This window comes from Callorhinus ursinus, unplaced genomic scaffold (genome assembly GCF_003265705.2).
Source record: "Callorhinus ursinus isolate GAN/ISIS: 27379988/994484 unplaced genomic scaffold, GSC_fseal_2.0 scaffold51, whole genome shotgun sequence".
Lineage (NCBI taxonomy): Eukaryota > Metazoa > Chordata > Mammalia > Carnivora > Otariidae > Callorhinus > Callorhinus ursinus.
The window spans coordinates 9,924,288-9,996,376 of NW_027397113.1; the positions used below are offsets into that span (position 1 = coordinate 9,924,288).

The 72,089-nt window shown below is 37.8% G+C and overlaps 2 protein-coding genes and 2 long non-coding RNA genes across 12 annotated transcripts in view; 3 read left to right on the forward strand and 1 right to left on the reverse strand.

The window, feature by feature from the left end:
• The first annotated feature begins 14,628 nt into the window (after positions 1-14,628).
• On the forward strand, positions 14,629-16,320 carry LOC141370932 (uncharacterized). Its single transcript, XR_012375430.1, has 3 exons — positions 14,629-14,708; positions 15,158-15,283; positions 16,225-16,320. It is a non-coding gene; the product is annotated as an uncharacterized lncRNA (long non-coding RNA).
• Positions 16,321-17,890: 1,570 nt separating this feature from the next.
• LOC141370931 (uncharacterized) lies at positions 17,891-22,467 on the forward strand. Of its 2 annotated transcripts, XR_012375429.1 has the most exons (4): positions 17,891-18,015; positions 20,617-20,824; positions 21,173-21,301; positions 21,872-22,467. It is a non-coding gene; the product is annotated as an uncharacterized lncRNA (long non-coding RNA). The 2 variants fall into 2 exon arrangements; XR_012375428.1 differs by having other exon boundaries at positions 20,617-21,301.
• Positions 22,468-27,228: 4,761 nt separating this feature from the next.
• Positions 27,229-49,690, forward strand: LOC112829418 (high affinity immunoglobulin epsilon receptor subunit beta-like). 8 transcript variants are annotated; one of them, XR_012375517.1, is made up of 9 exons: positions 27,229-27,323; positions 30,301-30,457; positions 30,954-31,085; positions 31,822-31,878; positions 32,499-32,642; positions 33,717-33,818; positions 39,570-39,657; positions 44,168-45,035; positions 45,728-47,499. XR_012375517.1 is itself a non-coding variant. In XM_025878986.2 (8 exons), exons 2-8 carry the CDS (start codon positions 30,302-30,304, stop codon positions 44,308-44,310), a joined length of 822 nt encoding a protein of 273 aa, XP_025734771.1. In that variant the 5' UTR covers positions 27,229-27,323; position 30,301; the 3' UTR covers positions 44,311-47,499. The 8 variants fall into 8 exon arrangements, 7 of the variants coding, with proteins under 7 accessions (XP_025734771.1, XP_073739793.1, XP_025734773.1 ...); XM_025878986.2 differs by having other exon boundaries at positions 44,168-47,499; XM_073883690.1 differs by having other exon boundaries at positions 27,235-27,323; positions 30,328-30,457; positions 44,168-47,499.
• A 12,828-nt stretch (positions 49,691-62,518) lies between these two features.
• The window catches only part of MS4A2 (membrane spanning 4-domains A2), a 10,343-nt gene continuing 772 nt past the window's right edge, over positions 62,519-72,089 (reverse strand). Inside the window, exons 2-7 of the mRNA XM_025879364.2 lie at positions 71,061-71,184; positions 70,398-70,532; positions 68,439-68,495; positions 67,742-67,897; positions 67,286-67,384; positions 62,519-66,404 (exon numbers count right to left, since the gene is read on the reverse strand). Coding sequence (XP_025735149.1) covers positions 66,306-66,404; positions 67,286-67,384; positions 67,742-67,897; positions 68,439-68,495; positions 70,398-70,532; positions 71,061-71,184 — 670 coding nt within the window. The 3' untranslated portion in view covers positions 62,519-66,305. The remainder of the gene's footprint in view (positions 66,405-67,285; positions 67,385-67,741; positions 67,898-68,438; positions 68,496-70,397; positions 70,533-71,060; positions 71,185-72,089) is intronic.

The window sequence follows — 72,089 nt, forward strand, 5'->3', positions numbered from 1 at the left end:
AGAGAAACAGCATGAGAGGGGAGAAAGTCAGAGGGAGAAGCAGGGTCCCCGCTGAGCCAGGAGCCTGATGTGGGACTCGATCCCAGGACCCCGGGATCTTGACCTGAGCTGAAGGCAGTCGCTTAACCAACTGAGCCACCCAGGCGCCCAGCATAGGTGCAAGTCTTAAAAAAAAAAAAAAAAAGTTCCTGCACTTGAGGTTTATTCATAATTTCTAGCTAAGTTTGATGTCTTTTTAACAAGAGGCAAAATATTTCCATTCCATATGAACATCGCCAGGGCAGAGAGCCCAATATTCCTTTATCCCAATTGGATTCCTTCATGAAAAATGGCAAACAAATGGACCAATGTTATTTATTTCTTCATCCAAGACTGTGGTGATTTCCATTATCTGCTTTATATTAATTCTTCCACAATTTTTCTACAATAAATATGCATTACTTATACAATTAAAAACCATCAATAATAATAAACATTGCCTTCAGGGTTTATATTTTATCTACATTACCAGTACCGGTAAGCAGACCTTCCACTATATGGCCATGTGGAAGAAAGGGAGATTGAATATCTAAGGCAGAAGAAGAAAAATATATATTATTTAATTATATAATGAAATAGATATTAAATTAATTACATATAAATTATATAATTTATAATATTCATTATATAATATGTAACTTATATAATTATATTAAATTATATATAAATTAAATATATAAAATTTCTCTTGGGGAAATTTCTTTTAACAAAAACAAGAAGATTGGAGGATTACTGCTTCTGGACAAGTTGGAGTAATGGGGATTGGGTTCTTCCTTCCACTTGAAATGCCACCACCACCAAAACTCAAGAAATATAAGAAACAATGATTTTCAAGACACTGGACAGTGACAGTAACAAAGAATTCGATCCCTGAAGATGATATACAAACGAAGCAAGCCTAATGACGGCTCCCCCATACTGACTTGCAAGCGTTTCCTGGCCACAGCACAGGGTTGGAGAATCCAGGTGGAACCAGGAAAACTCTCTGAGTTGAGGAGATGGGGGAAGCTGAGACTCAGGAGAAGCCAAGGCATCAAGGGAACTGGAGGGGGTTGTGCTGGGTGAAATAAGTCAATCAGAGAAAGACGTGTATCATATGACCTCACTGATATGAGGAATTCTTAATCTCAGGAAACAAACCGAGGTTTGCTGGAGTGGTGGGGGGTGGGAGGGATGGGGTGGCTGGGTGATAGACATTGGGGAGGGTGTGTGCTGTGGTGGGCGCTGTGAAGTGTGCAAGACTGTTGAATCACAGATCTGTACCTCTGAAACAAATAATGCAACATATGTAAGAAAAAAAAAAGAAGAAGATAGCGGGAGGGGAAGCATGAAGGGGGGGAAATCGGAAGGGGAGATGAACCATAAGAGACGATGGACTCTGAAAAACAAACTGAGGTTTCTAGAGGGGAGGAGGGTAGGGGGATGGGTTAGCCTGGTGATGGGTATTAAAGAGGGCACGCTCCGCGTGGAGCACTGGGTGTTATATGCAAACAATGAATCATGGAACCCTACATCAAAAACTAATGGTGTAATGTATGGTGATTAACATAACATAATAAAAAAAAAAAGAGTTCGCAGGACAGAGCACTTGAGAAGAGAGATCTGCAAACAGAGATAATTCCAGACATATACAATAGGTCCCCTTTGAATATTAATTATAGTACTTACCAGTGCATGAAAGAATACCTGAAGGCAGAGAAAGGATCACCCTGAACGATTAAAGGGAACAGTACCCAACATTCACATAAGGCCAGCACAGTGTCAGTTTCAACCTGCCAACCTGTAAAAATATCCTGTATCCAACATGATAAAAGTACAATGTCTCACATCTAATAAAAAATTTACCAGACATACAGAGAAACAAAATAATATGTTCCATAACAAGATAAATCAATTGAAAACAGACTCAGAAAAGACACAGGTGTTAGAATTAGCAGACAATGATGTTAAGAGTTACTTTACTCTGCATTCCATACTTCCAAAAGTTAGGTACAGACATGGAAAATATTTTTTTAAAAGTCCCACATCAAACTTCTAGAGAAGAAAACTGCCATGTTTGGGGAGCCTGGCTGTCACAGTTGGTTGAACATCTGACTCTTGATCTCAGCTCAGGCTGTGAGTTCAAGCCCCACACTGGGCCCTGCACTGGGCATGGAGCCTACTTAAAAAAAAAAAAAAAGTAAGAGAACTATTGGATGTCTGAGAAGAAAAACTGGCTGATAAGATTAATGACAGAATAAACATTCAAGAAAATAAATACTTATAATAAAATACTAATAATGACCTTGAAGAAATAATATTAAAAACTCTCCAAAGTGAAAAAGAGAGGTACAAAATAAATGTGAAAATATTAAAAGAGTATCAATGGCCAATGAAATAACTTCAAGTTATTGAGGAGATATGTAACTGGGGTCCCCACAGAAAGAGAATGTGGGACAGAAAAAAATATTTGAAGAAGCACTGGGTAAATTTTTCCAAAATTTCTTAAAACTTGTATAATCACAGAATCCAAGAAGCTGAATGAACTCTGAGCCTAAGAAAATAAACAAACCAACAATCTATATCAAGACACATCATAGTGAAATATCTCAAAACCAATGATTGAAAGAAAATCTGAAAAGCAGCCAGGGTGGGGGGAAAAACACATATCATACAGAGAATGACAACAGATTTCATATCAGAAACAACAGAAAGGAGAACAGAGTGAAACAAAATTTTAAAATACTAAGAGAAAAAAATTTGTCATCTTCGAATTCCATGTCCAATGAAAATATCTTTCAACATGAAGACCCAATAAACATGTTTTAAGACACGCAAAGGCTAAAATAATTTATCACCAGAGACTTACATTACAAAAAAGTGTTAAGTTCTTCAAGAAGAAGGAAAATGCATCCAATGATAGCAAGGTATTTGGGGCACTTAAAAATATGTATGAATCGTGTGTAAAGTAACAAAAGCATCCAGCCCAAGAGGGTAGAAATGAAAATATATGATTATAGGGTTCTTATATTACAGATAAAGTGTTATAATATCAATTGAATATAGGTTATGATTGTTTAAATATACATATAAGTCCTAAAGCAACCACTATAATAACACAACAAAGAATTATATCTAATAAGCAAAAATAGGAGATAACATGAGATCACAAAAATATGTAACTAATCCAAAAGAAGGCAGCAAGTGGAGAAAGGGGAAAAAATAGATAGGACAAATATAAAATATATAATAAAGTGAAAGACTTAAGGTTAACCATATAAGGGATCACAATAAATATAAATAGCCTAAATAAAAGCCAGGGATGGACAGATTGGATTAAAAAAAGAAGAAGAAAAAAAAAAAAAGACCAAACTCCGTGTTCCCTATAAGAAATACACTGTTGAATCACAGATCTGTACTTCTGAAACAAATAACGCAACATATTTTAAGAAAAAAGAAAAAGAAGAAGATTGCAGGAAAGGAAGAATGAAGGGGAGTAAGTCAGAGGGGGAGACGAACCAGGAGAGATGATGGACTCTGAAAAACAAACTGAGGTTTCTAGAGGGGAGGAGGGTAGGGGTATGGGTTAGCCTGGTGATGGGTATTAAAGAGGGCACATTCTGCATGGAGCACTGGGTGTTATGAACAAACAATGAATCATGGAACACTACACCAAAACAAATTATGTAATATATGGTGATTAACATAACAATAAAAAAATTAAAAAAAAAGAAATACACTGTAAATATAAAGAGATAGGTATGTTTGAAGTAAAGGAGGGAAGAAAAGACATATCATGAAAAGAAAGTTGGTCTGTGAATATCAGAGTAGATTTTAGAGCGAAGTATACAACTAGGGATAAAGGAGGTCATTTATAATGATAAAGATGATTTTGGGGAGAAAAATGAACAAAATAGGAATTGAATTCATAAAATAAGAATGAAAAGAGAAACGGACTGGGAGAAAATGTTTGCAAAACACATGTCTACCAAAGGACTGGCACCTGGAGTATATATCTGGAGTATATAAAGAATTCACAAGAGTAAAACACCAACAGTGCAATTAAAAAGTGGGCAAATGATACAAAGAGACACTTTGCTGAAGAAAATATGTGCATAGGTCAAATTGGCACAAGAAAAGACATTTAACATGACTATTATTTAGGTAAATGTACATTAAGACCATGACAGAGTATGACTACCTCCCCAACACAATATATAAAACTTAAAAAATAATGACAATACTGAATGGTGTGAAGGATGCAGAAAAACGGGATCTTTTAATGCATTGCCAGTGGAGAGATAAAATGGTACTCTGGAAAATATCCCTCAGGAAAGTAGTCTGTCAATTTTCTAAAAAAACTAAAGATACACTTAACATGCAACCCAGCAATGTCCCTCCTGGGCATGAATCTCAGAGAAATAAAAACTGCACAAAATCTGTACTTGGTTGTTCATAGAAGCTTCATATGCTCATAGCAGCTACATACAAAAACTGGTAACAACCAAGTGTTCTCTAGACACTTGGAGAGAAATGATTTAACTATGATACACCCATACAACAGAATACCACTCAGCAAATAGAAGGAAGGAACTACTCATTCATAAAAACAACTTCTCTAGATCTCAGGAGCAGGATGCTGAGTGAAAAGCCAATCTCAAAATACCACATATTGTATGCTTCCATTTGCATGACATTCTTGGAATTTCCTGGTTTTGATATTGCACCACAGACACATGGGATACAGTGATTGGGAGAGAGTGGGTAAGGGTAAATGGGACCACCTTGTGCTCTCTTAGCAACCGCCTGTAACTTCAATTATTTCTATATAAAAGTTGGAAAAAACAGGAAAAAGATTGAAAAGACACTTCGACAAAAAAGATAGATGGCAAATAAGTGCATGGAAAGATGCCCCTGGTCACTAAGAAAATGCAGATTAAGATCACAATTGCTTGCTACCACATATCTGCTAAAAAGGACCGGCATCATTTTTGAGAACCAGTGCTGTCTTGGCCCTGCAGACAATTTCACATCTTTCAGATGAATTATTATAAAAGAACCTTGGACTTCTAGGAGACTTCTGGTTTTAGTTAGGACACTAGATTCAGGAGGAGGATTTGGATCCCCTATCATTTCTCCTTGAATCCCCTATTCATTGAAAAGATTTACCCTTGTACACATTGCATCTTTTCTACTATCTGAGAATGGACAATATTAAAACATTAACAACTTATAAAATGATCATTGTGGACACAGGAAAGTCTATTTTTTTTTAAGTGCAGTCACTGTTGTGTTAAAATTCATAGGAACACTGGCTTTTTTTATTCTTCTGAAATTCAGTTCTTCTTCAAAAACACCACACTAGGGCGCCTGGGTGGCTCAGTTGGTTAAGCGACTGCCTTCAGCTCAGGTCATTATCCTGGAGTCCCGGGATCGAGTCCCGCATCGGGCTCCCTGCTCGGCGGGGAGTCTGCTTCTCCCTCTGACCTTCCCCCTTCTCATGTACTCTCTCTCTCTCATTCTCTCTCTCAAATAAATAAAATAAAATCTTAAAAAAAAAACACCACACTATATATATATATTTTAGCATTTTATTGTTATGTTAATCACCATACATTACATCATTAGTTTTTGATGTAGTGTTTCATGATTCATTATTTGCGTATAACACCCAGTGCTCCATGCAGTACGTGCCCTCTTTCATACCCATCACCAGGCTAACCCATCCCCCACCACCCTCCCCTCTAGAACCCTCAGTTTGTTTTTCAGAGTCCATCATCTCTCACGGTTCATCTCCCCTTCCGATTCCCCCCCTTCATTCTTCCCCTCCTGCTATCTTCTTTTTTTTTAATTTTTTTATTGTTACGTTAATCACCATACATTACATCATTAGTTTTTGATGTAGTGTTCCATGATTCATTGTTCGTGCATAACACCCAGTGCTCCACGCAGAATGTGCCCTCTTTAATACCCATCACCAGGCTAACCCATCCCCCCCCCCCCCTCCCCTCTAGAACCCTCAGTTTGTTTCTCAGAGTCCATCGTCTCTCATGGTTCATCTCCCCTTCCGATTTCCCCCCCTTCATGCTTCCCCTCCTGCTATCTTCTTCTTCTTCTTTTTTTTTTTTAACACATAATGTATTATTTGTTTCGGAGGTACACATCTGTGATTCAACAGTCTTACACAATTCACAGTGTTCACCATAGCACACACCCTCCCCAATGTCTATCACCCAGCCACCCCATCCCTCCCACCCCCCACCACATTATATTTTGAAATTTAGATTCAACCTGGTGTCACCATTTTATGTAATGCTAAGATGGTCCCCTCCAAAGGCCTGAGGTGGAGCTCTGGGAGCGAGGTTTTCATAGGGCAATGGGAGTAAAATCCAACCCAATGGAATTTTTATTCTCTTTAACAGGGTCTCGTGGTTATACTGATGACACTAAACTGTTTGCAGTTTTCAATTACGCTTTCCCTGTCCATACTCACCTATAATGCAGATGGCCAGAAAATTGATCAGGTAAGTAGCAGTTCTTGAGAGAATGAGGGTGCAATTGATTATTTAGTGATTTGCCCTGTGGTTATTTGCATAACTTTGGAGTGGAACAAAGATGAAACAGGTGGTGTAGAATTTCTGAGAACCACTCTCTATAGGCTGACCACACTTTCCAGCACACTGATGAATGCCTAGGATAATCAGAAACTTTCACCCATGTTGACACCAAGTAATTCTATTTTTGGTTAGTTATTGATTCATTGATTTGTGTATTTAACATGCGCAGAATCCCTACTTGTGTGATGCACTGTGTAACATGGCAAAGAGACAAAAATCAGTCCTTCCATTAAATAACTCAAAGCATGATTGGTCGTATCACCCCATGAAGAGATCGATGATACTATTGTGGTATTGTGCTGTAAACTCCAAAATGCCCTAAAGTTGTCATTTTATTTTCCTTTCCTATAACACCTCAGAAGTAGGCAGCCCACACCTAGAAATGTAACTTTAACCTCCTGCATTGTGTGGCTTTTTTTTCTGTGTAGAAGTTGCTGCTTTGGTTCTTTCTTTTATGTCTGCATCATATGCCCAGAACTTTGTCATATGACCACACACAATTGCAAGGGAAGTTGCATAATTTAGTTGTTATCTGGGCAGTTGTTTGTGTAAGTGAAACCTAGGAGTTTTGCTATTCAGGGATGCAGACAAGATTGAATATTGGTAGACAACCAGTATTTCCTGTCACATTGTGTTCTCTGGCCACCCAAACGTCATGTTCAACTTTCCTCCCCCAAACTGAATATACTTCCCCACTCATCAAGGTGGAAAGTCCTTGGAAAAACAAAAGTCTGATACATTTGTTACACTTGGCTCAAAGTCCAGGATTTTTGAGAGATTTGCCATTTCCCCCTACAATTCTGGAACTACTTACTTGTTATTTAAGAAGTTACTAAGTAGAAATCCTGTTATCTGCACTGGCTTCCACTCAAAGCCAAAAGGTAGGAGGGTTAGAAATAGTAACAATCATATGTAATCAGTTGCACCTCACAATCCCCCTGCAGCTCTTTCTGCTCGCGGGGCCTGTCCCTGTGCTAAAATAAAAGCACCTTTTTGCACTAAAAAAAAAAAATTAATAATAATAACAATCCCCACTTTGAAAAACAAATCATTGATAACCTTAATGTTACCCATCCATAGGAATCATCTGATTCTGAGAAGCCCAAACAACAGCATGGCTTTCTCCTCTGCTCATTTATTAAATAGCCCTTTATTTACTATCCTCCCGACATCGAGGAGTTTTCCCTCTTTGGGGGTTGCTTGATTTTTGTACCCCACTTTCTGATGGTGCAGGGGGGTCCAGGGATTGTTTCAGATGTCAAACAGTTCAGGTTTTTGCAGTGTTGGCCTCTGAGCTTATGAAAAGAAAATATCTTTAAAAAGTCAGGGATGCTGTATGGTGACTAACATAACATAATAAAATTAAATTAAAAAAAAAGAAAATATGATGTGTCTTAAAAAAAAATCAGGGTTGGTTTAACAGCCTTGTTCTCTTCAGTCTGTGAATTTCATGTCTGTATCTAGGCATGTTGTTTCAGTTCCAGCCCTTGTATGGGTATTCTAGCTGCAGGAAAAGAAAAAAGAAACACACACACATTTATTTTAAGAGTTATTCAGGCAGGAGTGGTTCACAGTAATTTCTCTTACAATTCACTTGGCAAGGTCTTAGAATCTGGCCACACAAAGATGAAAATAGCCTTGAAAAATAAAATCACAACAGGGGCGCCTGGGTGGCTCAGTCGTTAAGCGTCTGCCTTTAGCTCAGGTCATGATCCCAGGTCCTGGGATGGAGCCCCACACTGGGATCGAGCCCCACACTGGGATCGAGCCCCACACTGGGATCGAGCCCCACACCGGGCTTCAGCCCCACACCGGGCTTCAGCCCCATATCGGGCTCCCTGCTCTCAGGAAGCCTGCTTCTCCCTCTCTCACTCCCCCTGCTTGTGTTCCCCTCTCACTGTGTATCTCTCTGTCAAATAAATAAAATCTTTAAAAAAAAGAAAAAGTCACAACTATATGTTAATTAATTGCATTTAAATAAAATTAAATTTAAAAAACGAAAGAAAAATAAAGTCACGAATAGACAGCTGTTTGCTCAGATAAATACAGATGATTTTTTTCAAAGGAGTAAAAGAGAAAATGTAGCCTTAACCTCATAGAAGTGTCTTAAAAAAGTATGCTAAATACTATATTTTTGGAAAACACGATAATCCTTCATACATGTAGAAAATCTTACATATATTCTCTTGTGAAATCTTCTTTACACATTTAGGTATAGACAGACATAAAATCACACACACACAGGTATATATTAAACATCTAACAGGCATAGATTAAATTTCTAGGCCCTCATAAATAGCTTAAGGTTCCCAGAAATAGCCAGGCTGATTTTTCCATGTTCAGGACAGAAAAGGAAGGCCATGATCTCATATGTCTCCTTAGTTTATGTCATCCTGGATATCTTTTAATGGATAGACTTTCTTTGTCCTTGACCTTCTATAAATTCTGTGGACACCGGAAAATAAGCTGGAAATGTTCACACACATCCTGACACGTCTGGATCACTGGGTAATTTGTCAGTGTAGTGACTGACATTGACCTCTACCATCCGCTCAATAAGGTGGGATAGACTTTGGAGGCTAGGATATACCTTTAGGAATATGACGGGAATAAATCTCTGAGGATTTAGGTGAAATGACTCTAAATGATGTTTCGGCTTATTTACAGCTTTCTGCGTTATTTTTTCTGAAATAGGCTTCAGAAGGTCCTTATCAAGGCTTGCTGCCTCAGCTTTCATTCTACAAAAATCTTGAGAAGGACACAGTCTTCTACTATAACACCTGAGACAGAAGTACAGATGTGAGAATATGCTTCTGTAACCTGAAGTCATGGAGATGGAAACTGGAAAAATAAAACAATATAAGGTCAGGGGCGCCTGGGTGGCTCAGTTGGTTAAGCGACTGCCTTCGGCTCAGGTCATGATCCCAGGGTCCTGGGATCGAGCCCCGCATTGGGCTCCTTGCTTGGCAGGAAGCCTGCTTCTCCCTCTCCCACTCCCACTGCTGTGTTCCCTCTCTCGCTGTCTCTCTCTGTGTCAAATAAATAAACAAAATCTTTAAAAAAAAAAAGAAATGCAGATTCTTTAAAAAAAAAAAACAATATAAGGTCAAAAGCTTGTTTAGATCCTCTTTTGTGGACTTCTGTTATATCAGTAAGCATTGACGATGATGCCATAATAAGATCTAATCCCTGAAACACTTCTTGTGCTTATCATAATTTGATCAGATTAGTTGGATATTCCCTGTTGACCTAATAGGTCAACAGGTGCCTCTGCCAATTAAAATCATATTAAACCAAAACAGATCAAAGGATGTAGCTGCAATTCAGTAGAGGCTTGAGTACAAGTTTATACCACAGACCATCATTGCTGTCACATCTAACTGATCAATAAAGGATTTATCATTCTCTTTCCATGTAGATAAATCTGAATAAACATTACAGCCATTAAATATCATAGGCAGCTTCTCAAACGTAAAAGACTATTAACTTTTTATTTTGATCAAATGTTTATGATGATTATTTTTCTTGAGTTTCCTTGGGATAATGGGTAATAGGGATAAAGAGACCGGAGCATCAGTCATAAGCCTCCCTTGCAAAATCCTCCTCAATATAATTTTTAAAATTCCCTTTATTCTAATAGTCTTTCTCAGCCCCAGCTTTATTGAGGTGTAATTGGCATAATATTTTTAAAGTATACAATATGATGATTTGATATATGTATACATTATAAAATGACTTCTACAATCGAGTTAACACATCCATCACCTCACACAGGTGCTGTGTGTGTGTGTGAATGCTTAAGATCTACTCTTTTAGCAAATTTCAAATATACAATACAGTATTATTAACTAGAGTCACCATACTGTATATCAGACCCTCAGAGCCTTTTCATATTACAATTCTTTTCTTAAGTTTTTACTTAAATTCCAATTAGATTACATAGAGTGTAATATTAGTTCCAGGTGTTGAATTTAGTAATTCAACACTTCTGTACAACACATCTTGTATCTCTTTATTACAAGTCTTCACTGAACTCTTAACACCACAGTGAGGGTGGATTGCCTATGGTACGTTTGAAGAGAATGACCATATGACCCCTGTCCAATTATATATCCAAATTGGAGGGAACATCTAGCACCTTCCTTTCTGAGGTCATACACTTTTTACCTTTATAGAAATAAAAATAAGAGTTCAAATGTTTAACACCACTATACTAACGCATAACTGACCTGTAAAAAACCTGTACGTTTAAACTAGCAATCAATTACAAGAAGAAAACTGGGAAATTAAAAAAGATGAAATCAAACAACATGCTACTGAACAACCAGTGTGCCAAATCAAAAGAGAAATTTAAAAATAACTTGTGACAAATGAAAATGGAAAGAAAACACACCCAAACTCGGGATATAGCAAATGCAGTGCTACAGTGGAAATTCACAGGGATAAATATCTACATTAAAGAACAAAACCTCAAATAAACAACCTAACTTTACACCTGAAGGGCTAGAATAAGACTCCTTTTATGTATTTTTCTCGAGAATAAATTTCTAGAATAAATTGACAGTGAATTGTGGCAAAATCAAAATTATGAGAATAATCCTCAGTATTCTTCCCAACTAGAGGTCTTCTATGGAATAATTAAGCTTTCATATGCAAGTTAAGATATATCCCTAAACAGAAAGCACACAGTTCATTAGCAAGGTCTTTGGCAAGTGGTTGGTAACGAGGACCTCGGATTTGTACTCAGAATGGAAAGGGGTGTTCAAGGTTTTGTCACTCGAAACCACAACTATCCAAGTGTATCCAAACTGCAGAGATAGGAGCTGTGTCACTACCACGCAACTCACTCCATCACAGAAAACCATCTGCAAGAAACACATTGCAGAAAGATGCCTTTAAGGGTGGTGCATCCTTTTCTCCTCAAACAGCGGGGAGCTCTGTCTTGCTGAGTAAAACCCCAGTGCAGTGTACCCATTTCCCATGGTCTGACTTGCCCAGTAGGGATGCAGCTCATATGCTTGCTTGCTGTGTTCAGGGAACCTCCCAGGAAAGCTTCAGAAATAGACTCTCACAAAATGATATTCCCTGGTCTTGCACTAACATCTAGTAGAGATTGAATGATGTTTGGGGACAGAGGTATGTATTTCTCCTATTTTCTTACATATGTGGCTATTCCCTTAGATTCTTGGAGGGTTTGCTCAGTCTAGGCCAGTGCCTAAGGCTCATATAAATTTTCCTTGAGTTGTCCCGTGCAAAGAAAATATAGGAGAATATTAATCTTATAAAAGCTGTTTGTTATGGGACTAGTTATTGGAGAAGGCCATCAATGTCGGAGGACATTTCTTTTTCCATAAAAAAAATTACCTGACTCTCTGGTTGCAAATTTAATGTTGCAATTTTATAGACTCTTAGAACACTTGTAAGTTGCGCTTTGAAATGGTTGCAATCACGGAGTCATTTTCAAAGCTCAGGATAGAATTCTAAAACCCATATTCTATCCAGAATGTGCAACACAGAGCACTTTTTCAGTCATCTTGAGGGTTGGCTAACTTGTTCTCTTGGTGTTGCTTGATCCAATTTTATATAACAAATAATTATTTTGAAATTTTTAAATCAATGTAAGGACTGCGATCCATGAAGAAGGTGTACTTGATATGGAATTATATTCTCCATGTGCTTATTATTCTTGTTGAGAAGTAGGATATTGCAGGAAAACAGGATTTGCTCTCACTTCCAAAGAGTGTGTTTTGTCAACCAGAAGTCAATAAAAGAAAAACTGTAAAATATGCATTTTATCATCATGAAGAATGAGTCACAATTTTTCCAGAGAGACATGATATTTTTTGATTCAGATATGACTTGATGATGAGAAACTAGGGATTAAAGGATTTGAAAAACAGTAAATTCAGTAGCGAAGAAAGTTTTGAGCTAATTCTAGTGTTATAAAGATATAAGAAAAATATTTCCTAACAAAACACAGAATAAACACAAAATGCATTTTGAGTATGAGAATACAGAGTGCAGTATCTGTCACTGACAAGAGTTGGAATAAGCCGGGACAGCACGGGACAATCCTGTATAAAAGATTATTGGGGGGGGGGGTGCCTGGGTGACCCAGTCGGTTAAGCGTCCAACTTTTGGTGTCGGCTCAGGTCGTGATCTCATGGGTTGTGAGATCAGCTCTGCCTTGGCCTCTGCACTCAGCAGCGAATCTCCTTGAAGATTCTCTCCCTCTGCCCCTCCCCTACTCTTTCTCTCTCAAATAAATAAATAAGTCTTAAAAAAATTAAAGATTATTTGTCTGCATTAAACACAATGCTTCTATCCCGCTTGAGTCCTTATACAAATTCAGCACCTACATACAAGGTTCCACATGTTCATGCCTTGTTTTTCCTACTCATTTTTCTCATTGAAAATAACAATAGTGATTTTTTTTTCCCTTGGACCTTCTCCTGGGGCAGGGGGGATGTATTAATTTCTGTAAAAGGATGAACAGGTTTTACAGTATATAATCGAGTCAGAAAAAATATTTCTGGTTTCCTTTATTGTTTCTATATATTTTCTTCATGTAGCATACTTCTCAAAATTTTTATAGTGTACTCTAGAAGTTGAAGCTCCAATAAATATATCAAGTACCTTATAGGCTCATTTCTAAAAGGATACATATGTGAGACAGAATATCTATTGTTATCATGATGAAGATGTAAACATTATTCTCTCTTCTGTTTATACTCAGGAAGATCCATGTGTTCAAATAAAGGAAGATTTCTTGTCCATAAGAAGGAAAGGATTCCTAACATCTAAGTGTTTCATTTTTTTTAAATGACTTTATTTATCTACTTGAGAGAGAGAGAAAGAGGTGAGTTCTCACAAGTAGGGATGGGGGGCAGAGGGAGAGGGAGAAGCAGACGCCCCTCTGAGCAGGGAGCCCGATGTGGGGCTTGATCTCAGGACCCTGGGATCATGACCTGAGCTGAAGGCAGATGCTTAACAGGCTGAGCCACCCAGGAATCCCTATAAGTGTTTCACTTGACATTCCTATAAGCAGATGATGAGAGTGGAGCTGCCAGGGTTTGGGCTCAGGCAGGTGCAGTGCCAAGCCATCCACACAGTTATGCCAATCTGGGGACATATGGTCCCTTCAGGGTTGTGTAAATTGTAAATATTGTGCAGCCGGTTAGTCAGAGGTATGAAGAGGGGAAAAAAAAAAAACAACTCTGAGCATACATGTTACAATGTGGCTTATTGAAAAATGCTTTTTGGGGGCGCCTGGGTGGCTCAGATGGTTAAGCATCTGCCTTCGGCTCAGGTCATGATCCCAGAGTCCTGGGATCGAGTTCCGCATCGGGCTCCCTGCTCCTTGGGAGCCTGCTTCTCCCTCTGCCTCTCTCTCTCTCTCTCTCTCTCTCTCTCTCTCTCTGTCTTTCATGAATAAATAAATAAAATCTTAAAAAAAAAAAGAAAAATGCTTTTTGTTCTTAAACTTCAGTAGGAGCCTGAACCCAGGAACAAAACAAAAACAAACATGTTGGATATTTCTTAGGAATTTGTATATAAAAAACAGCTCTAATGTAGCCAAACTAACTAACTAAACTAAATACTATCTCTTCATGGGGAGGGAACACTAAAACTGAGGGTTCATGTTCATTCCAGCCTCATTGCTAGGATGTTCAACACTTTTTAAGACAGGGTATCCAAATGGTACAAGCATTCAGGCTAGAACTTTCTGTTTCCTATCAGAGTAACTTTACATTACTTACATAGCCTTTCTGGCACTCCTTAATAAGATGGAAGGTACAACATTCTTAGGTAGCCAAGATACAAGGTTAAATGCTTATTAATATCAATTTTTCCTGCCCAAGAGTTAAAACAATTACATTGTCTAACAGCTTTCATTTGGCACAGTGCCCACATTTTACTCTGAAACTTTATGGAAGGGAACTTTGTATGGAATCAGAGATTCATCCTTTCATCTGATCTTCCAGGCCAATATATCCTCTGTCAGCAAGAGAAGCACCAGGTTGTGAACACCAACAGCGTCAAGGGACACAACAATGGATCTTCAATAAAGAGGTCAGCCATCCACCAGGCCCACTCTGGGCCGACGCCTTTCCCTCAGGAGGCACAGAGCAACCTATAGAATTCGCTAAAGGGGGGGGCCAGTTATTCTTGGGGTAAGTGCATTGAAAGCCTCCTCAAGATTTTGCAGTGGTTCATATTCCCATAAATTTGCTTTAGGTCAGAGCTACAGGATTACCTAACAGAAGAGTCTGGAGTCACAGTAATCCCCATATCAAGAGGACAATGTGGGCTTTTAAATAAGAGACTACATATACCATTTAGCCAAATCTCCGAAATGTCCTGGATTTGAGAACCACGAATTTAAAATTTAGACATTTAGACAAGAATTTCTTCAAATTATAGGAGCCCTGAGTTGTTCGCATCCTCCAAACATGAGGCAATTAATTTGCAAATAGAAGAGCTTATTCCTCCTAACTCAGAGGCACTGTCTAATTTTCTAGGTGAGCCAAATCATGATTGGCTTGATGAATATTTGCATGTGGATTATGGCAAAGCCTTCCTTTCTGTGTTCTGCCTTTCTGCCTGCAATTGAAAATTCCTACATTTTCCTTGCGGAACCAGTCTTTGTAAGTAAATTGGAATCACTCTGATTTTTCTAGTAGTTAGAATATGTACATGTTCCTGATATTTGTTTCATACATTGTTTTTGAGCACAGAACTTGGGGAAGCATATTGAGAACCATTCAGTGCTAGTAGAAAAGACTCCAGATGGTATATTTGTAGATTAAATCATGTAACTCTATTCTTATATCTGGTTAATTCTATCTGGAACTCTGTCTATTGCATCTGGAGAGAAAATTACAGAAAAGATGGTCAGTTTCTCTATGCTTTGAGAAAATTAAGAGTCAGAATAGGCCAATCTGTGCTTCCAAAATGACCAAGTTGTTTCAACTTCTCAGGTGTCTCTTGAGTTTAGACTGAGTTGAGGTTCCAGAATGATTCTTTCCCCAGAATTCCCCAGAATTCTTTTCTGGCTTATATGGGAAAATTCCATAGTAGTGGATAGCAAATTCTTCCATAACTTTTCATGAATTTCAATTCATGATACTTACTTTTATTTTAAATGTAGTGTACACACATGTATAATCATTTGTCAGTTTAAAGAATGTGAAAAAAAGAACACACTCTCTGAATCTCTTGCAGATATGTGTCAGCCTAGGATGAATACTGTGACTGCCATATTAGCAGAAGTATGGCTAATGTTTGTTGTCAGTTTGGACAGATTCATTTATGACATGCAAAACATACTAGATGATTTGTTCATTGTTGTAAGGATTTCCAAATCTAGTGAAAAGATCTCCTGATATTTATCCACATATACAAAATGACTTCCAGAATTTATTCTCAATGCAGGTGGCAGAAATGCATAGATTACCACTGAAAGACCTCTTGAAGGAAGAAGGGCCTTGACCCTGATTGGATACATTTCTCTATGCTATAAGTTATTGGTCATGTGAAGACATGGTCTTAACATGGTCAGGTGAAGCTAACTAAAACCTTTATTTAGGTGAAAGAAGAATGGATGCCAATGAATTCATTCAGTGAATTCTATTCCTGTTTCCATAAGGTAAAAAATGAAGAGTCTAGATGTTTTGTTCCTTTCAGAGTGATGATAAAGTTCAAGATTCTCTCTATAGACATCACATGGCACCTATCCTGTACTGATACACTGAGGACATAGTCAAGATTGCTATGAAGTACAAAAAGGTTGTTACGATACTCCAAATCACATAAGCTTCAATAAAGCAATGTCTACTAATCAGCAGTTTTCATGTTTCAGTTTTGGTGTTAGGGATATCAGGAAAAACACAGATAATGGGAGCTCATGTCATTGTGTGAATACAACTGCAAATTTGAGCATCTATATAATATAGTGGTTAATTATGCTGCACATTGACTTACATTTGATCTGTAGTGGAAGCCAGGGTGGGATATTTCATCACCATTGAGAAATGTCAATCATTTGTGAAGGAGAGCAAGCAGGGTCAATGGCAGAAACTCACTTTGTTCAATCCTTCAATCTTTTCTTTATACATGATTTTATTTTATTTTTTAAGTTACTTAAGTTTTTTTAAAGTTGTATTTATTTAAGTAATCTCTACACCCATCATGGGGCTCAAACTCAAGACCCTGAGATCAAGAGTCTCACGCTCTTCCAACTTCCACGGACTTCCATGGCCTCTGCACGAGGATGACACTCAAGTTTCTGAAGAAAAGGCAAAGCATTCCTTTTGATGGATTTGAAACACTAACAAGAAAAGGAACATTGTACCCTTCTTTTATACAGTTGTAGAAAGACACAAGAATAGGAAAAGAGGACTTTTTTTCCTATTAGAAGCTTTACCTCAAATTATTATGCCTTGAAGGAAGGCAGGGGTGGTGGTACAGAGATTTTCCATCATTCATGACGGTAACCATGGGCAAGTACCATAAAAGAACCCAGAGGAATCTTAACGTGGATAGGATGACCGATTTCTACTTTCTTCCAAATTAAAGAATAATTTAGCCAAGGTTATAGAATATGCAAAAGCTTCCTTATACTTTTGGAGAATATAATACCAGAGATAGGGACAAATAGCACATTACTCTCATCTTTGGATTTCCTGACATGGGCTTTATAAATATTGTGTGCTGTTTTTCTCTTATTATTTGTCAAGTAGTAGAAATGGGAGTAAGGAAGCTAACTTCACTGCAGAGTAACTGGTATTGTTAGCAAAACATACCAAGTATAATTTGGGAGCCAAGAGAGTAAAAACCCCATATTTATAGAAAAATCCCATATTTTATATTAAAGGTGAGTATTTGTATGGGCAAATTAAGGTTTTATTATAAATCAAAATATTTCCCCAAACAGAAAGCACATGCTTCATTAGCAAGGTCTTTGGGGAGTGGTGGGTAAATAGGAATTAAGATTTGACCTCACGCTGAGAAAAGAGTGTGCAAAGCTTTGGCACTCAAGACTGTGGCTATCTGAGCAGCAGAGATAAATGATTATCTCTGTCAACATCATGCATTTTACCCCATCATAGAAACCCATTTGCAAGAAAGAGCAGAAAGATGCCTTTTAGGGTGATGTATCATTATCTCTCCATAGAACAGGGAGTTCTGTCTTATTGAGCAAAACCTACATATACCAAATTCCCACAGCCTATAGTGCCTAATAGAGACACAGATCATATACTGCTTGCTGCTTTGGGGGAACTTCCTTGGAAAGACTCTGAGACCAGCTCTGAGGTACTGATGTTCCCAGGTCCTGAATGGATATCGAGTTAAGACTTAATGTTGTTTTGGGACAGAGGTAATGTATTTTTGTATTCTTCTTTTGTTCTTATTTACATGGCTATTCCTTTGGCCTGTAAGAGGGCATGTCAATTCCATGCCAGTCCCTAAGACTCATACAAATTTTCCTGGAATTGTTCCATGGGAGGAAACCATAGCAGTAGAATAATCTTATAAAAGCTACTTTTTATAAAACTAGTTATTTGAGAAGAACACAAATGTCTAAGGGGATTTTTTTCCATTAAAAAAAATGATTGACTCTCTAGCAGCAAACTTAATGTTACAATTTTAAAGACCCATAGAACTATTTCAGATTGCGCTTTGAAATTATCTCAGCCATGTAGTCATTTTCAAAAGACAGAAAACAATTGGCCTAAAAATCATATACTATCTAGAATTTGCAACACAGAGTACCTTTCTAGTGGTCCCCAAGTCTGGCTTGCTAGTTTTTTTTAGTGCTGCTTTATTCAATTTTATGTAATGAATGATTACTTTGACATTGTTTTTTTTTTGTCAATGAAAGAACTTTGATCCAAAAGGAGGATGTTCTTGATCTGGAATTATATTCTCTGCATAATCATTACTCTTGTTGAGAAAAAGTATATGGCATTGAGTGGACTCTCAGTTCCAAAGACTGCTTTGTAAATCAGGTATCAATGAAAAAATATTGTTCAGGATGTTGACTTTACCATTATGAAGAGTGAATCACAATTTGTTCAGAGAAACATGACATTTTTGCTTCAGATATGATTAATAATAAGGAACAGGATTAATTAAAGATTTTTTTAAAAAGTAAATTAGATAGTAAGGGCAGTATCATACTAATTATAATGTTACCAAGATAGAAGAAAAAATACACATTTATTTCCATACCTAATGTAGATCCTCTGTTGATAACAAAAATAGAGATTTTGAGTATGAGAAGACAGTGTCAGTAACTGTCATTGAAACTGTCGTTGAATAAAGTCAGAATATCATAGAACAATTCTAGATAAAGGATCACTGGCTTGCATTAAACACAAATGCTTCTATTCCCACTTGGATCTTTATGCAACTTCAACATCTAAATACTAACTTTCAAATGTGCATGATTTCTTGCCTCCCATTTTCCATTTGAAAGTAATTACAGCTGACCTTTGAACAACACAGGGGGATTCTGGGCATCCTCCCCACAGTAGAAAATTGGGCATAACTTTGGACTCCCCCAAAACTTAACTGCTAATAGCCCAGTGTTGACTGGAAGCCTTACCAATAACATAAATAATTAACACATACATTTTATGTTACATGTATTATATACTATATTCTTACAATAAAGTAGACTAAAGAAAAGAAAGTGTTACTAAGAAAATCATAAGAAAGAGAAAATACATTTTTAGTACTGTACTATCATACTGTAAAAATCCACATATAGGTGGACCTGTGAGGTTCAAAACTGTGTCGTTCAAGGTTCAGTTGTATAATGTTTCCTTTTTTTTTTTTTTTTGGTCAATCTTCTCAGAATACAAGACATTAATTTCTGTAAAACAACCTTCAGATTTTACAGAACTTAAAGGTAGATAGAAGAAATATTTTTTATCCCTATTGTTTTAATATATTTTCCTGGTAAATTCGAACATACAGTGAATTCTAGAGGAAAAGTGAAATTGTAGCTCCATGGACTATACCAAGTTTCCTATGATTTCACTTCAAAGTGAAATGTACACGAAACAGAGTATATCTATTGTCATCATGATGAAGACAGAAAAGGCGATACTTTTTGTTTATACTCAGGATGGTCCATATGTTCAAATAAAAAAATAAGATTTCTTGCTGTCCAGAGAAGAAAAGCATTCCTAATATGTGGGTATTTTGCTTAACATTTCTGTAGGCAGATCATGAGTAGAAAAGCAAGGGTTTGTAGGCTTAGGCAGAGGTGGTTCTAAACCACTTACCCAGCCACACCAGTGCAAAGGCATGTGGTCCCTTCCAGGCTTTCTGTGAGTGGTGTGTAGTTTGTGCAGTGAGTTAGTCAGGGTCATCAAAAGGAAGCAAACTCTGAGTCTAAGAGCATGCATGTTACATTGTGGCTTGTTGAGTCAAACGCTATTAGTTCTTAAACTTCAGAAGGAGCCTGAACCCAGAGACAAAACAAAAATAACTATGCCAGATACTACCTAGGAACAGAGGTGTAAATGAAAGAATTCTACACAGCAAAACAAAGAAACAAAGTAACAAATACTTTGTTGTCTCTCCATGGGGCAGGAATACCAGGACTAGTGGGCAATATTAATTTTCAGCTTCATGGTCAAGATAGTCAACATTATTTCAAGACAAAAGGATCCATAAGACACATGCACTCAGGCTAAGATCCTCAGCTTCCTATAACGTAAATTTACATTACTTACATAGCCTTTCTGGAACTCAGTATAAAAGAGAATATGTCATTCTGAACTGCCTGAGATACATTGCTAAATACTTAATAAATGTCAGATTTCCCACTCTTAAGAATTTAAATAATTGCACAGCCTAACTTCTTACATTTAGCACAGTACCTACATTTTACTTTAAAATATATATGAACACTAACTATCGCATGGAATCAAAGAGACTAATCCTTTTATCTGATCTTTCTGACCAGCACATGCTTCACATGTGTTGTGACTCAGCACCACCAGTGAGGGGAGCACCAGGTTGTGAAGAACAACAGCATCAAGGGACACAAAGATGGATCTTCAACAGAGACCCAGCCATCCACCAGGGCCAGTCTGGGCCAATGCCTTTCCCTCAGGAGGCACAGAGCAACCTGCAGAATTTCTTAAAGGGGAAGCCAGTTATTCTCGGGGCAAGTACTAATGAAGGTCATCTAAGGATTTTCAGGTGGCTCATATTCCCCTGAATTCGCTCTGGATCAAAGCTACATGATTACCTGGGAGAAGAGTTTGGAATGGTCACAATAATTCCCATGTCAAGAGGAAAATAGGACTTTTAAATAAGAAACCACATATGCCATTTAGCCAAATCACCAAACTGTTTTATATTTGGGAACACTGAATGAAAATTTAGGCACTGATCATGGAATTCTCCAAATTAAAGGAATCCTGGGTCATTTACAACCTCCAAATGTGGGGCAAATAATTCTAAGAATAAAACTTATTCCTCCTAACTCAGAGGCATTTTCTCATTTCCCAGGTGAGCCAAATCATGATCGGCCTAATGTATATTTGCCTGTGGATTATGGTAGAGGTCTTCCTTTCATTCCATGAACTACATCTGCACTAGAAAACAGTGTATATAGCTTCATTTTCCTTTTGGGACCAATTTTTGTAAGTAAATTGGAATCACTTTTACCTCTGTATTACTTGCAATATATGTAAAATCCTTAATAGTTATCATTTATAAGCACAAAATTTGGGGGAAAGTATTGAGAAGTATTTGGTGTTAGGAAAAAAGACGACAGAATCATGTTTTCGCAGACTAACTCTTTGCACTTTATCAGTTAATCTTTTTGCACTTTTGTACAGTTAATCATATCCGGAACTGCGTCTACTGTGTCTGGAAAGAAAACAAAACAGATGGTGCATTTATCTACAGTTTCAGAAAATTAAAAGAGGCATAGCGTAGACCAACCTTCATCTCCAAAATGATCAAGCTATCTCCGATTCCCAGGTTTTACTTTGCCTTGAGTTGAGCTCCCAGAATGATTTCTTCCCTCTCCCAACAGTTCATGTTGTCTCTGTCCGGCTCAGATGAGAAATTACCAGTGGTAGATAGCAAACCTATGCATACATTCTACGAATTCCAATTTTACTTGCATTTTAAACAAAATGCACAATCAATCACCTGCCAGGTTCAAGAGCGTGAGAACGGGGACTCTGTTTCTGATTCTCTTTCAGATCCGTGGCAGTGTTGGAGCAAACACTGTGGATGCTGTATTAACAGGCGTGTCACTAATAATCCTTGCAATCAAAGTGAGCATATCCTATTACTTCTTATCAAGCATATCAATTCATTATTTCATTACTGTAAGTATTAACAGATCCGGTGGAAAAAAACCTCCTGATATGTATCCACATATATAAAGTTCCTTGCAAACGTCTTTCTTATCACAGGTGGGCAATAGGGCACCACTTAAAACCGACAAATCAATTGAGAAGGTCAGGGTCTTGACCCTGAGTGAATAAAATCCCTGAACTATAAACTATTGGTGGTGTTAGGACTTAAGTACATCAGGTGAAGCTAAATAAAACCCTTGTTTTAGATAAGATCAGAATGGGTGCCAGTGAATTCACTCAATGATTGTAAATGCTGTCTTCACTAAGGTAAAGAGAAGTCTAGATGTTTAGTCCATTCAGCACAATGATAGACAAAGTCCAGGATCCTTTCTAGAAAGTATATATTTAACAAAACCGACATTGATCTACTGATCATATGGTGAAAATTACTATGAGATAGAAAAGGATCCTAAAACACTCTTATTTTTAGACATCTCAATAAAGCATGGTTTGCAAATGTGCAGGCTTTTTTTTTTTTTTTTAGTATTTTATTTATTTATTTGACAGACAGAGAAAGACATCGAGAGAGGGAACACAAGCAGGGGCAGAGAGAGAGGGAGAAGCAGGCTCCCTGCCAAGCAGGGAGCCCGATGCGGGGCTCGATCCCAGGGCCCTGGGATCATGACCTGAGCCGAAGGCAGACGCCCAACGACTGAGCCACCCAGGCGCCCCAATGTGCAGGCTTTTTATCAGTTGGTTATGTCAAGAAAAAAGTGAATAACAAAATCTCACTTCATTTGTGTGAAAATTATAAATGAAGGAAATTGCAAATTTGGGAGTCTGTAAATTAGAGTAATTATGTGTATCTCTGCCCAGATTTTATCTGAAGGTGAAGCCAGAGTGGGATATTTCACTACCATTGACAATCTGTCAATCAGTTATGAAGGAAAACATGCAGGCTCCATGGGAGGAGTTCCCTTGCTCAGCCCTTCCATCTTTCCTCTCTGCATGATTTTAATTGGCAGGGGATTATGTTTATGAAGCTCATCCTCATCATACTGGGACTCATCATCCCAGTGTTGCTGCCTGCATTTGGATGCAGTGCTGTCTGCTGTGATATGACCTCAGTGAGTGTCTGTGACCCAGAGGACTTAGAATGTGTTCTGGGATATTCTTTGCCACTTTTACATTTACCTCTTTGAGTTTCACTGAACCATTCAAAGCATACAAAATATCCAAGACCTTCTGTCATGTTAGGAGCCCCTCACATTCCATTTTGCCACTAGCAGCCACACGCATAAGATTGGACTGGGCACTAGCGGAAGGTTGCTTGGATGGATGTAGGTGTTCATGTCAGAAAGAGAAGAGTGGCCCCAAGGCGGGTCTGTGCATTAAGAGAACCAGGGCCACAAGTGAAATGTCATATGATATCATGAAATATCATCTACTGTGTTTTCTTCCTCCACAGGTGGTTGTCAACTTATCCTCCAATGAGCATGGATTTCCCATAGCCACTCTTAATCATGACTATGATGAGGTGGCTTTCCAACCCACTTAATTGTTTGATGTATCAACTTTTGAACTATTCCTGGATTTACTCAAATTGTATTATTGAGAGTAAATCAATAATCAGACAGTAAACAGACTCTTCAGTGGTCTCAAGGGGAGAAAAAGTTACAGATTTGCTGATGTTGACTCTGCTATTGTCTCCTACTCTATCCCCAATTATGATTACATTTGGAAATGATAAGGGAAGCATATGACTCATCAGCATCAGCACTGGCATCATCTCACACCCTTTGTAATATGAAAAAAAAAAAATGGAACATACCAGAAAGGTTTAGGTATTTGGGACTCTGGTCTGGCCTTGGAGGGTATGTTCCAGAAATGCTCACCTACACAGTTTCTGAGAAGCCATTCACTTCAGACTATAATGCTAACCCTATTCTGGGAGTTGTACAATAGGCCAGCTGTGTAGATCATGCTGTTACTGACACTTCCCCTAAAGAGTACAAATTTCCATGAAATAAATGAATTAAAATAAACCCTGCTCTTATCCTTTCACCTTGAAGTAGTCATCATTTCTTTTTATTTTTCCATTGTAGTGTTATCTGTACCATGAAGATTTGAGATCATGAAGTCAGTTGTGGTCTTTTAATCTGAGGGTCCTATAAAACCAATCCAATGAGTAAAGTGTGACTGATGTTTTAAAATAGGAAAATACAGGGGTGCCTGGGTGGCTCAGTCGGCTAAGCATCTCCCTTTGGATCAGGTCATGATCCCAGGATCCTGGGATGGAGCCCTGCATCCACCTCCCTGCTCAGCAGGGAGCCTGCTTCTCCCTCTTCCCCCACCTACAACCCCCCCACTGATGTTTTCTCTCTTTTGCTCTCTCTCATTCTCTCAAATAAATGAATACAATCTAAAAAAAAAAAAAAAAGGAAAATACACACACTTTCTGCACCCAGGTTCTGCTTTTTCAGTGATCGATCCCCTGCAGGTCCTTCGTCTCCTTTGCTTCATGGATCCTGATGCAGCCTGAAATAACCCACACACTACTTGAAAAGGGAGCAGTCATCATCACATTTTGACTTTTTTGAAAGACCTGGAACACTATCAGTTTGTAATCTGTAGTCAAAAGACACAGATGGCCTCTCTTAGTATATGTCTAACCAAAATTTAAGAAGGTACTAGCAGATGGCTTAATGCCTGTACCACCTGCAATGGGATCAGAAACACAATCCTCTGTATGATTCTGACTTAACTGTTGTCACAGTTTGATAGCATGTTGTCAAGTACAATATATTAATTGGCACTTAGCACTGTCTTAGACACTAGACTCTGGTCTATGGGAACAATAAAAATATAGAAAAAACATCCAATTGTGGCCTAACAAATTAAACTTCATCTCTTATTTTAATGTTTTTTTTTCCCAGAAAGCAAAGTCGACTATACTCTACTCTCCTATACTGGATTTTTAAAAAGATTCTTTGGGATTTTCTACATATACAATTATGTCTTCGATAGGGACGTTTATATTTCTTAATTTCCAAACTGTAGATGTTTTCTTTCTTTTCTTGCCATATTACATTGGCTATGACTTCCAGTAGATGTTGAACAGGCGTGTGAAGGGCAGATATACTAGTATTGGGGGGACAGGGGAGTACATTCAGTAGGTCACTACTGAGTATGTTGTAACTGTACGTTTTTGTATATGGCTTTTTTCAGATAATAGGAATTCCCATCTATTCCTAGTTTTTTGAGTTTTTTCTTTATCATGAATAAATAAGTTTTGTCAAATACATTTTCTGTATATTGAGAAGATCATATGAGCTTTTGTATTTAATCTGTCAATATGATGAATTGTTTACATTGATTTTGTTGTTGTTGTTGTTAAACCAGTGTTCCTTTCTTGAAATAAACCCCATTGGTTGTGGTGTGTTATCCTTTGATATACTTTTAGATTTGATTTGATAACATTTTGTTGAGGATTTTTACATCTATCTTGAAAGTTATTGCTAACCTTACACCAGTTAGAATGGTAAAAGTTGACAAGGCAAGAAACAACAAATGTTGGAGAGGTTGTGGAGAAAGGGGAACCCTCTTACACTGTTGGCGGGAATGCAAGTTGGTACAGCCACTTTGGAAAAGAGTGTGGAAGTTCCTCAAATATTTAAAAATAGGCTACCCTATGACCCAGCAATTGCACTACTGGGCATTTACCCCAAAGATACAGATGTAGTGAAAAGAAGGGCTACATGCACCCCAATGTTCATAGCAACGATGTCCACAATAGTCAGCCTGTGGAAGGAGCTGAGATGCCTTTCAACAGATGAATGGATAAAGAAGATGTGGTCCATATAGACAATGGAATATTACTCAGCCATCAGAAAGAATGAATAGCCAACTTTTGCATCAACATGGATGGGACTGGAGGAGATTATATTAAGTGAGATAAGTTAAGCAGAGAAAGTCAATTATCATGTGGTTTCACTTATTTGTGGAACATGAGGAATAGCAGGGAGGACACTAGGAGAAGGAAGGGAAAAATGAAGGGGGTGGAATTGGAGGGGGACATGAACCATGAGAGACTATGGACTCCAGGAAACAAACTGAAGGTTTCAGAAGGGATGGGGGTGGGTGATGGGTTAGCCCGGTGATGGGTCCTAAGGAGGGCATATATTGCATGGAACACTGGGTGTTATATGCAAACAATGAATCATGGAACACTACATCAAAAATTAATGATGTACTGTGTGGTGACTAACATAACATAATAAAAAAAAGAAAGTTATTGCTATGTAGTTCTTATGATATCTTTGTCTTGTTTTGGTATTGGAGTAATGCTGACCTCATAAAATAGAAGGGATTATGTTTAATTATTTTTTTCCTTAAATATTTGGTGGAATTAGCCAGTGGTATGGCTAACCAGATGGAGCTGGTTTTGTCTATACATTCAATTTCTTTAAAAGGTATTAAACTATGGAGAACATCTATTCTTGAGTCCATGTTGATAATTTGTGTCTTTCAAGTAACTCTCTTTCCTTCCAGATGTTAAATTTATTTCAAAAACTTGTTCACAGTATTTCTTCATTTTCCTTTTAACATCTCTGCATTCTGCAGTGATATCCCTTCTTTTATTCCTTATATTGATAACTTTTGTCTTCTCTCTTTTTTCCTTGGTTGTTCTGAACAAAGTTTAATCCATTTTGTTGATTTTTATTGTAATGTCATCTTAATACAGTTATATGTTAATACTTTGCTTGGTATATTTGAGCCTGATCATTGAGATAGATAGATGATAGGTAGCTAGATAGATAGACAGATAGATATTCCTGAAATTTAAATATCATTGGAAATATATTTATTTTTGTTTTGTTTATGTTTATTTTATTTTAGTGAAGGTATAGTTAATAAGATGCTAAAGCAAAGACCAAGAGAAGTTGGTTGAAAATATGAATTTCCTAGAAATTGCTCCAAAGGAAATAATTTTATTTAGTAAGTTAAAAGAATAAATACAGTCTTTGTCAGATTAGTGGAGAGAAATGAAAAAAGAATGTGTGGAAATGAAACCATCAGTTGGTATTGAGGGTTATGGTTATAATGCTTCTAATTTTGTGCAACAAAACATGATGTATATCAACTTTGTCTGAATACACCAGAACTGCTTATCTGGAGTTCTAGGTGTGGAAATAACAACAAATGAGGAAACACAGAGGTCAAAACATAGATTTCCCTCCCCCACATATTGGTACAGTCTTTGATAGTCACAGAAGAGATATAAGCTTAAGAAGACCACAGACTCCCACATTCCTGCATCCACCTCCCTGTTCCTGCAGTGGAACAAACCTAGGTAGGTAGACCTTTTTTTTTTTTTCCATTATCCAGAGCACCAGAAAGTACTTTTGTCTATGTTCTGAGAGGCACAGTTGTAGAACCTGACAGACAGAGACTGGACAGAATGTGGGCTCAAGGCAGAGACAGTTCTTCCTTTCTTTCCATTGGTAGATACTCAATGTCAAATATTTCAGGAATTTTTTTTTTTTTTTTAGATAACATAGAAAGTTTCAGTGACTTAGACACATTTGATCTTGTTTTCGTTCCTACTTTCTGACTTTCTGATTATGCAAGTACACTTTCTGCATCAGTGGATAGATAGTAAGACTTAGCATTAAGAAGGAAGTTGGTCTCCAGCCCTATTTTCTAGCAGAGCCAATTTAAGATAACAGGGGAATAATTTGGTTAGAATTGTGACATTGAAACTTTTTGTTTATAACGTGCAAGTGCAATTCAGAATGTCAAGAATGGACAGGGTGAGCTAGTTAAGTTCACAATAGTATTCTTAGTGAGAATCACTTGAGTTTTATAACTAATCTCATAGAGATTTAAGGAAGATTATTAGGTGGGTTTCAAGCTGTATTAACTTATAAAGGGTCATGGGGCTTTGAAGTTAATATTTAAGGTGAGGACAATGTGGTAAACAAGGCTAATTTTTGTATTGTGGAGTAACCAAGAAATACTGTACTGTCCTTCTCTAAATAGGCAACAGAGGTGAAATAGCAGCATTTGTTAGAAAGATGATGACTGTAAATGTGAAAATCCTACTCAAAATATTGAACAGTTGAATGGTAGCTTAAAGGAGTAGTCAAAGGCTGCACTACAGGCTTAAGATTTGACAGACTATTACAGTATATAATAACATATCTGTAATAACAATTATTAAAGTGAATTTTAGTGAGTAAAAATGTGCCCGGTAAATATTATGGTCAATATTTTGAACCTAAAATACATACTTGTTGAGTGAATGGATGAGTAAATAATGACATTTGCAGTAAGGCATGATAGGAGATACTTTCTGGAGTCAACAGTTTATTTTCCCCCCAACAAAGTTATACTGAAAGCTCTGGTTCCCTCAAACACGCAAACCTGTTATGTGTGGGCTTCAGGAGGCTAAATAAGGGATGTGTTAGTCTGAGCCAGGCTTTATCTAAAGAGCAGATTCTTACTTAGCAGACCTATGACTCTTTGGTCCCACATTTGTAAATATGTCTGTGAGTTTAAGCAAGTTATTTACCATCTTTGGATATAAAGGTCACATTTTAAAAAGATATAATAACTGATTGATGAGATACTCTTTATTTATGAAATATTCATGGAAAAGACTCATCCACTAAAGAAAAAGAAATGTTCTTGTTAGCACTCCAGTGTGATCACATAAGATAAATTCCTTGTTTCAACTCCTTCATTGAAAGCAACTATTGGGAATAGAAAAATTGAATACTTAAGATTAATCTTAAGTGTCCCATAAGAGTTCCATATCATGATATCTTAATCTTTTCATTAGAACTGCAAAGAAATTTACACATACAAACATTACTGGGACCAGAGTACACTGCTACCTCTTTTTTTTTTATTTTTAAGAAATTTGGCATGGATCTCAAGAGTCAGAAACTATGTTTCCACTTTGACCCAGGAATTTTATACATAAGCAGTTATATGAAGGGTCTAATTCCATATAATTAGCATAATGGGAGGAGAAAACATAAGAAGAAATTGTGTGAAGTGTAATCAAAACTAAGTTAAAACATAATAGGGAGAGTGATAGAATTCATAAATACCAGTGCAATAAGGAATAAAGTCTGCCCCTATTTTCCAAACTTAATTTAATGTTAGTAAATATTCATAAAATTGATATAGTAGAAGATGATAAAGAAATAAGAAGCTAACATTTTGCAGGGGAAAAAGGTTAAAAATGAGTTAGTTTTCAAGGGTGGCCATTCTGGGGTTTGCTCTACTATGGAAATCCATTATTGTTTTTGACAACAAGTACCAAAGCATATCCTAACTTCTTAAGAAGATAATTGAGAATTTATGCTACATTTTTACATATCTGATGATACTAGGAAAATTGGATGCATCATTTCCAGTGTCACACATATGAAACATAAGCATGATTGTATTTTATGTTGACAAACCTGGGGCTTCAACTAAATATAGCATTCATTGTCACACAGAAATTAAAGGTAAGGTGGCTTTTATATAGTGTATTCCCAGGTCTCTCTTATTTCCGTAGAATAATTATGGATACTACCCCTATTCTCTTTCATCCTCAAAACTATCTTGGATTGGATGATAAATTATGTGATACATTTAATTAAATTAAAGGGAAATGTCTTTAATTCAGATCTATTTGTCTTTATTTTTTTTTAAAGATTTTATTTGCTTGTGTAAGAGAGAGAGAGTGAGCACAAACAGGGGGGGAAGGGGGCAGCAGGCAGAGGGAGAAGCAGGCTCCTTGCTGAGCAAGGAGCTCTACTCCATCCCAGGACCCTGGGATCATGACCTGAGCCGAAGGCAGACACCCAACCAACTGAGCCACCAGGTGTCCCTCTATTTGCCTTTAAATCCTAGGTTATTTTCACTTGACCATGGATAAGGCTAAATAAATATATCACAACTCCCATGGTGGGTACTTTTTTACAAGTCTGTGGCCACATGCAACTTAAAACAAAAACAAAAAAACACAAAACCAGGCTTGAGATTTATAGCATTCCTTAACCTGGGAGGATATCTTAGAGTTATGTAGGATTTGATATTCCTCAACCTCTCTCATCTCTCTCCTTAATTTACACTGTTGTTTATCACATCAGTGATATCAGAGTCAGCAGCATGGACACATGAACATCACTTGGCCAGTGACTTCTCTTCATATATGATAAAGACCTCAGATAAAAGAAGCCCAGTATCTACTTCCCTTACAATAAGATTAACAATATTTGGCATATGATGGTGCATATCTGATGCTACTAACAGACAACCATCTATTACAGAATGAACAAAACTTTGAATTCTGATAGGATGCCTGTGGACATTCCTCCAAACCAAAACCAAAGTACCCCATTGGGAAAGATAGAAACATCTAGTACCCTGAAACATCTACTAGACAAGCTGCAGAAATTCCTGAAGGGGAATCTAGAAGCACTGGGGGTAAGTAAGTAAGCCACTAATAAAGAATTTTGAACCAGGAGAAACTGGGGCATATGAGGGTGAAGGATTATTTTGGCTGATGAAGTGGTTGGCATAGAGGCACCAGGTTATGACCTGTGTCAATCATTCTGTGGAGCGGAAGAAAGACACTTTGATTAAAAGCAAGGGACCGTGTTTATATGGGCATGGGAGGGGTGCATTAAGAGGAGACTGCAGATGAGGCTCTTGGGTGAGCCTCATTGTGACTGTATCTTATTAAAACAAAGTTGACCTATATGGGCTGGCCTCTGGGAAAAAAAGCACTCTCCAGGATCTGACTCTTCTTAGCAGATCTTCTAATAGTATTCAAGGGGGTCAATCCTATGGATGACCAGGATGTTTGGACCAGGTGATTCTCTCTCCTGAAAAATGCTCACCTTTGTCTTTAAAACATGTATTTTTTTGTTGTTGTTAATTTTGATGGTTTGTAATTTGGTTTGTTTTGTCTCTTATCCAGGTGGCTCAGATTATGATTGGTGTGAAATGCTTCTTATATGGGATAATTGGATTTCTTACTCCTGATTTTGAAGTGTACAGAATCATTTTCTTCTCAATTTACACAGGCTTCTCCTTCTGGGGGGCATTGTCTGTGAGTATCTCACATCTAAAATTATAATTATTCAATCATTTATTCATTCATCAGCTCAACACACAACTTGTATGGCATCTTGCCAATTCTAGAATACTTGCAACGATACTTAGTTAAAATTGAATTTCCAACCTGAACTTTAATATATATTCTAATGTAACACTTTCCTTAAGCTCTATTCATTGCTGTGTAGTATGATACTATTCAGTATAACCTTGCTGTTTTGCTCAAGGAGAAAATCCTGGGTTTGACACATGGAAGAAGTGTCTCTGAAATGTAATAATATTTGGATCGGAGAAGATGCTGGGGATAGGGAAGTGTTGCTCTTCTTAAGTCGTCACACTTCTTGGCCAAATACATTGAGAAAAATGCCATGTAATCTGAGCTCACATTTTTCCCTTTACTGCACCCCAAAGTGTGTCTTTGAATTATATTTACTCTACTTATTTTATTTTCTCCACATTGAATAAGTAGTTTTCCGCTGTGGTTTTTATGTCCACTTCTCTTATTTATTAGCTAAAAGAATTTTACTATTCATAAGAATAAAAGTATAATTATGGTACTTTAATTGTGCAGTGCATACACTTTCATGATTTGCTTTCCTCTGAGTTCTGAAGGGGTGCCTGGGAGGTGGGGGGCACTAGATAGGAAGAGAGATATGCATCTGGCAATGGGGTGGGAGGGTGAGTTGGAAGAAGCTGCTACTCTGCAGACACCTTTCTTATCTTATAAACAGTTTATCATTTCTGGAATTCTGACTGTTGCGTCTGCCAAGAAGCAAACAACACCACTGGTAAGCTAACAAGTTTTCCATTTGTCATTTCCATTTGTCAGAACTTATAACACTCTTGACTTTCCCATGTGAAGGCCAGTCACCCAGGGGATTCATCATTTTATAGTATATTTCATCATGTAACTGTCCATTTGGCCCAATGAATCATGTGATCATCCTATAGCTAAACACAAACAAGCTGGATCTCCTGGGATTTTAGAAATTCTGATCCCCATATCTTGTCACCATAAGAAGAATGAGTAAAGATTTATCTAGCTATTAAAGCCTTTTTATGGTATCGGGTAGGGGAATGTTAATAAAGATAAAAGCATGGCTTAGGCTTGAGCAAGGCAGACTTTTATTTTTGGTGGAGGGAGGACCCAATACAGGGTTAGAAACTAGAGATGCTAAAATGTCCATAATGTTTTTATCCTATCCATGGTATGTGTTTAAGAAAGATCAATCCTCTGCAACGTTTCTTCTCCCAATTGTGATTTGCCATTGAACTGAATTTAATCCAGAGATGATGAATGCCTGTAGATGCCATGGCTAAGTTAAGTCAGAATTCTCCTCCCAGTTTATAGGGTCTAGAAACCCCTGGTCCTTAACTTATAAGCTAGTTATTTCCTTTTTTTTTTCAGCTGAAAGGGAATCTAGGTGCTAACATTCTCAGCACCTTGGTCTCGATTATTGGGATCTGTATTCTGTCATACAATTTAACAAAAAATGGCTGCTATGATTGCAAGAAGGAAACTTTCTGTTTAGACATCAAATTAATTGCAAATGTAAGTATTATCCTCCTGAATTCTGGGAAGACTGAATGTTATCTGAGCACGATGAAGATGAGACATGATCATTGGTATATTTCAGGAACATGACAAAAATTCTTGCTTGCAGATTCCTTCCAAATGCATCTCTACAGGTGTCACATTTAGAAATAGAAAAAACTATTTCTTTACAATAGCACAGAGCCCCAAATTCTGTGAGCTAAATTTTATTTTTCAAGAAAAACTGGTGAAGAAATAGAATGATACTAAAATCTGAGTCAAAGATTGGGATAATTTTTACTTTATCCTTTATTATTTTTAAATTATTTTCTATCATAATATTCATTACTGCTAGGAATTTAAAAATAAGTATTACCTAAAGCTACATGGAGAATGAATATTTATTCTGACTTGCCACCAGCTAAGAGTAGACCCTTTTTTTGCAATAAAGCCATGTGAAAGTAATGGAGACGAATGGTCTGAGGCAGAGGAGAAAGAAGTCAGTAAGAAACCAGTAAAAGAAACCAAGAACACTGGAGTGTTGGAAGACACATTTCACTTATTAGGAAAATGACAAAAAATTTCACACCCTAAAGTGTATTCCAAATTTAGGAAACTTTCTGGTTTTAATTAGAATTGAGACTAATGGAAAACTGGAAAATTTTAATATCTCACTGGGGAGATCTGCCATTTCTGCCTTGTATATTGAGAAGAGTCAGCTTTGTAAGCATTGGCAACATTTCTGATATCTATGACAGACTAATAATAACTTCAATAATAGTATAACTAATAACCCATCACTACCACTACCAATAATAATAAAAAATGAAATAATCATTGTGAATTCTGAAATGTCATCAAGTTTAACTTCCCATCTTGTATTAGTATATTCAAGAATATTGACTATCATCTCCAGCTCTTGTTTTTCTACAGCAGCACATATATTTCTGGGTTCAGATCCAACCTCGTGCCACCATTTTGTATAATGTAATGTGTTCCCTTTTGAGGGCCTGATGTGGGGCTCTGAAATAAAACTTTCCAAACTATCATCAGGGTGGAAGGTAATGCATGACATTTTATTTTCTTTAACAGGGACTTGTGATTGTCCTAATTTTCCTAACTTGTCTGCAAATTTTAATTTCATTACCTCTCTCCATGCTCAACTATAATGTGGATGACAAGAATATTCACTGGGTAAGTGCAATTCTCAGAAGAATGAGGATGATTTCAACTATTTCATTAGATGATGCTGTCAGTGACTTTTTTTTTTTACCTTTGGTAAAATGAACAAAAATATAAACTATAAGTGATTCTATGGACAACCTGGGAGCTACTAGTTGTGTGTTGAGCACACTTGGAATACACAGTGTATAATTCTCTAGTCCATACATAAACTCTCACTGAGGGGTATATATCCATGAATTCAAACATCCATCCATCCATCCATCCATCCATCCATCCATCCATCCATTAATTTACTGTATGAAGTATACTCTTTAGTGTGATGACTATACAAAGTATCTATCATTCAAAAAATAATGAAATCAAGGTATAATTAATTTAAAAACCTGAAGGAGATGACATATATAATTGCAGGTATATACAATTGAAAATAAAATAAACTAAGAAACACAAATATAGTTAGAATTTTATGTTTTATTATCACACGTAACAAATATAGGTAGTACAGAGCTAGTAGCATACTTTCCCCAACCTCATCAACTGGCTCTTTTTGTGTGTTGAAATTACTGCCATGGCTGTGTGTCAGTTAGAGTTAATTCAAACAGAAAATGGAAAGTTTCATGGCATCAGAACTCCCCTCATTTCAAGTATATAACATTTATCACAAGCATTGGATTCCATGATTCTAAGGGCTAGTTAAGCAAGTCTGAACTCCTCAGGGCAGTCAGTCAGGAAAGGAAGACCATGGGTGGGAGGGACCCGTGGGCATGGCAAAAGGTGTCACATGTAAGTAGAATTTCTTCTCTTCCACCTTTTATTGTAAGCCAGAAGAAGCCAGGCTTTTCCTTCAGTGCTTTGGAAATCTCAGTTTGTTATCCAAGTTTATCATTTACTAGTTATGCTTTCCACATAACGGTCAGAGAACCTTCTGTTAGATTTCTGCCGCAGCACCACAAGACCCTCTCTCCAGTTTCCAGTAATATGTTCCTCACTTCTTTCTGAGCCAGACTGACAGCATCCTCAATGTCTTTATTTCCACTAGCAAACCGTTTGAGGCATTTTAGGCTTTATCTATACTGTTCCTCAAAATGTTGCTCCTCCAAGTTCTTGAAAATTTTGCTCCTCAAAATTTTCCTCAAACTTGTTTCATCCCACTGCCTAATTCCAAATATCCTCTGTATTTATTTACAGATCCTAGATATACTTATAGTAATAATATTGTATTGTTACCCTATTTCCAGTACCAAAACACATGATAATTTTTTGTTGTTGCCTGACAAATTGCCACAAGCATATCAACTTAAAACAATACCTACCATCTACTTACTACCTCACAGCTCTGTAGGTCAGAAGTCTGGGTGGACCCGACTGGATGCTCTACTCAGAATCTCATAAGGCTGAAGTCCATGTACTGGAGGCACCAGACTCCTGGAAACTCTGGAATGGCCTGCTAGTTCATTGTTGTTGTTGGCAGAATTTGGTTGCTTGTGATTATGGGACTGAGATGGTTGGCCAGGAGTCACTTACGTTCAGCTCCTAGAAGCCCTCTTGGATCTTTCAAACGATCTCACTGTGCAGAGATCTTTTCAAGTTCTCTCCATTTCAGCAACAGAGAACTTCCTCTTTGTCAAACATTTCTCATGCTTTCAATCTCTCTGACTTCCTCTTCTACCGTCCAGAGAACACTCTGTTTTTTAAAAGACTCCTATAATTAGATTAGGCTTATCCAAATACTGTCTTTTTTGGTCATATGATATAACATAATTACAGTAATAACACCATAATATTCTGCCCACCTCAGCTCTGTTCTTCATATTTGTGCAGCATCCACTGAGAAAAGATACAGAGAAGGGAAAGACATATTTATTCTTGTAAGGTCATGGATTTGAAGTGAAATGTATCCACTAGACCAACAGCGTCACACGATCACACTGCCCTGTAATGGGCGCTGCAGAATTCTGTTAGGCTCAAATCTAGCTAAAGTAGATAGAGTTTCTATTCTTAAAGGAAGATGAGCATTCTCAATCTCATTCCTCTCTATAGGCCCCAAATATAAACATCTACCTTCCTCCACACACCTAAAATACACTCACCAATTCACAAAGGACGATAATCCAAGCCATTTAGTGCCCTGGAGTCTTTGTATATTTGTAGTTCTCTCCAACAAATTCAGAAGTAGCTCATTGCAATGTGGGCTGAAAGACAAATTATTTGCCCCATCTCTATTCACAACTATTACATATATGTGGAATGGACCAAAGATAATGATAAAACTTCAATCTGGACAGAAAAAGAGAAATGTGAAATCACTATAGCAATTACAATATTTTTGAAGGCAGGAATTATGGAGATTCCCTGCCCCCAAAATGGCATAAAATACTTAAGTTATACCGTAGTTCATGTCTCTGGGAGGTATTAACTTATTCCTTTTCCTCTCTGGCTCTTTGTACGCTAATTTTCATGTCCATCAATAGAGTAGACACTGGAGAGTATACTTTTCTTAGGTATTTCTCAGTATTGATATCCTACTCTCTGATGGTATAGGTGGTGTTGGAATTGCTTTATATTTCAAATATTCCCTGGCTATTGTAAGCCAGGTCTTTGCTTTCTATGGCAATATACTCTCACCAAAAACAGGGATGGAAAGGTAGATCTCTTATTCTCAAAATATGGCTTTCACCTCTGGATCCAGCTCCTACTATCACATCCACATCCCACATCGAACAGAAAGGAAAAGGGAAATGGGAATACATACCCTTCTTTTTGAGTGTGTAACTCCAAAATGAGACATGCTATTTATTCTTTTTTTAACTTATTTTTTCTTTAAATTTTTTTATTGTTATGTTAATCACCATACATTACATCATTAGTTTTTGATGTAGTGTTCCATGATTCATTGTTTGTGCATAACACCCAGTGCTCCATGCAGAACGTGCCCTCTTTAATACCCATCACCAGGCTAACCCATCCCCCCACCCCCTCTCCTCTAGAACCCTCAGCTTGTTTTTCAGAGTCCATCATCTCTCATGGTTCGTCTCCCCCTCCAGTTTCCCCCCCTTCATTCTTCCCCTCCTGCTATCTTCTTCTTCTTTTTTTTCCCTTAACATATATTGCATTATTTGTTTCAGAGGTACAGATCTGTGATTCAATAGTCTTGCACAATTCACAGCGCTCACCATAGCACATACCCTCCCCAATGTCTATCACCCAGCCATGCTATTTATTCTTACATTTGCTGGCTACTTAAATTTTTGCCCATACTTAGCTGCAAGAGAGCCAGGAAATATAGTCACAATTTTATTTCCATTTTCCAGGTTAAAAACAAATTATACTGTTAAGAGAAGGGAAATGATAGTAACAGCTCCATGGGTTAGTTTTAAAAACTATGAAAATACAATAATCATCCTTTATTTAAAAAACCTCACATTACTTTCTCTCATCAAATAATCATTCATTATAAGAGACAGATATCAAATCACAAATACAAAATACAAAAATACTTAAAATTTTATATACACAATTACACATAATGTGTTCAGACACTCAAAAACTTACATTCTATTATCAGCTCATTATTTTCCAGCCCATCAGCAATGCACCATATATACAAATGTCCCAATATTAGCTGGGCTGACAGTCTTCATACCAAAATGATAAAAGAAGGCAAAAGCTCTATTATATCTCCCTATTTCTGTTCAAGAATTATCTTAATGGGTATGCTTATATTTCCTTTATCTTCCTAAAAACTAAACAGTAATAAGCCAAGTAGACTGATACTCACCTGGCTAAACATCTGGAAAAAAATAATCATTGGGTAGTTCTTTTTTAACTTTTTATCTAAATTACAGTTAGTTAACATACAATGTAATATTAGCTTCAGGTGATGTGGAGATCCACTCATCCTGGGAAATGGCTGTGGCCAGAAAGGGGGCCACCCCCTTGCCCATAGCACAATGCACCTTCATGGGGAGCCTGGTGCTAAACCATTCTTAGACAACCAGCTTCTGGGTGGGGGTTTTCTACATAGCAGAGCGGCTCCTTTGCTGTGATCTATTGAAGGTCAGCCCTCAACACAAGCGTTTGTAAATAAAATTTTAAAAATATTACCTTCAGGTGTACAATATGTGATTTATCACTTCCATACAACACCCAGTGCTCATCACGACAAGTGCGCTCCTTAATCCCCATCGCCTATTTCACCCATCCCTCACCCACCTCCCCTCCGGTAACCATCTATAGTTAAGAGTCTGTTTCTTAGTTTGCCTCTCTCTCTCTTTTTTTTTCCTCTGCTCATTTGTTTTGTTACTTAAATTCTACATATGAGTGAAATCTTATGATCTTTGTCTTTCTCTCACTGACTTATTTCACCTAACATAATACTCTCTAGCTCCAGCCATATTGTTGTGAATGGCAAGATACCATTCTTTTTGATGGCTGAATAATATTCCATTGTATATATACACCACATCTTCTTAATCCATTCATCAGTTGATGGTCAGTTGGGGCTGTTTCCATAATTTGGCTATTGTAGATAATGTTGCTATAAACCTTTGAGGTGCATGTATCCCTTTGAATTAGTAATTTTTTTAAGATTTTATTTATTTGAGAGAGAATGAGTGAGAGAGAGCGCACATGAGAGAGAGGAGGGTCAGAGGGAGAAGTAGATTCCCTGCCGAGCAGGGAGCTCGATGTGGGACTCGATCCAGGGACTCCAGGATCATGACCTGAGCTGAAGGCAGTCGCTTAACCAACTGAGCCACCCAGGCGTCCCTCTGAATTAGTATTTTTGTATCCTTTCAGTAAATACCTAGTAGTGTAATTGCTGAATCATTGGGTAGTTCTATTTTTAACTTTTTGAGGAACCTCCATACTATTTTCCAGTATGCATTTACCAGTTTGCATCCCCACCGACAGGGGGAGAGTTCTCTTTTCTTCACATCCTCTCCAACACCTGTTCCTGTGTTGTTGATTTTAGCCATTCTGACAGGTGTGAGGTTATATCTCACTGTAGCTTTGATTTGCATTTCCCCGATGATCAGTCATGTTGAGCATCTTTTCATGTGTCTGCTGGCCATCTGTATGTCTTCTTTGGAAAAATGTCTATTTCTGTCTTCTGCCCATTTTTAATTGGATTATTTGGTTTTGGGGTGTTGAGTTTTATAAGTTTTTTATGTTTTGTATACTAACCCTTCATCAGATATGTAATTGCAAATATCTTCTCCCATTCCATAGGTTGACTTTTAGTCTTATTCATTATTTCCTTCACTGTGCAGAAGCTTTTTATTTTGATGAGGTCCCAATAGTTCATTTTTGCTTTTGTTTCCCTTGCCTCAGGAGACATATCTAGAAAGAAGTTGCTATGGTCAATGTCAAAGAGGTTGTTGCCTGTGTTCTCCTCTAGGATTTTTATGGTTTCATGTTTAAGTCTTTAATCCATTTAAAATTTATTTTTGTCTATGGTGTAAGAAAGTGGTCCAGTTTCATTCTTTTGCTTGTTGTTGTCCAGTTTTCCCAACACCATTTGTTGAATCATTGGGTAGTATTAGTCTGACTGAAACTGACCTCACCCTCTACCTTTTTGGAGAGCAGCCAGTAGGCTCCTCTGGGCCCAAAGTACACACAATTTATCTTTGGAGTAAGATAGCATATATTTGGAGACAAATCATTGAGGACTTGGATTATATTATTCTTAATGGCTTATTTTACAGACTTTACAGATTATTCCCTAGCGGGTTTTTTTTGTCTGTTTTTTGTTTTTTACAGATTTCTTTATTGTTTTGCTGGAAAACACCTTCTGAAGGTCTTTACCAAGATTTATTTCCTCAAACTTCAATCTATCAAGAACTTGAACGTAAGAAAGAAACACCTTCATGTTATCCCACAGATACTAGCAAACAAATAGGAGGCTGCACTTCTGTATTTTGAATTCACAGTGATAGCAAGAAGCACATACTGGGACCACTGAGGCATAAATATACATGTGTATATTTATATACACAAATATACAATATGTGAGGATACAACTGTGTGGTTCAGAGTTATAACGATAGCAACTGGCGTTTATAATATTAAGAATTTGGTTGTCACCACTTTTTTTGTTATGTTTGGATGTCATCACAGGCTAGGTTTATGCTCTGTTACAAAACTTAACCTAGAAATATTGATGGCTTAACACATCAGAAGTTCATTTTTTTTCCTATTTTTCATGTTCATTATTAGTTGGCTATTCACTTTAGACCCACACTGATATGGGTTCTACCAAATAGAATGATATCTCAAAAAGTTGGTTTTTTTTAATTCTGCCAAGGTAGGGAAAGAAAAAGTTAGAAGTCGGACCTTTGGCAATTAGGTACTTTGGTCTAGAAGAAGCATGTGTCTCTTTTGCCACAGTCCATTAAACAGTCATCTTCTCAGCACTGTGTGGGAGACAGGAAATGTAGGGTGACGTAAAGTTCTGAAGTTTAGCGTTTGATGAAAAACAGTGAAGTAAACATAGTTTCCTGAACTAATTGTGAAAATACTTTGCAAGTTTGGTCCATCACCTTTACACTCTGTGTGTTTGGGTGTGTATCTTCTGTGACTAAACATCAGGTTTATTTATCTCTCAAATGGCCTAGCTCGTGCTTACTCAGTTTAGATTGGGATATCCAGCAAGGAAAACAGTAAATATAGGGAAAAATACTTTTAACTATATGAAATACTATAGATTAGAGTATTTCATTAATATAGTGTTAGGTTAATTAATTATACTCTATCATTCTAAGTACATTAAGCTTTTCTGATGATATTTTACATAAATAAGCTCATATATAAAAGCTTGTGTTGCTTAATTGGCCCACTGACAAGTTATCAAAATGTTACCCCATTCTTCTTGAATAATACAAGCAAAAATTTTCAAAGTCCAGCAAAATTAATACTATGTCCCATGAGCTCAAACAATTCCATTTCTGTTCTTATAATATAGAATATATTATAATACAATAACCACTAGATACATATGGCAATTTAAATTTAAATTATTTAAAATAAAAAATTTTTTAAGTCTATTTTCTTGGTCTCAGTAACCGTATTCCAAATGTTCAATGGCCACTTATGGCTGTTCCAAAATATTTGAGGAAAAATATGGAGGAAACTAAGAGGAAAAATAGACGAATATACTATTGTATTTGGAGACCTCAACACCTCTTTGACAGCAACTGATATATCAACCAGGCCGAGAAGCAGTAAGGGTATGGATGACCGGAGCAGCAGTATCAATCAAGTTGATCTAATTGACAGTTATAGACTTTTCCATCCAACAACAGTACATTTTTCTCAAATGTACATGGGATATTTACCAGTTGGTTACTTCATGTGTTGAAACACAACTCAATAAATTTAAAAGAATAGAAATCATACAAAGTATGTTCTCAATAGTTCCAAATAGTCCACGGGTCACAGAATAGTTTTTAAAATGTATAAAAATTGTGGGGTTTCTTTTGTCTTTTTTAGCACTTCTTGTGATTTTTTTTTCAAAACCAGATGTAACATATACCATAACGGATGGCTACAGATAGAAACTTTTATAGAGGTGTATAAACATGGTGCTATGGACTGAGTGTCTGTGTCCTCCCCCATCCCAAATTCATATATTGAAACTCTAATCCCCAAAATGATGGTTTTTGGAGATGGGGCCTTAGGGAGGGAATGAGGTAACAAGGGAGGATCTGTCATGATAGAATTAGTACCTTACATAAAAGACATGAGAGAGAGCTTGATTTGTCTCTTTACTCTCTACTATTTGAACGTACAATCAGAAAATGGCTGTCTGGAAGCCAGAAAAAAACCTGACCATGCTGGTACCCTGATCCCAGACATCCAGCCTCCGGTACTGTGAGAAATAAATGTGTTTAAGCTACCCAGTCTATAGTATTTTCTTATAGCAGTTCAACTAAGACACATGAGTTAGTAGACATGTATATTTCTTTGCTGTGTTAGCTGAGACAACCTGAAAGAAATGACATCCTGATAGCAACAAGCACACCTAGAGCCCAGATCTTGATTTCTAATACCATTCTCCACTAAAAGGAAACGGGGCTGCCTGATGAAATGGCTGATTCCAAGACTTGAGCAGGAACCACATAAGGTGAGCCTGAGAATATGGTAGTGCCATAAAACAGGGAAGGGCTCAAAATGAGACACAATGATGGAGTGAGTACACAGAAGGGACGCAGGAGCCACTGTGATGAAATCAGAAACAATTTGAGCAATAAAATAAAGTAGTATTTGATTATAACCCAAAGTATATATAAGTATTCATGAGTCTATACAAATGAATAATTGAATGCATAAATAGGTGGGAGAAAATAGACAAAACCCCAGTGCAGAACATCTAATAACTTATGTAGTTGCTGCACTTTCAAAGCAGTAGATCATAACTCCTGAGTCCTTGAGTCTGGGCTGCACACAGTGGCTGTCTAGTGACATCTTTCCTAAGACTACAGTATAAAAGTCATGAAAAAGTTAACTTTAGAGTGGAAAAAACTGGAAAAACTGTACTCAGTGAGGTGATTAAAGTCAACGTCAACAGTGTAAGTCATGTTGATAGTATGTACCCTTGATTGGATGTGATAAGAATGATATTTTACTTCTGAGTTCTTCCTCCTCAAAACTCAAAACACTAGTCTAATCATGAGAAAAATATCAGGCTAACTCCAGTTGAGGGACGTTCTACAAAACACTTGACCAGTATTCCACGAAACTATCAAGGTCATCAAAAACGAAGTCTTGTAAATAGTCACAGCCAAGAGGAGCCTGAGGAAACATGATAGCTAATAAATGTGGTGTCTTGGGTGGGATCTTAGAACAGGAAAAGGGCACTAGCTAAAAATTAAAGAAATCTTAATAATAATAATGCTTAAGTTAATGATAATGTACCAATATGGTTCATTCTATACTAATGTAAGATGTCAACTGATTTGGGATGTATAGGAACTCTCTTTACTATCTTCTCAATTTTTTAAAATAAATCTAAAGCTGTTATAAAAATAAATAGTATTAAAAATATTACAGTCTGATACAACTACATCAAAATGGTTAAAGTGAAAACCACACAATGTCAAGGTGAAAATGCACAACAACTGGAACTCAAGCACTACGAGAAGGCATGTGCATGTTATATGCACTTTGGATATAACCTAGCAATTCCACTGCTATGTCTATACCCAATGGAATTTTACACATGTATGTACCAAAGTGTATAGATACATTTTCATGCACAGCATTATTCATCCCAAGTAGAAGCATCCCAAATATTCATCAATACTTAAATAGATAATAGATTGTTCTATAAATCTTACAATAGAATATCTTGCAGCAGTAAGAATAAGTATTGTTACTGGCAATAGCATGAATGAAGAAAACATGCTAGAAGAAAAGAGTCATATCCACTATATATACTCAGTTATACATATCAAAGTATTCCATTTTATAAAATTCAAAGATAGATAAAACTCATATTAGTGGTAAAAGTCAAGATTGCAGTTACCCTGGGGATCTGAGTGAATGCAAGGGGGCATTCACAGTCTTCTGAAACTTTGATAACTTTTACTCATTGATGCAAGTGCTGGTTACATGAAGATGTTCATTTTCTATTCTTTTAAAAATTGGGGGCACCAGCCTGGCACCATTGGTAGGGCATGTGACTCTTGATCTCTGGGCTGTAAGTTCGAGCCCCATGTTAGGTGTAGAGATTACTTAAAAATAAATCTTTAAAAAAAATTGGCCATCTGTTACAATGATCTATTCACTTTTCTGTATAGTTCCATTAAAAGTTATCATGAGAAACGATACTGTGCATCCCAGTCAGATGATTGGTTATGGGACGATGTGGGAGGATGGGATTCAAAATCACAATCAGCATCAGTAGAGGGGGGAACATGTATTTTATTTGGTTTTGCAGTAACAGTGTTCCCATGCACAGATGTGAACAATTTCTAGCAGGCAGGTTATTACTGACCTAGTGATACTCAATGAATAATTTTTCTAAAAGCGGGAACTATTCTGTTAAAACTCCAGGTCCTCATAAACATGCTCATAAGGGGCCATTACTGGGGGCACCTTGTCATTGGTTGGCTGGATAACCACCACCTGTGGGGATTGAGAATAATGTATATTGCTATTCACATACTCTTCCAGCTAGAGGGATTCAATTCATCCTGGGGTCCCCTACTTCTTTTCTGTATCCTGGGACCTGAGGGTTAACTATCCCTTCCCTCGGGGTCTTACATCCCCACTAGATAAAAATCAATATCCAGCAAGACATGAGGCTCCCAGAAGCATCTGCCATAGCTCTCTCTGTGTTCTGCTGTCTCCAGTTTCAGGAAGGAGTCGCATACACAACAATCGTTCCTTCACTCTGCATCTTTATCCTTCTCATTGGTTCAGAGAGAAAAGACACAATGAGAGAAACAAGAACACAGACTCAGCATCACATGACAAACGTGACCCCTCCCTCAGGTCCTGAACACTCACCTGTGTGACAAAGCAGGCCACCTTGCACCCAAACACAGAAAGAGAGATAGCGATGCTGACTTCCAGCAGGGAGAGGACTAATATCGCAGTCTCAAATACCCTCTAAAAAGAAGCAGATGCCACCAGGAGAGAGAAGAGGAAAAAGGAAAGGAATATAATTAATAGATGGATACTTCCCCTGGCCCTGGATTCTCTGATGCCAATCTGACTCGTTCTCCACTATAGAAACAGGTATGTTCTCTCTCATAACAAACGAAAAAAGAAAAATTGAAAAGAAAATCCTAAAATGGCTGAGAGGAGTTCTACTCTGGAACTTCGTAAGTGCGGGGAAATTCAGATTAAAGCGGATGTATTTCCTTAGTTTTCTTGGCTTAGAAGTTCTCTCTGTTGTCCATTTCAAGTTATCAAGTTATTTTCCTTATAGTAACCTCCCTGTATGAATTTATACTTTTTCCTCGTCCAAAGAGGAGAGAACCTCCAGGTCTACGAAAGTGATGTCATTGTTCTTTCCTTATACATACATATACCCCCGAGGCTCTGAGCATCTTGGCTTGGAGCCCTGACTCTCCTCACCCCACCTACAAATGACACAGAGCTTGCTGAGCCAGCACGGCAACCCACTGCCATCTCAGCTCGAACCTGAAGACTTGGAAGAAAGATCCTCATGATCAATTTTCTAAATTCGCTGTGTTCAGTGAAGAATGTGAGAAAAAAAAGGTAACTGTCCTGGTAGGTCCTAGCAAAAAGGGACTGAAAATTCTCCCCATGAGATCAAATCCCAGATCTTACTGTTTGTGGTGATAAGCCAGGATCAACTGAGAGACAGTCATCTCAGACTAATATACATTTAGATAATACAAATATAACTTCAGAAAATAAAAGCAGCTCAGAAACACTTAAAGAATAAGACACCTTTTTTCTGATCCATGTACCATAGTCAGCACTACTGTTAACAGGATTATCCCTAGTCCCCCAGCCACAGCACTGAGCATGTTCATTCCCAGGCTGCCTTTGATCTGGAAGAGAATGATCAGTGTCCTTTATGTCCCTCTGTCTCATGCTCTTCTTCCCTTTGGAAAACGCAAAAACATTCACTCATTTTGAAGGGTTGAAGACACATTCTCAAATAATTTTCCTAAGTTTAAGAAAGAAAGAGGAGCATGGGCTGAAGCGTTGGATCCTGTATTCATAAATTAATCCCAGGAATGGAGTGTCAGACAATAGGGGTGAAAAAATTAAGTCAAACCTCAGTTTCCTCGTGGAAGATTTCGCCATGACCCCCACAGAGCCCAGATGATTCGGAGAATTGGAGATTATTTCCTTTGTCTTGAGATAGAGCACTTCCGATTCTGCTTGTTGCTTTGGGCCAAGGGAAACACTTATCAGGTTTAATGTCATGTTTCTTCCAGCAGCAATAGACACAGCTCCCGATACAAAGAACTAAAAATGGAAGAATCCACTCAGCCTGGTGAGCCTGCACCTGTACTTCCCCAAACCAGAGATCATCAGAACCTCAAAGATTTTAGGTCACATCTTTTGCTCTAAGAAGTAAAATCCCAGATCAAGGCATTGGTTTTTGAAAGGGAATGCTGGAAGAAATATTCGCAGAATTCTACCACTGAGGAAGTTGAAATATTCCACATACTCACAAATAAGGATCTCCCTATAGGAGATCCTGAGACCATGGTTAGGGAATAACACCAAAAGGAAAAGTGAGAAGAATAAATACACAGACCTATAACAAATAGGCACACTTTCATCAGACCAATCAGGATCTGAGCCACCTGGGGAGTGAAAAAAGAGGATGCTCAGAGTATGAAGCCCGCAGGTTTCTAGGAAGATGATTTTGTGGTCTTTACACAGAGCCATTTCCCATCTCCTGAGTTTAGAAGGGCCCCCAGCATGAAACCCCTGGGAATCCATGGCCTTTTCTCAAGTTCAAGGCTATTTAGAAAGGTTTTATGATAACTTTCTTTTTCCCCTCTCACTAGAGAAATGCATTTTCCTTTCAGATTACAGCACCTCTGATTTTTAAAAAATCTGTTTCCTGCCACTGTAAGGTTTATGGAGGTCAGTTTATGACACAGTTAATCATACCTCAGGAGCCACAAAGGACAACTGTTCTCCTCTCTGGAAATGGCTATCTCCCCAAATACTATGTTTGAAGGTCAAGCTCACTCACTGCCAGTATTTGGGGCTGCCCCGTCAGGAAGGTCTTCAGGTTGTCTGTTTGGTCTACTTGGATGATGTTCTTCTGTAGAGGATTCAGGCCAAACCATGCAGTTTTTCCTTCTGATGTATTAACACAGTCTTTAAGTGCTATAAATGTAAATATTTTACAGAGAACAGATTCATTCTTCAACCCCTTTCTTGTAGACATGAAAAATGGCCTTTGGAAGAATGGTATTAATGAGGCAGTTTGGTATGATGGTAAGTTAAATTGCCTGAGTTGTGATTCCAGTCACACACTGTGTAAACTTGGGCAGGTCTCTTTTACCATCTCCATGCCCTAGTTTTTAAAATTATAAAAAGTTGGGGAGGTGCTGGATGGCTCAGACCATTGAGCATCCAACTCCTGGTTTCAGCTCAGGTCATGAGATGGAGCTTGGCGTCAGGCTCCACGCTTAATGCAGAATCTGCTTGAGATTCTCTCCCTCTGCCCCTCCCCCCATTCTCTCTCTCTCTCTCAAATAAAGAAATAAATAAACTTCTAATAAAATAAATAATAAAATTATAAAAGGATGTGCTTGTGGTACTCGCCTCTTGTTGCTTGTTATACGTCTATATTATTTCAACAGATCTGTACATGTAAAACTTGGAACTGAGCGCCTGGTATAGTCTAAATAATAGATAGCGTCATTATTATTTTTATTGTATTATTGTTAAAATTTAATATGATAAATATGCATGCAGAATGCTTACATTTACATCTTCTAGGAAAAAAAACTGTTGGAAAATGAACAAATCATTATAGCGAGTCCTGTAAGTGCCATTGTTATAATATCATTCATTGGTTATTATATTATGGATATGGGTAATATCCATTCATTCATTCAGTCAACAAATATTGATTAAATGTCTACTATGTGCCAGACCCTGTTATAAGTTTTGTTGCTAGGAATATACCAATGAACAAAACATGCACAATTCCTGTCAGTTGGAAACCTACAATACAGTAAAAGAAAATAAGTTTTTAATTTATATAATGATTTTATAAGTGCATGTGAACAGAAACTACATAAAATGAGAACCTTCACTTTCCATGTAAGAAAACTTAGTTTTAAAGGGATTCTATCACCTCTTCAATGTCAGTTAGCATTTCTGTGTTTGAACCAAATGAGAATTCAATTTCTCTAGTAAATTGGCCTTTCCTAATGTTGCCCTACACCACAAGCATAGTGATGATTTATTAAAAGCTCTGATGTGCCAGGCCAACTCAAAATGGCTTTCAGAGTTCTCTTTAATTGTTGTATATTACCCTTGCAAATAGATTTGCTGCATGACAGCTTTTATTCTTTACCCTTCCCTGCATTCATACCAGTGCCACATGACTGCCACTGCCCCCATTAAAAGGTGGAATATATTTCCTTCCCCCCTTAATTTTGATTTCAGCCTTGTGACTCACTTTGGCCAATGAGATATCATTTGGCCATGGGATATCAGCAAATGTTTTAAAAGCACAGGCTCTTGAGCTCATGTCATGGCTGAGAAAACATAGCTGGGCCACCTTGCTTGAGGATAAAAGATACGGAAATGAGAAAAGCCATAGTATTCATCTCAGCTATCCCTAACCAGATAGCAATTATCGACCCTCATGTGAGTGATCCCAGGGAATTTCAGAAGAACCACGAACACCCATGTGCAGACTTATCAGCAATATGCATGTTTATTGCTTTAAGCCATTAAGTTTCAGGGGGTTATTTGTTAGGCACCATTACTGTGGCAATAAATCACTGATGCACCTAGTTTCTAAAGTGACCTATAATGAGTCTGGTTTGTCTATATTTCCTAGTTTCTGTCTTATTCTTTAGTTCTAAAGGAAAAAAACGGTGGTCATTCCTGCATATTTGCCCACATGAACAGAGATAATTACAAATAGACTCAAACAATAACATCATTACCTCTGTCTGGGAAAAACAACAAGGACAGAGCTTTGACAGCCATCTGTTAAGTGATCAGGATCCAGGTCTAAGCAAAACATCCTGAAGATAAAACCTAAACTTGTGACCTTAGGTTACAAAGGGGCTCAGATAATTTTTGTGCATTTTTAAGACCCACAGATATGGGGCAATGTCAAAACATGTTAGTATATGACATGTGTCTTATGTGTCTCAAAAAAGAGTAATATTTCTTTTTCTTTTTTTTTTTAAGTACACTCCATGCCCAGCATGGAGCCCAACACAGGGCTTGAACTTACTACCCTGAGATCAAGACCTGAGCTGAGATCAAGAGTCAGATGCTTAACTGACTGAGTCACCCAGACACCGTGAAAGAGTAATATTTCTATCATAAGACAGGGAATAAAGGATGGACCAGAAAAATTTCCTTACATGATCAAGTTTCATAGTCTCCCTCTCACATCAGGTCAGGGGTGAAGTCAAGGTATGTTTCTGCACATGAATATACACAACAGAACCATTTACCAGGAAAGGAGGACTTTATCTCATCTTTAGCCAGCCACTTCTTCCCTTTCCTTTCCTTCAATTTCTCCAGTTCAGATTCCATTTATTCTGGAGGTTAGTTAATATTTTGCCCTTTGAAATAATTGTTGAAGGGGGCACAGTTCCTCAGCCTGAACATTCACTCCCACATAGATGAGAACCTGTCCTTCAAAAGCAGTCTAACTTGTCCCAAATTTCATTCTCACCTCAGCCTTTACTAGACACTTTTGACCCGTGTTCCTACATATCACCCATTAATAACTCAACCCAGAATTCTTCCAAGAAGCTGAGAATAGAAAATGAACTCTTCCTACCTTCGCATCCCTCTAGAACTGCACCAAATGGGAGGTGAGAGCTCCTCTTGACCATCATTCCTTAAAACCACTTCCACCGAAGAGTCTGATCTGATCTGAAGAGTAGTAGGACAATCACCTTCAGCTGTGTTGTCACCATTACTTCCTGTGGGTCATCCTACCCTGCCTACCACAGGGCAGCTGCAAGGAAATTTCAGTGAATAAACTAGTGCTCGCATGAGATAATGAAGCCAAGGACCAACTAACAGAAACTGGCTTTTAAATCTTGATTGCACTCCCAGGCTATTTTCTTAAGTACCATATTTAAGGGTTTTCCTATCAAAACATCAGTCACATGAGGACAAGTGATTCTGACTTTTATCCTGAAGGCCAAACAGCAGCTAAGAATAAATTTGAATTTCCAGGGGCGCCTGGGTGGCTCAGTTGGTTAAGCAACTGCCTTCGGCTCAGGTCATGATCCCAGGGTCCTGGGATCGAGCCCCGCATCAGGCTCCCTGCTCAGCCAGAAGCCTGCTTCTCCCTCTCCCACTCCCACTGCTTGTGTTCCCTCTCACGCTCTCTCTCTCTCTCTCTCTCTCTCTGTCAATTAAATAAATAAATAAAAATCTTAAAAAAAAATTTGAATTTCCACAAGTTAACATTTTGTTAACAAACATCAGGACAAAAAAATCACTAACCACTACAACTGGCTATACTAAAAAAATTTACTGGGGTGCCTGGGTGGCTCAGGAGGTTAAGTGTCCTACTCTTGATCTCAGCTCAAGTCTTGATCTCGGGGTTGTGAGTTCAAGCCCTGTACTGGGCTCCACGCTGAGCATGGAGCCTACTTTAAAAAAAAAGTTATTAACCAACCCTTTTGTTAGCCTTTTCCTCTTGATTACACTGGAGAACTCTTCAACCACTACCTTCATTGATTATGATTATGATTATGATTTTGCTTGAGATGTAACATATGATGTTCTGCCCTGTCTTCCAAGACTTGCTTTCAAATATTTACCCACAGTCCTGGGTCCCATCAGTCAGTTTGTAAATCAGGGAAGATATTCCATTTATTTTATGGCTTGCTAATTACTTAATTATTTTTAAATAAGAGAACCAATTGTTTCAGAAGATCAAGAGATAGAAATCAGATCAAAAGAGTTTTTTTTTTACTGATCCCACCTTTCTACAAAATATAACATTAAATAAAAATCGTATTTTTCCCACATTGATTTTTCACTGCTCTGCTCTTTACATTTTTCGCTGGTTTTGAAAGTCTGTGAAAGGGAAGGCATTCTGTAAGCCTATGGGCAGACAAAAGTAGAGTTGTCCTTAACCGAGTTCACTAATATATTAAGATTGTGATTTTTTTGTTTTGTTTTGTTTTTATTTTTTTATTATGTTATGTTAATCACCATACATCATTAGTTTTTTATTGTGTTTTAAAAATATATCATGTTTACTTCATCTTCTTCAATGAGCATTTTCCACTCACTATCATAATGTGTGGCTTTTATTCATTCATTTTCATTATTTTACCATATCCCACTGTGTAAATACAAACATTTTCTTTCTTGCATGTTGATAAAATCTACAGTTCCTGCAATATTTTTATTTCAGCAGAAACCCAATTCAGAACATCCTGGAGCATGTCTCTTTGTATACTGGGAAATAATTTGCAAGGTTTATGTCTTAAATTGTGCACACCTCCTACCACACCTCCAGGATATTGTTAAATTATTCTCTAAACTCATAGTTCGAATTATCCTTCTCCAAGAAATATGTGACAACTGCTGTTACAATTGCTTCACATCCTGTCCAATTCTTGGTTTTATAAGATATTAAAAACAAGTAGTATACAAGAGACCAGTTTGTACCCATTCTATGGGCTTAAAATGGTGGTGAGCATATGTTTATCGCTATTTATATTAGCTCTTATAGGAATTGAATGTTGGTGTCTTCTATTCTTCTGTTGGTTGGTTTGAATTTATTGTACCGATTTTAAAATCTTCTTTAAATAACTCTGTCTTGTTTTAGTCTGTTTGGACTGCTCTATATAACAGAATACCACACACTGAGTTGCTTATGCACAAAAGAAATTTATTTCTCACAGTTTGGGAGCCTTGGAAATCGAAGATCAGGGTGTAGACAGATTTCGTGTCTGGTGGGGGCCCACTTCCTGGTTCATAGCAGCCAGCCCTCAGATGGCAAAAGGAGGCAAGGTGGCCCTCTGGGGTCTCTTTCATAAAAGGCACTCATTTTATTCATGAGGACTCTGCCCTCATGATCTAATCACCTCCTACAGACCACATCTCCAAATACCATCATGTTGGAGATTAGGTTTTCAACTTATGAATTTTGAGGGGACATAAACATTCAGTCTACAGCATGCATTAATTTTGTCAGTCAAGTCTGAAACTACTATACACATATGCTAGAATTGAAGAACTAAGTGGATGGTGGATTGTGGAAGCCATGTTTCTCACTCTTGAAATGAGAGATTATAGACAAGCAAGGGGAGAAGTCCAGAATGATCCACATGGCAATCTATTAGAGATGGAGAAATCAGTATGAACTCATATTTTAGTTAACGTAGATACATGTGAATATATGTAGGACTATTTACAGATACATGGGTTTACAGGGATCAACATGCATACATATCTCCTTGCTCTTTCCATTGAGAGAACCTTAAAAAAACAACATCCCAGTAGCAACAAGCACACCTAACTCACAGATCTTTGCTTCAAATACTGTTCTCCAGTAAAAGAAACCAGACCTTGAGTAAATGGCAGATTCTAGGTCTTGGGTAAGAAATAGACAAAGTAAGTCTGGAGTATCTTTTCATGCCAAAAAGTAAGAAAGTAATTAAAAAGAAACATAATGATAAGGGTATGTCAAAGGTTCAGAGGAGCCAATTGAAAGAGCTTATAGTGTTCAAAGCTGGAACATTTTAAGCAAAAAAAGATAAATAAAGTATTGCTGAATTAGAATCCAACATATAAAATCAATATTCCTACTGGTATAAATAAATGATTGAGTAAATAAATAAAGGGGGATAGACAATCCTGCTGTGCAGAAGAATTCCAAATAATTTCAATTGTCTACTGCAAGGGGCTACTTAGGAAACCAGACAGTAGATACACTAAATTCTTTCTAGTCTCCCAGGATGTGAAATATTTTCCTTCCATGAACTCAAGTTCTCTCCATCTCATTGCTTCTGCCCACCTTTTCCACCTCCTCACCAACCCACCTGCACCACCAGATGAACAGCTGCCTGGACTTGGTGACTAACACTTGGAATTGGGAAAAGGGAGAGAAGATTATAAGATTATAGCCACAAATATATAAATATCAGGGTTAGACTCACATTACACCAGTAACTAAATCTGCACCCGAGGTAATAATAATACCTCTCTAACCTTTAGCTTCTTTAATGTCCTTAAATGAAAGCCAATGGTATTTTTCTTAGTTTTTGTTTTGAATTTGAGGAGACCATTGGGGAGATTACATATAGAGAGATAGATATAGATAGATAAATTATAGATTACATATATAATTATATGACTATATTTTTACAATTATATTTTATTTAAATATTGTATTATGTATATTATATACATAAAATTATTGACAGGGTGCTTATTTCCTTTTGAGCTCATAAAATTCTGATTATAAATGTTTGTTCTATAAAATTAGCAATGAAAACAAGGGAAAGAGATATATTCTCCACTTTTATTAACTCTGATAATATCCATCCATACTTTGGCTTTACTGTAGGATATAATTAAGAAAGATCTAAAGCAAAGACATAAAGAAGAGGCAGAGAAGAAATGCACCAACCTCAGTATCTACCCATTTCAATGGGAAACACTAACTTCTAGAATAAGTGGCATCTCAGCCAGGGAAACAGAGAGGAGTGAAAAAGGAAAGAGGGAGTGGAATAAAGCTATCAGAGTCTAATTCTAGGTGACAGAGATGAGTAATTATCTACTGTACTAGAAGTCTGGACACATCACAGCTGTTTATCAGAGAGAACCATGGCCTAAAACAAAGATAAGGAAAAACCCACAGGAGATCCTGCTAAAGATTTCTTGGCCCAGATACTCAGACTGTGACAAACAGAGAAGTTTCAAGACACAGGGAGGCTCCCTAGATATGACACCCACAGCACTGGAGAGGGCCCTAGTAGGCACAGCCCATTGCCAGGTCTTTATTCTTTGGTTGCCTCCAAACAAAGAGAATCTTTAAGCTGGAGAAACGTTATTTTCTAACTCAGGTTTTTAGATAGGTGTTTTAAATAAAAAATTTAAGAATACCTTTTATATGTCACCTAGATTTTGGTTTATATTGGGGACCATAAGCTCTCATTTTCTGTATTCACTTCTCTATCCCACTTTAAAATTTCATGTAATCAAAACTTGCAATGAAATGTCTTTTCTTTTCTCTTAAACTCTTCCTTTAGGTTGAACACATCCAGTTACATAAGTATAACTAGCATTTAGGTGCACGTGGCTTCTACCTTTTTTTTTTCATTTTTTTTCATTTTTTATTGTTATGTTAATCACCATATATTACATCATTAGTTTTTGGTGCAGTGTTCCATGATTCATTGTTTGTTCATAACACCCAGTGCTCCATGCAGAACATGCCCTCCTCAATACCCATCACCAGGAAACCCATCCCCCTCCCCCCCTCCCCTCTAGAACCCTCAGTTTGTTTTTCAGAGCCCTTTTATCCCCAAATCTAGACACATACTCCAGGATGCAGACTCTACACTTAAATGCTGACTCATCATTTTACACTCTTACCTGAAACCTTGAATACCCAGTGAGAGTCTCTTAATTCCAAAAGTAGCCATTAACCATCTTAAAGTGTATGATTCAGAAGAATTTAATACATTCACAGTGTTGTGCAGCCATCACCTCTGTCTGGTTCCAGGAACTCTTCATCACCCCAAATGGAAACCCTGTGTCCATTGCTCCCCTACCCACCATCCCTGGAAACAACTAATATGCTTTCTGCATGTATAGGTGTGTCTTTTTTAAAGGTTTCATATAAATGGAATCACACAATATGCTTCCTTAAGAACTACAAACAAATATTCAAACAGATACTTGTACACAGATGTTCATAGCAGTACTATTCACAAGAGCCAGCAGGTGGAAAAAACTTGTGTTGATCAACTGATGAACGAATAAACAGAATGAGGTATAGCCATATAATAGAATATTAGTCAGCCATAAAAAGAAATTAGGAACTCATATATGCATCAAAGTGAATGACATTTGAAAATATTACACCAAGTAAAAGAAGTCAGATATACCTGTGAGTTTTTATTATACAATTTTAAAGGGGTTTCTTTTAGGGGCAACTGAGTGGCCCAGTCTGTTAAGTGACCCACTCTTGATTTTGGCTCAGGTCATGATCTCAGGGTTTTGAGATCAAGCCCCACAGCAGGCTCCACCTTGAGTGTGGAGCCTGCTTGGGATTCTCTCTCTTTCTCCTTCTCCCCGGCCCCTCCCCCAGCAAGGGCATGCATGTGTAACTGGGCTCTCTCTCTCTCTCTAATTTAAACAAATAAATAAATGTTTGTTTGTTTGTTTTTAACAGCACTTAGCACCTCAAAAAAAACCATGCAGATGGAAAATAAAGGCCATCAACTTGGAGGTAATATTTGCAAGATATATAAATTGCACAATATTAGCACATGCTACAGACTGAATGTTCGTATGCACTCAAAGAAAGATAGCTAAATGTCTCAGCCTCTTGCACTTTAAGTTGACAGTTCTGGGAGGTGTTTTACACACTTCTTGAAGGCACTTGGGTAATCGAATCCCAATTGCCCAAAATGGTGTATTTAACCATCTTGTTGTGGCTTTCCTTCTTTCCCATTTACTCTCCGCATTCCCTCTCACAGCTTTCTGAGCTGACCACCCAATAAACCATCTGCACTCAAGTCCTTATCTCACATGCCCTTTTTAGAGGAAGTGAGGAGAATGGAACCAGAGTGGCTCTATGAAGTACACCTTCTTTATCAGATTTTGGAAGTGAGTGTCTACACAATCATAATCATAAAGATTCCAGATTAGTGGAAATTATAACGATGATCTCTAGCATGAATGTCACTACTGAGACCCCAGCCAGCAGAGGGTAGGAATGCAGTCCATGTAGAAGAGAAAGTTTTGAGTTAAGCAGTTTTAGTGCTTTGAGCAATATGGGAAGATGATAATGATAAGGACTGTCGCATTGGCTGGTGATATTATCCTCATTAGAAACCTTAAAGAAAATGAATAAAATTCTTAGGTTAGTTAAATATCAACCTGATGCACACCATGGAAGTCACAAGGCTTCCTGTAAAACACTTACAAATACATATATTCTGCAGCCATAAAGCAGACTTTGTTGAAAATCAAGCACAAATTTTAAAATTTGAAAGTAATACAACTGCAAAGGACACTAGATATGCATTTTTAATAAGTCTTTTATTGTACTGTCAGAAACCTTAGTGAAGAAAACAATGGGTTGATGAGACTTGGAATGGGGATATGGTCGTGAAACTTGAATTCCCAGGTTTTCCTATATTCTGTGAACTGGCAGAGGCTTTCTTACTTGCTAGAGAAAAATCTTTCTCTTGCTTTTGCTGATGAGCTTGGAGAAGTGCAAGCATGATCCACTTTAAAAAATGTAAATTGGACTTCAAATGAAAACATCTGTTATTTGAAAGATGTTGATGTAGAAAAGGCTAGACGTAAAGAGTTTCAAATCATATTTCCAATAAAGGACTTGAATGAAGACTATACAAAGACCTCACAACTCAATAAGTAGAAAAGAAGCAATTCAGTTTAAAAGGAGGCAAAAGATTTGACTAGATACTTGACCAAATAAACAAGTGATGGCATGAAAAGAGCCCAAAATAGAAGTTAAAATCACAATGAGATTAATTCACATCTATTAGTGTGGTAAAATGAAAAAGACTGACCATACCAAGTGCTGGCATTCAGGTGGGGAAACTGGGTATTTCATATACTGCTGGGAGGGATGTAAATGGTACAATCACTTTGGAAGCTACTTGGCAGTCTCTTAAACGTAAAGCATCTTTCATAGGACTGAGCCTTTCCACTTCTAGGTATTTATCTAAGAGAAATTAAAGTTTGTGTCCATATAAAGGCTTGAACATGAAAGTTCATAATAGCTTAATTTGTCAAAGACCAAACCTGGATACAGTCCAAATGCCCATCAATAGGCAAATTGATTAACAAATTGTAGTAAATCCATGCAATGAAACACTACTCGGTACATGCAAAGACATGGATGACCATCAATATAAGTTTGCTAAGTGAAAGAAGCCCAACAAAAAGAGCACATAGTTGTCAAAAGAAATTACGCGTCTTAATACATAAAGGAAGAGAGGCGAGAAAAATAACGTTGTTTTGCAGAGAGGTTCCTCTTTCTGGAATAATCCATGAGGTCAGCTTTTCCCACATAGGAAACAAAATTATCTTCAACACAATCACTGCGGACATTTAGAACCAATGTGTAACAATAACCATAAGAAAAGATTTTATATTTAGTGAGTGAATCTACTCCCCAAGATGCAAAGGTTGGGCCACACATTATGCATAGTACTATAGACCCACAAACGCAGTTGAACATTTTCACAGAGCATGGAAGAAAGACTGTCTTGAACCTATAGCCTACACTTTTCACTTCCACACATGCCCAAACCCTCAAAGTTAGTAATAGAGAGTCATCTGTGGAAACAGACATCTGCTTTCATGCTGGCATCTTGTTCCATCCTAAACTTCCCTGTTCCTGGTAGCAAAGAATATAAACTCATCCATAGAGGAAATGCAATATGCGTATAGGTCAACACCAAGCCCTTAGTAAAATGATCTGGAGTATGCATGTTGGCTTTTTTAATGGAAACCAGGGGCGTCCTTCTCATTTCATACCCTACTTCGTGTGAAAGGGGCTAGAAGACTGGGGCCAATACTTTCTAGATCCCTTAACAAGTGTTCTTGATGCAATTTATACTCTGCCAATGATACATGCTAGAATAAGATCTGGTAGGGGGAAAGAGACATACAAGTTATATACTTTTTTTTCTACATTGGCAGGAAGAGACATAAACACGTGCTTCAGCAAGCATGAGGGTTAATGGCAACATTACTTTTCCTACTGGTCACTTGCCTCAGTGTTTTAGGGGAGCTGTGTGGCCAATGGTGGGGATTTCTGCAACTTCCTATCATGGGCAGCAGCAACCACATCTTGATTTACTGGAAACAGCCGTGACTGATAATAGGCCATGGCAGTGTCTTCCTGAATCTGATTCCCCAACAATGTCCAAAAATTATTTTTTAATCTTTAATTATGGCACAAAAAATACAACATAAAATTTACTATTTTAACCATTTGTAAGTACAGTTTCAGCACCTTTAAATATATTCACATGGATGTGCAACAGCACTTACACTGTTTCTTGTTGCAAAACCAAAATTCTATACCCCTGAACAACTCATTTCCTACCCCCAGCCCCTGGCAGCCACCATTCGACTTTCTGTTTCTATGAATTTGACTTCTTTAGATCCTCATCACAGTGAAATCATATAGCGTTTGTCCTTTTCGTGCTTGGCTTATGTTACTTAGCATAATGTCCCCAAAGTTCATCCACGTCGTACATTGGACAGGATTCCCTTCTTGTTTAAGACTTAATAATATTCCATTGTGTGTGTTTATATATATATTTTTTTCTTTATTAATTTGTCTGTTGATGAACATTTGGATTGTTTCCACCTCTTGGCTATTGTGAATAATGCTGCAACAAGCATGGGTGTGCAAATATTTCTTCCAGATCCTGCTTTCTGTGTATACCCAAGAATGGAATTGCTGGTTCAAATGGTAATTCTATTTTTTTATTTTTTGAGGAATGTCCATACTGTTTTCCATAGTGGCTACACCAGTTTACATTCCCACCAACAATGTAAAAGAGTGCCCTTTGTTCCACATCATTATCAACACTTATTATTTATTATTTTTGTTTTTTTTTTAGGTGGCCATCCTTTTTTTTAACTTAAATTCAATTAGCCAACATATAGTCCATCATTAGTTTTTGATATAATGTTCAGTGATTCATCAGTTGCATATAACACCCAGTGTTCATCACATCACGTGCCCTCCTTAATGCCCATCACCCAGTTACCCCATCCCCCCACCCACCTCCCTTTCCACAACCCTCAGTTTGTTCCCCAGAGTCAAGAGTCTCTCATGGTTTGTCTCCCTCTCTGATCCTAATCTACTATAGGCTTTTGCTTTGTGGTTACAATGAGACTTACATAAAGCATCTTACGGATAAAACAGATCATTTAAAGTTGACAGCAACTTAATTTCAATAGCATACAAAAGCTCCAACCACATACTCCCCTTATATTTTTGATGCCACAATTTACCTCTTTTAGATGGTTTATTTGTTAACAAATTATAGTGGCTATAGTTATTTTTAATATGATTTTCCTTAACCTCTATACTATTGTTAGTGGCTAACACACCATCTTGTTACAGAATCAGAGCTTCCAAAACTGATGGCATATTGACTTTACCACTGTGTGTTGTATACTTTCATGTTCTTAACTAACATTATTTTTTTATTCCAGCCTGTAGATCTGCTTTCAGCAATTCTTGCTAGGCAGGTTTAGTGGCGATGAACTCCTTCAGCTTTTGTATGTCTGGAAAAAAAATCAGTATTTCAACTTCATATCTGAAAGATAACTTTGCTGTATACAGTATTCTTGGCAGGCAAGTTTTTTCTTTCAACACTTAGAATATGTCATTCCACTACCTCTTGGTCTGTAAGGTTTCTGCTGAAGAATCTCTTATTAACCTAATGGTGGTTTCTTTGTAGGGTGGGCTTTCTGCGGGAGTCCTAAAAGCAGTCAGCAGGAACTATGTCCCTTTCATGCCCTTTGATACTCTTATCTGTCACTTTCTTGATCTCCTCCATACCCCCAGTCATGGAGCCTCAAAACTCAGGGTGCTACAGGAAAGAAACAGTTTTCTCCAGCAGTGACCTGCACAGCTGTGGTAGCTGGGAACTCATTCATTGCTCCCACTTTTCTGAGAGAGAGAAAGAGAACGCCACCAGCTACTTCAGCCCCATGCTCTGCCTCCTCAAGGAAGGGACATCCCTGGAAGTTCCTCTTTACCCTCTCCAGTGTGTCAAAACTTAGCATTTGTTTTGCTCAAACGGAGTGCTAAGCTTTCTCCTTGATGAGACTGGATTTCTACAAAGTCTCTCTCGCCAAGGAATGCCCAGATGAGCCCTCTCCTGGTTTTACCCTACTGAGGCCAAGGAGGGTTGTGGCCAGTTAGCAAGCAGCCCTTACCCAGATCTATCTGCCTGACACCAGAGGCACAGGTCAGCAAGACTCCTCCTGGGTCCCTTGGTGAATGGTGCTGAACCCCAGAGCTCCTGCAGAGGTACTTGTGTTCAGGGACAAATGCAGAATTATTTGTTTAAAAGGGGGAACAGGGGCACCTAGGTGGCTCAGTGGGTTAAGCGTCCAACTCTTGATCTCGGCTCAGGTCTTGATCTCAGAGTTGTGAGTTTGGGCTCCACACTGGGCTCCATGCTGGGCATGGAGCTTACATACATGCATACATACATACATACATACATACATACATAAAAAAGAGGAGTGATGTCTTATGCTTTATGATGCTGATGTCACTCCAATGCTCCAAGTTTTCCACATAAGGAACAAATGACCAGTCACTCGGAAGATGACAGGACTCATTTATTCCACACTCCTCATAACCAAAAGAGGTAGTAGAGCCAAGTGGAAACAACATAGATATTAAATCCAGCTGGCTTTGGTTTAAATCCAAGCTCTAGCATTTACTGGCTAAGTGACCTTGGGTGAATTGGTTTTATTCTTGTTATATAAAGAAACTTACAGATTTTAAAGAGAGATATTGCTCACTTCAAAGTTTGTTTTATGGATTAAAATGAACTAAGTCAAGGTAGGCTTCCAGCAGAAGGCTAGAGACCTAGTGGAAATTCAATTAACTTTAACTTTATTCTCTTTCTTCTTCCCCCATGAGAGTTCGAATTCCAGTTCAGCTTTTTAAAATTTAATTGTCGATTTCTTGTGGTACCTTCTCTGCAAGTGATACTGTTCCTCTGTGTTCTAACAGCATCTTCTATTCACCAAGGGAATCTTTCTTTCTTTTTCTCTCTTCCTATTTGAATATAAACTTCTGAAGGGCAAGATTCACAACTTATTTCTTATCTTCTGTTCTGTGATGGAGTAAAATGTCTGGAATCCAACAGGGGATCAGCCCTTATTCTGTTCTGTTACCATATCCATAGAATCCTGTTAGATAAAATATCAATCCATTTACAAGTGGCAAAAATGTGGCTTGAGGCTGGAAGTAACAGTTGTCTATCCTAGGGTACTTGTCTCTGGAAAAGAAAAGTGCTGAAAACTATGACACCATGTAGAAAGCCATTCCTAACTTTCTCTCATAGACTAATTGCCAGCCCTCCTTCTGCCTGGCCTAAGTCTATCCCAGTGACCAAGTCCTCTTGGAAGTACAGGTCAGAATCCAACCCAAAAATATTTTCTGGGGCCACCAAAGAACAAGAACAGGAAATGAGCTGTTCTGTCTGGGTACCATTTTGGCACAGCTTAATGTTAGAGCCCAGAGTCTCCCTTGATTATCCATCCTTCTGTTTCTTGTGTTTGTTTCAGACTGAGGCTCTTGCACTGTGTTTTCCTAGCAGTTCATTCTTAATAGGTTGATAGTATGTATTAAGATATTTCTCATCACCCAAGAGAAATGTTTTTAGAAGTTTCCCAAAGCTCATCTGGTAGCATGTTTCTCTATGGCCTCTCCCCATCTACTTCTCTGCCTGTTTAGGGCTAAGACAGTACCATCCTCTAATGTACATTTCATGCATTTCAATTTACCTAGAAATATTCTATGTGAAGGCTGCTAATAATTATCTTCCCTGGTCCATTCCAGGGTCCCATACCCACTTTCTCCAACTAGAAGTGACAAGGTATAGGTGAATTTTGTCAAAGGCTTCTAAGAAGTTGGGACAGTGTCTCTTTTCCTAATTTCAGGTTCATGATTAAGCATCAATATTTGTGAATGCAAAAATAGGTACTAAACATCATTCTAGGCACTTGGCTACAGGATCTTTGAATATACACAATGAATTTTAAATAGTTGTATTTAATATATCCATTTAAGAAATAAGAAAAATAAACTAAGATAAAATTGCCCAGAGAGAGCTAGTATCTAATAGAGCTACTACAATTTGCTTCTGGTTATATTATATTCCAAAGTTCACATTCAAAACAATCCCTTTTCCTCAATGTCGTTCACCAAAACCCAGAGCGTCCCAGAGAGCAGGCGTCCCAGAGAGAAGTTGTTTGGGAGACACTGAGCACGCTAACTCCACAGTGAGTAGAGGTTTTCCAGGGGAGGAAAATGCTCGTGAAACACAGTGACTATCAATGGATTTACACATTCTTTCATATATAAATTCACCTCAACACTCTACATCAAGCTGAAATTATGAATACAGTATCCTCTTTAATCCGTGTTTTTGTAGGTGGACTCAAACTTCATAGAATAGGAATTATTTGGGAAATTTTATCTCTATGACAGTTTTCAGAAAGAAATCTTTGGTTAGCTTTTGTCAGAGGAGGTTAGAACAAATATTATCGTCCCAGGTGCCTTACTAGGCCATACATCAACCAGCATCAAATAGCTCTGATTGCTGTTGCTATCCCAACCATAAACTTAATCATTGTGATTACCAAAAGCACAGAATATGGAAACAGAAAGATCAGTTGGAAATCTTCTGTTGCATTTTCAAGAACTTTCTGCTCATTTTCAGAGAACCTGAGGTCCACAAAGGGAGAAGATTGTTCTGAGTTTATATAACACAGCAAATAAATTAGGGTCAGAACCAACTTGTAAAATGAGATTGATGATCACAGTTTCTTTTACACTTAATCCCATCATTTATTGGCAAGAGGTGGCTGACAATTGCTCTTAAAACTGTTTTCTGTCTAGAGGATTATTTATAGATTGTTCCATTTGATAAAACATTGATCAAAAAGGAGGACTCACAAACTGTTCTTGGTCCTGGGCATCACTGAATTGATGCTTTGATTCTCTGTTACTCTTGGTCAGACCCTTACCCTCATACACAAATACAAACACAGACAGGAAATCAACTTAAAGTATTCCAGTTTATTGCACAAATACTAGTAATTGAAGCTACATCAAGAAGATCACAAGTACACAAACAATAAATGATCATATACTGCATCATGGGGTAAAGTGGTTACGGAGCAAGAAATGAAGGCTGGATGAACAGGTGTGCCATCAGGCAGTCTTCATGGAGAAGATGACCTTTAAGTTGAAATTTTTAGAGAGTTAATTTGAAGGAATGCATGTGTGAAGAACAGGCCAGTTCTGTGCTCAGTGTATGCCTGAAGTGGGCACGTGATAAAAGGCAGGCAGGGGCAGGAAGCTCTCAGAATAAGACAAAAATTGTGTTGTATATCCAGGAAAGATATAGTCAACAATTTGGTTAAAATATGAATTGAGTGGGAGAAAGAGTGCTAATGTATGGTACTGTTGTAAAGATAAACTGGATGCATTTCTAGAGGTCCTGGTAGACCAGGCTTAGGAGTTTGAATGGGAATGTATATGCCACAAAAGTGATGTGATCCAGAATGGGAATATCGCTTAGCAGCAACACAGTGAAAGGGTATATTTTTATGCTGCTATCAAATTTTGAGAAACATAATTTTATTTCAGAAAAATGAAAATAGAGCAGCACCTAGGTGGCCCAGTCTGTTAAGCATCTGCTTTCAGCTCAGGTCATGATCCCAGGGTCCTGGGTGTTGGGCTCTCTGCTCAACAGGGAGCCTGCTTCTCCCTCTCCCTCTACCTGCTGCTCCCCAGGCTTGTGCTCACTCGCTCTCCCTCTCTCTCTCTGTCAAATAAATAAATTTTTAAAAATCTAAAAAAAAAAAAAAGAAAGGAAGGAGGAAAAAGAAAAATGAAAGTAGAAAACCTGAGGTACTGGGTTAGATAAGCATACCAAGTATGTGGTTATGTGATCACTTTCATAGTCTGGAGTTTCATAGAAGTTAATATCTTCCTGTCGCTTTCTAATTTTGGCGCTCTAAGTACATAAAACATAATTATTTTATTAATGACTTGTGAATATAACCCCAAGATGATATTTCAGGCTTTCCACAGGACTTGTCTGTTTATCCTAAGATGTGAATTACTTTTTCCTCCTCTTAATAACGAATACAGCAAGAGCAACATAAACATTTTGCTTATTTTTCTTCATGACTTGCTACTCGCCATCTATTTTCTGACTTCTCATATCACATACTCTCTTACTAAATGCCTCTGCAAATGTTTTATTCACTTACTTACCACCATGCCCTGGTTTGAATTTCTCTGCTCCTCTGCCATTCATTCACTGTTGCTGTTGGCTCTGCCCCATCTCCATGCCTCCCCTGGAGGCAGACTTCTCTCTCACCCACGCTGGGGGCAAGGCTTCTCTTGTAGACTTTTCTCTTGCCCACATGATGGTGAGTTATTCTCTCTTTAGTGGACCTTTCTCTACTTTGAGCTGCCTGCTGTCTACTGCTTCACAGTGCACTTTTCTGATAATTCTCGTAACTTCTTTGCTAGATTTGTTTTTCCTCTTTTTTTCCCTGTGATTATAGGTATGTGAAGGTTAACTTGGCTTCCCTTTTATCTCAAAATAAATCAGAGTGTTAAACTGCTTCATTTAATGATGAGCTCTCTCATAATGACACAAAATTTCATCTTTCCCGAAACTCTGTATTGGACACTGTCAGGCTCTCTCCATTGCATTTCTCTTTGGTCACCTAAAAATGAAAGTCTGAGACTGAGCTTAATTTAGGTCTATCTGTGCTCCTCTCTCAATAATTCATATTTCTGACTTCCTATCAGTTCTTTCAACCTTAGCAGGTGTCCTCCTTTGACCAATTGCTTGTCTAACTTTAACCTTTATTTCAACTTGTTAACAAGATCTACCAATTCCTCTTTCACTCAGTGTTTTAGATATGACCATTTTTCTCCATTCCCACTAATTCCCTTTTAGTTCAGGTCTTCATTAATTTATTTTCATTTCACATTCCTCATTAAATGATCTTTCCATGCATGGTTTTCCTGTTTTCACCCACCCACCTCACCAGATACTGAGTAACTTAGTAAAACTCCCCACTGCCCACTCATCAATCTCCAAACATTATTGAACAAATTGTGTCAGTGAATGTGCTGGTGATTCAGGAAATAATACAGATTTTTATGAGACTTTGTGTCTTTGAAAAAATTATCATTAAAGGGATGTAAAATGTATGCATGTGGAAAGTTATACTTAGTGTAAGTTGTGTGTGTGTGTGTGTGTGTGTGTGTGTGTATTTGGTTTGAAAAATTCATCATCTAGAGAGAAGAACAATCTTGACTAGAAAACCCTAAAGAATGAGGTGGGACTTAAGGAAGAGATTAAACAAAGAAGAAATTTAAGCAAGCACAAAAGAGAGGGCAGAACGTTTCAAGCCAGGATGCTGATGTGAGATGGTCAAGCATGAAGCATATTAAAGAGAAAGTTGAAGTGAAATGAGAGAGTGGGGCCATTAAAGTTAGTCTTAATTTAGTTGTGTGTGTGTGTGTGTGTGTGTGTGTGTGTGTGTGTGTGTGTTCCCACCACAAATCCTGGCAGGTAAATTATTTCCAATATCCTGGCAGGTAAATTATTCCTAATAACTTAATTTCACAGATCAGAAAAGCCAGATCAAGTAAAAAAATTAAATAACTTGCCACAACTAATAAGCAATAGGCTTGGGGTTCCAATGCATTTTATAAGATTGATGATCCTTCAACATTCCGTGTTGGATTCTCCATATAAGATCACACATAAGCAGGAAGCATCCATTGCTAAGCTGGTAGGATAAACATCCACCAAAATGATTAATACAAACCTGCAGGATTCTATTCAAATCTCCATCTGACTGTCCTCCTAATGCTAAATATCTGCCAATTTGGTCTCCTTATCACCTCAAAATTCACTTCAGAGTAATTTCTTTCTCCTTGTCTACTCTACTTCTCGCCTGACCTCGTGGGATACCCTCCCAGAATGTTCACCCATTCACTTCGTAAATACACTTTGAGCTCCCATGATGAGAGGAACTGGGAAACACAAGGTGAAAGACACAAGTGTGGGAAATTTCAAACACGTAATTTGTCCTCAGTATATGTTTCCTGCACGGGCTTTGCCTTCTAGGTGCTTATAGTCCAGTAGTGGGACATATATCATGCACATGTGTAGCTCTTTTGAACTCTGAAAAGGGCTAAGAGCCAAACATGATCAAACTGTCAAAGGCTTTTTTTTTAGATTATTTATTTATTTATTTATTTATTTACTTATTTATTTATTAGATCAAGAGAGAGATGGAGTGGGAAATGGGACAGAGGGAGAGGGAGAGAAAGAGAATCACAAGCAGACTCCCCACTGAGCGAGGAGCCGGACATGGGGCTTGATCTCATGCCTCATGACACCATGACCTGAGCCAAAATCGAGTGTGACACTTAACCGACTGAGCCACCCAGGTGTTCCAAAACTGTCAAAGTTTAACTCAGTGCTCAACCAACCTTCCACTTTTTCCTCTATTTGCACGGTTATAGGCACAAAGCAAATGCTTGCTGATTACATGTTGACTTCCCACAAAAGTTGCTGTATGAGACAGCAATAGAAAACAAGAAAAATAGGAGTCTATCACATATCCACAAATGGGCGGGGGCAGTGTAGGTGAACAGAAACAACAGACAGAATATTAACCTCTGGAGAATAAATCCTAATATAAAACTGGCAGATCATAGAATCGAAATTTTGCTGGTAGCCCCTTAAACAAAAATTTTGTTCTAGACCCTTTGCTGTGAGTCAGAATGTTCTGAAGACATGATTCTTACGAATCAGCGGGAGAAGATGCCTCCACTTTGTCTTCCAACTCACTGTAAATTGGTGAATATATGTTTAATTCTTCATAAAGACGATCTTCTGCAATCTGATGAGGGAAAAATGATTTAATATCAGTCACCAGGAATTTTCCACCACTAGACGACTCATTTGCAAGACCTAGCTCATCTCTTTTTGCCTTTCTGAGTCTCATACTCTTCCTCATTATACCATAATTATTCCCTCCATCTCCAACAAACCAAGCCAGTCTGGCTGGCCAGTCGGCCCAGAAGAAATTATGTCCGTCAATAACAAGTTGGTGAGACTATTATGTGTCTGAACTTGGGTATATCTGATGTCTTATTTATCTTTGGAGGAAAGCAATCAAAAAAGGCCACCAGACTTGAGTGCTTCAGGCAAGTGGACAGATGGAGAGAGTGTGTATCATCTGGAAGATTGGAGTAAGTGTATACACTTCAAGTATTGGTGATTCTTTTTCATACATCAAAGGTATAATGGATGGGTAAGGCAAGTGGAAATGCAGCTGGTTGCCGTGAATTAGGAAGGAAAGAAAACTGAGGCTTCAGAGCAAATATGAAGGTAAAAGCCAAGGAAAAGGAGAGAGCAGGAACAAATATAAGGGAACTATTGGGGAAGAGAAAATAAGCCCAGATACCTGAGGGTTTCCATCATAAGCTACCTGCATATTTGTCTCTCATGCTCAACACACTTAGAAGCACAGCTGCATTTTCTAAAATTATGAAGATTCCACTTTCCTAACCTTCATTCATGGGGCTATACCATGAGATTTGTGCTCTTATGAGTGGAAATTGTGATTTTAAAGTAAGAGATTTGGAAATCAAAATACTGAAACATGGACAAAAAATTTTCTAGAAGAAATGTTCCATGAAAACCAAGCTGTATTTTTAAGTGATGAAACTCAAATTCTTCAGCTTGTCATTCAGGATTGAGTATCAGGCCTCTACCTACCTTGTTCCCTTGGACTACTTCTCCAACCCCATAGATTATGAGGGACACAGCACTGCAAAATCCCAGAATGGTGAGAAACAAGATCATTGCCACAATTTCCTGTCGAACAATAACCAACAAGACAAGTAGAGTCACAAGGTAGATACCCTGAAAGTGTGTTCCTTTAGAGCAGCCCCTGATTTTATCACCATTTCATCCCCCGCCCCCACGTGATCAGTCCCAGTGAAGCGACACACACACACTGGAAAGCCACAAAATTGTTCGAGGCAGGTGACTCCAACCTCGCAGAATTCAGCTGGGGAGGGGGTGGCAGCCAGCATCTCTGTGCATGAACCCCCAGAACACTACATTATAGGATAGAGGTTACAGCAAAGGATGATGGTCATGGAAAAGGAAAAGAGGGCTCTTACTTAAGAGTGGGACCCAGATCTTAACCTTCGCACAAGAAATACATACAGTGGAAAAACAAGCCATAAAGCAGAAGTCCTCTCCATAAGCCTCCTGGCAGCTGTAGATATAAGCCAAGCTCCTCTTCACGTTGACCGTCAGGATGAAGATTCCTATCCCAGCAGCTATGCTGCTGACGGTGTTGGCCCCCAGGGTTCCCCACACCTGATGATGAAGGGCAACACTCAGACCTGAGCCTCCACCTGCTAGTGCATTCAATAGGCCTGTCTGCATTTTTACTGCTGGTTGCACCCAGTAAACTTTGCATTGGTTCAAAATGTAAATTAAAGCAAGGATACCTTGGAAACATACTCATTGTTTAATAAGCATCTATAATCTTCTTGCTAGGACTATGTTCAGAAAGACCCACATGGACACACATCATCTCTGCTTAAACAATCTCCTTAATCAGAAACAAATCATCTATCTGATCATGTGATTGTACTTACAAGGACAAGGCCCAGTGTGAGGATATTTTTTTAAACAAGTGCCAAGGTAGTTATACTTTATTGTTTTCTAAAAAAGCTGATATTTTAATGATTATGTTTTTAATGATTATATCCAACACAAAATAGGTTGAAAAATAAACCCCACATATCCACGTTCACTCATAATATGGGATATGATGACATGTCTCTCTCAAGACTCCTAAAATTCCATCTTTCTTATCTTCTCAAGGATGGATAAAGACAGAATGGCAACTCACCAGATAAGTAGCGTGTTTCTTTTCAGCCATAATTGGCAAAAACCCAGAAATAGTAAACTGTACAAAAGGAAGGGGGAAGAGCACAGTGAGTCGTGGACCTTTATTTCTCCTTCAGCCCAATCCTCCAAATATAAGGTAAAGTTGTGGGTACTCTATAAAGCTATATATTCATATTCCCCAGAAGCCCACTATTTTCTTATTCTTATTTACTATAGAGTGCTTCTCAACGTTAAATGTGCATATGAATCATGTGACGGTCTTGTTAAAATACAGATTCCTTTTTTTTAGTTGAAGTATAATTGACACACAATGCTGTATTAGTTTCAGGTGTACCGCATAGTGATCCCACAAGTCTATCCATTACACTATGCTCACCACAAGTGTGGTTACCATCTGACCCCATACAACACTATTACAACACCATTGACTGTATTTCCTATGTTGTGCCTTTTATCATCGTGACTTATTCATTCCATAACTGGAAACTTGTATCTCCCACTCCCCTCACACATTTTGCCCATCCCCCTAACCTCTTCCCCTCTGGCAACCACCAGTTTGTTCTCTGTGTTTATGGGTCCGTTTCAAAATGAAGACTTTTATTTAGTTGATCCTGGAGGGGGCTTGAGATTCTTCATTTCTACCAGCCTCCCAGGTGATGCTGACCCTGACAATCCATGGGTTACTTTCAGGGTAGCAAGGTCTAGCAGACCTGGTACATGACTGTTATAAAATTACTCTAATTTGTTGTAATTATTTGGTTGTATGGGCATCCTGTGTGTTAGAGTGTTAGCTCCTTTGGGCAAGAAACGTGTGTTTGTGGCATGTATATCTCAAGTCTGACATATGTCATATAGACATATAGTAATTACGAAAATGTACATGGGAGAAGATTTATCGAAAATATAAATCGATAGCACAAATTCAAAACAATTTCAAAGTTTCAGAGTGTATGATGGGTTGAGAGACACCTAATAAGCTAAGTGTATGGAATGAAGAACAGTAGAGAGAAGGGTCAAATAAAATATGGCAGAGGTTCAAGGAAAGTCGTGAACAGGTAAGTGACCTAATAAGTCCTAAGTATTTAACAGAGTGCCAAGCCAATGAGATATTGTTTAGAGTTAAAGTATGTCCTTGTGAATGAAATGTTGATACAAAAACCAGCATGGATTAATCAAAAATAATTATGCTGAGTGAAGGAAGACAGAGTGTAGAGAGAATATGCTGTATAATTCTCTTTATATAAAATCCTAGAAAATCCAAACTAATCTAAAGTGATGGAAAGCAGATCAGTGATTGCTTAAGGATGGAAAGACAAGGAACAGAGGGAGGGATTACAAAGGGGTGCAAGGAAGTTTTTGGAGGTGATGGATATGTTCATTATACTGATCTGATAGTGTTTGCACAGGGGTACACAGGTGTCAAAATGTATCAAATTTTAGACTTTAAATATGTGCAATTTATTGCATGTCAATTACACATCAATAAAGCTATATATTTTTGTGTCTCATCCAGTCATCTAGTTTAGAAACAGCACAGTGATTAAAGGAGATACAATGAGAAAGCACCTAAAAGAGTTTCTAGGACATAGTAGCTGCTCATCAGATGTCTTTGACCTCATTCGACCTTGCTCTCCTCACCTCCTCAGTCACTTCCCCCTGCCTTTATGAAGATAATTTGATTGATAAATAGTGTTAGGGATATTTTTCTGGAATTGGATTCTGAAAGTTTAAATTCATTTTTTATTAGCTGAATGTCCCTTGGGCAATCCATTGAACTTTTATCAGTCTCAGGCTTCTCATCTGATGAAAGTGTGCTAACATGTTTAACCTAAGTGCTTTGTAAACTGCAATATGTTTATGCACTCTAAATACTGGAATAAATAATTGGTTAGACCTGACCTAGACAAGAGAAAAGCTATGTGCAGTGTTATTTCAGAAGCAACTGTAGATATTTACTCACAAACACTGCTCCCCAGAATGGGTAGCCTGCTTTAAATGATGAAAAAACGTCTTCCTTAAATTCTGAAATATTGATCACGGAGAAGACAATTGTTCCAAAACAAAGACATATCAAGCCAACCAGAATTTGTGTTACCTGTAAAAAATGCATATGTTCTATAGAATAAGAAGGTATTTTCCCAAGATTTCATCAACTTCCTTATGACTGAGGCCAAACATGAGAAATTGCTTTGGGGTTTTAGGCAATCCTGAGACGGAATTCAAACGCAATATTTTCCAGTATCATCAGGCCGCTCTAAGAATGGATACAGGCATAACCTAATGCAGGAATGACCAATACATTTCTCATGTAACTTTATTTACATAGTCATGGTGGACAACAATAATTGTTCTTTCCATCGAAGTGCAGACAAAACTTATTAATTGGATATTAATGATATTAATCCACCAGCAACTGACCAGAGTTGGCAGATCCTACTTGCCATTCTTATCCTAGTCTTCATGAGGAAATGCTTCTCTCTACTCAACTGGGCCCAGTGTCACCTCTTCATCTGCCAGGTTTCTCATGCCTCATGAATCCAAGTGGGGAAACTGTTCATGCACCTAAATACTCTTTTTCTAGAGCCAGTCCTACTCTGGTTGAGGTTGGAAGATGCTCACTCACCCCCAGAAATTCCAGCTCCCTCTTCAAAAATAGCAACCATGTATGGCATGGTGGGGATGAAGCAGCCTTCTCCAGTAAGGGATTTTCATGGAGAGATACTTCTGAAAGTTCAATTTCAGGTGCACTGTGAAGTTTAAACAAAAATTCAACCATGAGAAAATTCCCTCTCTCTGTGAAAAGTTCTCAACTGACAGAAAGGCAGGATCTTAATTGTTTATTTTTTCAAAAATGATCTTGCAATTAAAATCTTCATTGAAATGTGTAAGAAGCTGAGGCTCAGAGGGTCCAAGTTCGTGACCAAGATCACTGTCTAGCCAGTGATGGAGATGAACAAAATGGAACAAAAAATGAACCAAGTCCTAATCCAGGGTTACTACGCCAAGTTCTTTCCCAGTGATCTATGCTAATGAGTAAAAATAAAAACAGGCACATTTACCTATGTATCTCTCAGTCTTTTTAACACAGAAATGTACCTGAATATATTTTGTCAATGACACGCTCAACTTCATGTGCACAAAGGAACGGCTCTGACGGGTTGGTTCAATCTCTATTCCTGCTTTCATCCTCAGAGGAGGCTAAATGGAAATACTGTCCCTTCTAAAACTTTGGGATATACTTAATATTTGGCAATGATATTCAATCCAATATTGATTCCCAAAGTTCTGTCATTCAGCCTCTCCTAAACACTTTAAAAGGAAAGTCTTAATAAGATGTTTGTCTTCAGTATGCAAAGGAAAACAGAATCATGCACCTCTACCAACTTCACTCATGAATATTTCCCCTCTAAAGAATGGGGCAGGATCCCACAGCTTGAGGTTCACAAAGAGTAACCAATAAGGAGCCCTAGGTCATGTTGAAAAGTTTCCCTTAACATACATCAGATGCAGAGGCAAGAAATCTCAATCGATAGTACGAACTCCCCTACCCCAATCCCAGAATATGAGCCCCTGCTGCGAAAAAACTGAAGTTATTTCCAGTCACAAGCTGAGTAAAAACCTTCCTCCCTATCACCCAGAGAGAACTACTGGC

Coding starts and splice junctions, on each gene's coding strand:
- LOC112829418 (XM_025878986.2), top strand. CDS start 30,302: ATGAACAAAACTTTGAATTCTGATAGGATGCCTGTGGACATTCCTCCA. Junction 31,879..32,498: donor AGAAGCAAACAACACCACTG/GTAAGCTAACAA, acceptor TTTTTTTTTCAG/CTGAAAGGGAATCTAGGTGC. Junction 33,819..39,569: donor ATGACAAGAATATTCACTGG/GTAAGTGCAATT, acceptor TGTTTTTTACAG/ATTTCTTTATTGTTTTGCTG.